The sequence below is a fragment of the Myotis yumanensis genome, unplaced genomic scaffold (assembly GCF_028538775.1).
Source record: "Myotis yumanensis isolate MYYU_CA2020_CCGP unplaced genomic scaffold, mMyoYum1.0.hap1 SCAF_7, whole genome shotgun sequence".
Lineage (NCBI taxonomy): Eukaryota > Metazoa > Chordata > Mammalia > Chiroptera > Vespertilionidae > Myotis > Myotis yumanensis.
The window spans coordinates 78149368-78221456 of NW_027223758.1; positions in this window are offsets into that span (position 1 = coordinate 78149368).

Here is a 72089-nt window from a genome sequence, read left to right on the forward strand (position 1 = left end):
TTCTCTAAAATAATTGTACATCAATTCTACAGTCTTTTCAAGGACTGGGTGCCTTTGATATTATGATATAATAAATATATGTTTGTTGTTGTTGTTTGTCCCTGGTTTCTGGCATAGAGCTCCTAAAACCCTCCCATTTTTCTTAGTGATAGTGGTGAGAGAAGCATCTTTTAATATCCATAACACTTTTCAATCATATCTGGATTATTTGGCTTTAACCCCTGTTAGGAGAACAGCCAGGTTGGGTCCTTCGAGTCATCCAGACCCTCTAATGACCTTCTCCTGGATCCTGCATGGCTCTTAGGTCTCCACCGGCACAAAAGCATGGAGAGAAGACAAAGAGTAAGATCATAAACAAGAAAAGTCAATTTAAGGGTCTAGAGTTCCTGTACAACATCAACCTTTTAATTTTCAGGTTTTAAATAAAGTGTAAGTCCAAAGATGTCCAACTTTGAACAAGAAAACTAAATTTGACCTAGACAGTATGCAGAGAAAGGAAGGCCCCGGTTTCTCAATTCACATTTCTTCTCCTAGACCACCTCTTGTGTAAGAGCAAGAGATGAGCAGGGTAGGAACCCTGAGCTCCAGGAGTGAGAAATAATAGGGAAATGGATGTGACGGAAGAGGGTACAGAAGGAAGACAGTGTGGCTGATGTTGATTTTGTTACGAGTCAGCCTGGTCCCCGGAGCTCCTGCTGCTTGAAAGGCCATTCTGTTACAGCAGCCAGGAGGGAGCCTGCAATCCCATGCATTGGAGTCAGTTATATTTAGGCGTCTTCATAATCCTTCTTGGCAGAAGGGTTGCTATGGGACATCCGGGGCTTCTAGCACTGCCTCCAGGCTCCTGGCTATACCCAACTCCTCAGTGAGTAACATACTCAGGACATTCAGGGCTTCTCATTCATTTAAGGAGCATCTCTGCTTGAGCTAAATATGTTACTTTCATGATAGAATCCCCTTTCCTCTTTTTTCTTTCTCATCACCTTTTCCCCACACCCAACTATTGGAAAAATATAACTAGCAATTGTCATTTTACTTTGTCTAAAAGATACAGTAAAATTGTGTGTAATGTGTCTTAAGGTACACAGTTCATTCTTTAGAGATTCCCATTCAGAAGTCATCTTAATTTAAAAAAAAAGCTTCATTTTTAACCTATTTGACTTCATTTTATCTGTTAGAGTTATTCTTTGAATCACCATGATTTGAAATACTGAGATATTCACATATTCAAAAGCATTTATTCTAAAACATCAGTGGAAAACTTAGGCGGGAAAGAAACATCATAAAGTTAGCTATTTCCAGAGAACTCATATTGAATAGAAACAATGAATGTTATGCAACATGATCAGCCCTTTAATAGGTATACACAATTAGGAGGTGCCTGGGTGGGAGAATAAGGGGATAAAGTTTCATGAAGCAATTACTAGTGAAGTTTAAGCTAAGTTTAGTGTTTCTGATGGAAAAGAAGAGTTAAAAACCTTTCAGGTTATCAAAAGGTTGCATGAAGATGGAAGGGACATATGTGTGTGTGAACTGAGAAGTCAGGTGCTTTGGTGTAGTTTTATCGTGGGGCTTTTGGTCCCAAGGTTTGGTAAGAAGTGCTTATGCATGAAACTAAAATGGAAAGTTGGAATCATCTTCCCTTTGCCCCTCATCCCATATTATAGCGAGTTACTTTTGCCATAGATGTTTTTTCACAGCAATTTCTTCAAAAAATGAGACCTAAAAGCATAGCTTTGAAAGGGGTCCATTCTACCAAGACTTACAAAAAATGAGCTTGGCTCTCGTGGGCAGCAGAGATGAGCACAGTCAGTCCTGCGTTTTCCATCTTTACCTGCTCTTCATCTTGCTTCCACCATTAACTGTAATATGTTAACTTATAAAAAATTATAAAAGTAGTATTTGGTCTCCAGTTCATGAACCCTCTTGATTTAAACATACATTATATAGATACACCCCCCAGACCATATACTATCAAATAAACTCTACTAAAACAAAAAGTTAGCAGTCTTACATTTTCAAAAGAAAATATACACTTTTAGGCTCCTAACTCCTTGACCTAGTAACAGAATCCTTCATAGACAGCACCTCCTTTTCTATTTTTTTGCTACTACCATAGGCAATTTATTTGCTTTGTCCTTGATCAGAGCAGGGGATTCCCATTGAGCCCCCTTTTCTGCATTCTGCATTTCCTTCCCTCCTCATGTTCCATCATGCCTTTCCCCCATTAAACTATCTGCATTTTCACCTCTCAAAACCTACCCATCTTTCAAGGCCAGGTTAATTTCTTACCTCAGGTATGAAGTCAAGCTAATTCAAGTTTGTTTAGAAATTAATTCTCTGAAATTGCTAAATATTTATTTTCTATATCACTCCTATTGTCATCAAAAATAAATAACAGACAGAATGATAAATTGGAAAAGAAATTATCTCTGAAATAGAATCAAGTTCCAATTTGAGCTCTGTTCAAAGGCATGACTTCAATTTTCTCATCTGAAAATAGGAATAATACCTTAAAATAATAAGAATCTTAAAGCATTATTGTGATTTTTAGACAAAATAAATAAGTGATTAGCATGAAGTAGTCTAGTTCTCCCATCCTCAAAATGTAAGTTCAATGTTACAATAGCAGTTCTGTACAAAATTATCAGGCACTGCTTTGCATTCTTATTTCTCATGTATCATCTTTCAAATCATTTTAGTGTCTAAAGGGTAATAACTGTGTCTCTTGCTTCATATCTGTATATTATCTAGCTTATAATGAGTCCTAATATATTGTCATCAATATATTATATATGAATGCCAAATAGCTATTTGAAATAAAAGTATCATTTTTTTTCTTTTAACAATTTTAGTGATTGCTTTTATTAAAATTTATTTACATAAAATATTTTCATAGTTCCAAATTCAAAATTAACAAAAAGGGTACATTCAGAGGGGTCCAACTTTTATCCCTGTTGCCACCTCTGTTCCTCCCTTTTATTTTATTTTTTTATTGTCTAAAGATTTACATATGTCTTCTTTTTCCCCAATTGTCCCTCCCCCCAACCCAGCCATTCCCACCCTGGGCAAGCCCGCACTGCCCCAGTGTCTATGTCCATAGCATCATTTCTTTACACTAATGTATTAGATGTTTTTACTAATTCTTTGATAAGAAATGTCAATCAAGCCAGAAATAATGCAAGCTTGCTCCCCTTTTTCCCTCAAGTCTTTACTTCACTGCCCACATCTTTTTAAAGGGTTAAATCACCTTTTGAGCCTAAATCTAATATCTCCATTGTTGATTCATGGTTGGGAAATATGAATATGAAGGAGCCACATGGCCAAATCCAGGTGTGACAGAAAGATTTGGAGAGGTTCTGAGCAAAATTAAGTTAAGGTCTTCAAATCAGTCTGCTAGCATTTGGGAAATCTTCTGAAATCACTTCATATCTATTTTTTCCCTTATGTCTCTATCTTTTTAAAGACCATCTCAATATCAGGTCAGATGATGCATATTAAAGGGATCTATAAAAGCCAGGCTAATTTAAGCTGCAAAAACTGTGCATTACAAATGACCCACACCAGTAAAGCCTCTACGCCTGTGTGTGTGGGACTCCACAACTTTCACAAAATCAGGTCAGAAATTGTTATGTTTAGAAAGTAAGTCTCTGCAATGTAACATTAGGTCTTTAGACAGAAGGCTTAGTAGTATCACAGCACTTCCACGGACTTTAAAAAGCTTGCATATTTCCTCAACCTGCATGTAAAACCTTTCCAACACATATAGGTGTTGTTTTCCTTTGTTGTATCATCACAAAAAACCTCTACCTCCCACCCTTGGCTTACCATGTGTTATTCTGTTATCATATTAGTTCTATATTTCTCCTTTGATTAATGATATGAAAATAAATACTCACCAACTGGTGAAGAAAATGATGCATTCTGAACTCTACTGTGACATTCAAGGTCTTTGGCAATGGGACCCCAAAGCATCTTTACAGTCTCACTCATTAAACATTAAACTGGCAGACATTGCATCCCTATCAGTTGCTCCAAGTTGTTTAAAGTTTAGTGAAGGAGACAGATGAGCACTCAGGCGAGTACAGTGCAATGTCAGGGCAAACAGAAAGAAGATATAATTGAAAACAGTGTTAAAAGATCCCAGAGGAAGGAACCTAATGGAGTCTAGGGCTTTAGGGAGAGAGTTTAAGATGAAATGCCAGCCAAACCAAATCTTGAAGGATGGATAAGAGATAAGAAGAGGCGATGGCAAATATTCACCCAAATAGATAAATATATACAAAAGAAACTATACCAAGCATGCTATTGAAAATCGCAATTAATTCACAATATATATCCAGTGTGTCAAACAATAGGACTGTGTGTCAGATTAGGCTATCCAAAAGTAGCAGGAGTGATATTTATGGCCCCTATTCTCTTCCAGAATCTTGACATTCTCCCATTAAGAAGTGGAATTTTTTTTTACCACCCCTTGGACCTGAGAGGGCTTATAACTCTTTCAGCCAATAGAGTATTGAGGGAGTGACCACAGATGACTCTTGAGCCTAGATCATAAAAACAAAGCCACAAGTTCCATTTGGCTTTCCCCTTTCCTTTGAAATCTTCCTACCATACTGTGAAAAATTAAAACAGAAACGTGAAGGGTCCGTGAATAGCTGTTCTGACTGACTACTCCAACAGTGTGAGTCTTCCCAGCCAACAGTCAGCATTGACCAAGAGACACTAAGGGAGCCTACCCTTAGATGGTTATGGTGCTCAGCCTGTGAGCTGCTGCTAAGACCCTCAGTGGACAGAAATGATCTGTCTCTGTCCAGTTTCACGAAAAATACACATTTTGAACAAAATGAATGACTTTGTTTTAAGCCACTAAGAATGGAAGATGGCTAGGTCGTAAAGAGTTTGGGGGATCTTAGGCAATGATTTTAGAGGTTAGCATGAAAGTTATAAGATTTGTTTAAGCAAGGAAATGATTTGATCAGATTTTCTTTTTAGCATAATTATTCTAATAGCAGTATAGAGACTGAATTTGAAAAAAAAAAATAAGACAAGATTCAGGGAGACCAGTTAAGAGGGTGGTTTAATAATTAAAACTAGACATATAAAGGTTGGGGATGCCTCAGTAATTATGATAATGGAAAATTTGGAATTGGCTTAAAAGATATAATGAGCAAAAAATACCAAAATGACTTGATATCTATTGTAGGTGTTGTAAATCTGGAAGTTAATTCCAATTTCCAGTTTGTATAACAGATTGAATGATAAATCCATCACTCAGTCAAGGAATACTAAATGAGAAGCATGTTTGATGGAGAAGGTGTTTACGGAGAGTAACTTTAAACATGCATTTGAGATACCCAAGTGGACATATTCATAGGGAACATGGGTATATGATCTATAAATCAGAATACACATTATAGACAAAAACATAGACTTGGAAAACCAACATAACGGTGGCAACTGAAGTTACAGGAGTAGAACATATTTTCCTAATGAAATAAAAGAAAACAAAAATGTCAAAAATAATGACTTGGGAAACTCCAACATTAAAAATGCAGACAAGATCTTGGCTGGTGTGGCCCAGTTGGTTGTAGCATCGTCCTGTACACCAAAATACATGGCATATTCAATTCCCGTTCAGAGTACATACCCAGGTTGTGGGTTCAATCCCAGTCTAGGGCGAATGCTGGAGGCAACCCATTGATGTTTCTCTCTCATGTCAATCTCTCTCTCTCTTCCTCTCTTTCTCTCTCTGTTTCACTCTCTCAAATAAATGTTAAAATATGCAGACAGGAAGATACAAGAAACTGAGGAGCATCCAGAAAATAAGTAAGGGGCTCAGAAGACAATGTTATCAAGAAAGTCAGGTGTGTAGGTTAGCTATTGCTTTGTTTAAAAGTACAGATGACTCTTGAGCCTAGATCATAAACAACAATAATAATTAATGATCTCATAATCTAGAGGTCAAGAATTTTGGAGCACCTTAGCTGGTTGGTTTTGGTTTTGGACTTTATCATGATATAGTCATCTGAAATCTTGAATAGGGCTGGAGGATCTGTTTCCAAGCCTATCACGTACATGGCTATTGTCAAGGAGCCTCCATTCTTCACCTCATGGACCCCTCCGTGGAGGAGAAGCATACAATGGCAACTGAATTTTCCCAGAGTGAGTGACCCAAGAAAGAGGGGAAGAAGTTGTAATGAATTGGTGACCCAGTCTCAAAAGTCACGCACCATCATTTCAATTCAGTCCTATCAGTTTCACAGGCCAGCTCCATTGTGGGTGGTACAGGACTACAAAAAGCATAAACACCAGAGGTGGGCCATCATTGAGGATAGCTGCCACACCAGGAAAGAAGACTGTCTAAAGAAGTGAGTGGTCTTCAATGTGAAAAAATAGTTATTCCATATGACCACCCATTATTTTTCAATTCCAAATAATCTGCCTGCTTTCCTTAGCTATATCATACACTCTCTTTTTATTTCAACTATTCTTCATTCTTTTTCTCTTGACTAAAAGCTCTCTTACATTTTCTTTCTTTCTTCCCATCTCTGTTACCCTAATCTTTCTTATACTTCCCAGTCCAGGTTGTAAACAAATTTTTTTCTTGTTATTTAATCTAAGTCACTATGATTTTTTTCTTTTTTACCAAACCTGGCAATTTGCATCTTACTTACCATGTGTTTATTCAAAATAGTTATTCAGCATTGGTCATATGTCAAGCACTAATTTAAAAAATAGGACAACAGTAAACAGAAAGTCACTCAACTCATGGATCTTATATTCTACTGAGGCAGAGGAAAATAAAGAAATAGATTCATGTAATAATTAAGGTAAAAACATGGTATGATAAAAAAATAAAGCAGGGTTATGGGGAAGAGCTGGGGATCAGTGTGTGACTTTAGGTAGGATCTCTTTGAGGAGATAAAGATCTCTTTGAGGAGGTACATTTTGAGTTAGGGTAAAAAATAAGCACTTAGAAAAATAACAACAAAACCAAAACAAACAAAACCTGGGTGTTGTGCTTATTTGCTGCTGCTTAACAAACTCTCTCCAAATGTAAAAGGATTAACATTTTAACAATAATGCTTTGCCCACAGATCTGTCATTTGGGTAGGGTTGTGTTACAGTGGCTGGTCTGTGCCCCATCAGTCAGTTCAAGCAACTGGAGTGGGGCCGGAAAATCTAGTTCCAAAATGCTCCACACACATGGCTCAAGATGGTGCTGGTGGTCCGGTGCACCTTTCTGGGAATCTGAGTTCCTTCCTACATGAGTCTAAAAATGGGGCTGATTGGGCTTCTTCATAGCCTGTTGCCTAGGTTCCAAGTTAGGGTATTTAAAGAGAAAAGGAGAGCTTCCAATCCATGCCCATAAAGTGGCACAGTGTAACTACCATCATGCTCTTCTGGTCAAGCAGCACCAGCGGCTACCTCGATTCCAGGGCAGGGGACGTTGGATGACTTTTAATCTACCACACTTATTTTGGTGTATTGTTATTTATCATTTCTAATCAGAAATAGTTCCCAAACTAAAGTGTAAATTTCTTTAAGGTGGACATTGTCCAGTTCTCTTTAATAGAGCACTGAAATAGCTTGGAAATAATATAATAAACACTGGTTTAAATATATACCAGCATTATAAGGCTTCAAAGGGATATATGTTTCAAATGTGAGTGTGTTGTTATGAACATTCTTAAAAGTATTTATTCATATCTTCACATTTTAGCTCTACCGTGTGAACAAATATGGGGGTTATAGAATCGGATAAGCAATTAAGAAAGGGGATAAGTTCTAATTACACACAAAGGCATAAAAAGGTACTTAAAATCTGGTGATTGTATTGGAACACATGCAAAGCATCTTTTAAAATTAGTTACTATATAAGAGTATTTTGAATATAAATTAAATTAGTGTCGAATGAACCAGCAAGTATCCATTATGTGTCTGGATGTTTTGCAACAGAAGGGGAGGCCTAGATTTGCATTGAAGTTGAAGATGGTGAAATGACCAGGTTAGCAGACCAAAGAGGCTTTCATGGAATTTATTATCTATGGAAATTAGGGTACCAAGAAATTAAGGCATGATGAAGTACAAATTTTTAGTTAGGCAGAATGAAAAGAAGTGGTAGGTATTAGAATCTGATGTAAGGGGAATCTTACTATAGAAGCAAGACAATAGCTAAGGAAACTGGTGAGTGTGGTAAAGAAGAAAGATTTCAAAAGTGTAATTGATTATCTTGAGAATGCCCTTGTTGGACAAAGAAAAATACGTATTTTGCAAAGGGAAATTTTAGTTATATAGTTGCAAAATATCTCTCCTAAGTCTGTCTTTATGAATATTTTAGGCAAAACATTCTTGAACCAGATGTTTTCTCGAAGTAGCACTATACTTGGATTCTTAAATAAATGACTTTTAAGGCTCATTTAGCTTTAAATGTGTGATTGTGAGATTTGGGTTCAAGTCCTGACTCAAACACTTAACTTGCTTTGAGATATTGAAGAAAAGTTCCCTTAACTTTTTGTTCTATAATTTTTTTTAAATGTATAAATTATAGTACATGCCTAACTCAGCAAGTGGTATTAGAACCAAATTGGAAAAAAATAAGGTGACTATTCAAATAATCAACATTTTTCTCTAGTTTTTCAGATTCATCCTCCCCAAGGAGTGTCCTGTATTCTAATTGGTTGAAGATAAATTTAAGTGCACCCAGTCAAAATGCCCACACAGGGATTCAGGGCTCTCTATAGGTTGGTGGACCCTACCTATGCAACCTTATCTTTTACGGTCTCAAATCTTTCATTGTATGTACCCTGTGCATATGTGGTGAGGCCCTTTTTTAATCTCAAATGTTGTACCATACAATCTAATACTTAATTACAGGCAGTGGAAAAATTAGGATTAAAAAGATCCATGCTGACTTCTGTCATATCTCCCCTTATGTTACAAATCAAAACAACAACAATAATAGCAACAAACAACAAAATGGAAGAACATGAGCTCAGAGATAATAAGCTACCTCTCTCAATATAATTTAAGCCTTCTAATTCCAGAAACAGTGTGTTCTCTATTATATCACACTATCAATCTATGTTTTGTGCTGCAATTATATGTAAATTCTTTTGAATAAAATTAAAAAGTAAAATAAAATAAAAAAAAATAAATATATTATCTGACTAATTCTTATTGGATTTTTATTTTAGAACCAGCTTGTGACAAAATTATGGTGAGGACACCTTGAACATAAGTGACTTTATGGCAGCACCTACTACTCTTCATATTGACCTCAAGTAGTATTTGTCTCTCCTTTATTTATACTCCAGCATGGATATGAACTAATAAAATGTAATGTTGAAAAGAAAATATCTGCCCCATTGTAAAGCAGTTACTTTGAGAAGATAAGCAAAGTATATTCTAGGGCTGAACACTTCCCTGCAGAACCCACAGCCACACCACCCCCCTCTCTACAGCAATGGTTCTCAACCTTCCTAATGCCGAGACCCTTTAATACAGTTCCTCATGTTGTGGTGACCCTCAATTTCATTGTTACAAATTGAACATAATTAAAGCATAGTGATTAATCACAAAGCAATATGTAATTATATATGTGTTTTCCGATAATCTTAGGCGACCCCTGTGAAAGGGTCGTTCGACTCACAAAGGGGTCGCGACCCACAGGTTGAGAACCACTGCTCTACACTCTCTTAGGCTTCCAAAAGAAGGTATTGATAATTTCATTTTTAATCAATCTCTGTGCCAAGCTGTGTCCTGAGATTTTCCTTAGTCACTCCATGAAGATATGAGTCTGAGGCCCATGGGCCTCCTGAGTGGGCAGGAAAAGTAGGAAGGAGGAGCTGGCAGCTTCTTTTACTCAAGGTATTGCAGGGAATTTTATTCCTGAAAAGTGATCTTCCAAGTAATAAACAAATAAAGCTGTAAGTCCTACGAAACTTACCCAAAGCTATGCTACTGTCTCAAACTGCTTCTGCTTGAGGCTCTCCTTTCATCGTGGCACATTTACAGTCAAAACCATAGATTGCTGGGGTTTAATAATAAATTCTCAATCATGTTAATGTTAATGAAGAGTCAGGGATATGTTTTGTAATAGCTCACTTCCCCCTGTGGACAGGCAACCTGGTAGATGCTGAATTTCCAATTTCAATGACTACATTTATGAATTATTTTTAATCATGTTTTAATGCACTCCTTCTGTCTTCCCTTCCTGAGCATCTGCCATTTTGAAAGTCTCTCTTAGAAAAAAAAAGTTATACAGTATCAGAGCTAGGAGTTATATTAAATATAATCCAATTATTCCTTGTTGTTATGTGTGCTCAACAGATGGATGTTAAGGTCTATGGAAGGTGCTTGGCTATGAGAATACACATGGCCAGATAGGGCAGAGGTGGTACCAGAAACCAGGCCTCCGGGTCAGTTCTCCAGCTTCCCCCCAAAAAATCTAGAAGTACTTGCAGCTTGCCCCCATTTAATTCAGCCTCCTTATGACCATCTAGTCCACTCTGATTCTAATCATATTCTATCTCACCTTTGCAGTTCTCAAAATTCATAACTATATTCCAGACAGCAGAGTCACACCAGTAGACCAACAGGGATGATGCCTATTCCCAAGATTCCTAGGATTCCACTCTCGATGTCCTCTAAGAAGATTACAGAGCAGATTCCACAGTTTCCCGAGACACATTCATGCAGGTACCTCCATTCACCTTGCTCCTCGCCGGTTCTCCATCAGCAGAAGGCCCACCTATGGCCTCACCTGGATCAGACACTTACTCCACCTCTCTGTCATTTCTACAACCCTCCCTCGATGGCAGTTGCTGGCAGCTTCTTTCACTCAAGGTATTGCAGTCTGGAAAAAATTAAAAGCGTGGAAGAGTGCCCTGAGCAATGGTGGCTGCTGCTAAGCGCTTTGGCAGTTTGTCAAGATTTAGCCACCTGCCTGGAAGAAGTTTAACTTGCCAGCAAATTCCATCGCCTCTGCTCCCTCACTGCCTCCCCCCTCCAAAACTCAAGCACTCATAAATGGTGGATCATTTCTGTATTTATTCATTATGATCTTCATGAAAGGCAGAGGTGTTTGACTCAAAAGGCCACTATGGCAAAAAGGAGGACTTTTTAAATCTCCGATTTATCTTATTTCAGAAAGATGACTGCTTTTCAGCATTCCTTCAAACTTGGCATCATCCTTTGCCAGAACACCTGATGGTTAAGGAAGGACAAGTCCAAGTGCAAACAGACTCATCTACCTTCCATTATCCTCTGCTTCCCAGTAGAGGGGGCGGGTGGAAATTTGTCCTGCTGGTTTGGCTCAGTTGTTGAGCATTGACCTATGAACCAGGAGGTCACAGCTGGATTCCGGTCAGGACACATGCCTGGGTTGTGAGCTTGATCCCCAGTGGGAGGCGTGCAAGCGGCAGCTGATCAATGTTTCTCTCTCATCATTGATGTTTCTATCTCCCTCTCCCTCTTCCTTCCTCTCTGAAATCAATAAAAACTTATTAAACAAATAAAACAGTAAAAATAAAAATACATTGGTGGAACATAATTAAACCAAATCTCAAGATCTATTGAAAATAAATAATTTTTATTTTTGACAAATGCTAAAGCCAAAAACAAAATAAAAAACAAAACAAACAAACAAACAAAACTCTCCTCTCTTGCCCCAAAATCATTTTGTTTATTTCTTTGAAAACTAAAAATTACACAGGAGGGGTCTCTATGTAAAGTTGTAGGTACTTGGAGGAGATAGTATATATTTTCAAAGAAAAGGGAAGATGCAGTTGGAAGCTGGAACTCTTGTTTTTTAAACAATGGAAGCCAGCATCTGAGAGACGTGAAAGCAAACATTCTAGAGTTGGAGAATTCTGTAACCCTGGAAATTAATGGGAGCTTGGTGGGAACACCACAAATGCTCTACACCAGCATCTCTGTATGGAGAAGTGTTTCATCAACACAGCCGCGCAAGCTGTACCAGCTCCTCACACGTGCTCATGGCCACGGGTCTCACTGGGACTAATTTCATGGAGATGTGAAAGAAGAAAAATGAGAGAAGTGGAGTCTGAAACTAAAGTTTGTGGCTCATGCTAGGAGTAAAAGGAGAGAAGGATGGCATTTACAATCAAGACAGAAAAGTGAAAAAAACAATATTTTGCTTCCTTGAGTGTTTTACTTTTCAGAGTCGTTTTTACCTGGAGGTTGTAAACACCTTGCAAGAAGGAGGCACACAATATGCTCATTTCATAATTCCCAGGGAAGCAGAATGACAGATTTCCTGCCCAATACCTGCATGATGAATCAAATATTGCAGTGTCATACACAGAATGACAGAAATGGAAAGAAGCAAATGGATCCAAGAATCTAACTTCCTTGCTCTGCAGGAAACCTTACCTCTACTCATGAGGTCTCATGGCCAGGCCAGTTTGTGGCAGAGCAAGGACAGGTGTACAGTCTGAGCTCCATGCTTGCCCAGTGCTAGTTGGACTCTGTTGCCCCTCCCCGTGGGCTGTACTTGACCTTACCCAAAGGACATGCTTATAAGTATAAGTGCTTTATTGAACTAGTTGGTAACCTAATGTTTTTTTTTTTTTTCCTGTTCCTGCTTTTGCTTATCTTTCAAAACCAAGAGAAAGGCTCACATCCTTCCTCAATAGTTCTACCCCTCAACCTCTCCATTGCAGTCATTCCTCACCTAATGACTAGGGACTGTCTACTTTCCTCTGACAGATATGTGGTTGCAGAGATCCCCAGGACTCAGCTGCTGCTGCCATAGGAGACTGACTGCCCTTATCGCTTCCTTTTCCCTGCCTTTCTAGCTTTGCCTGGGAATCCCTCTTCATTCTTGCTGTGATTGGAAAACATTTTGAAATATTAAGAAAACATTATCTTTTATTTGTCTTCCTCACTTTCCTCTTTTGCCTCGCCTTCACTCAACTAGTTTTCTGGTTCTATTGTTCTCATGCTCAGGGTGGGAGGCTGAAGTAGCCTCTAGGTGCTTAAGATGTCTTTTCTCTCTCAAAAAATTAAATTCTTCAGAACAGGTAGAATGTCTTCAAAGATTAATTGATGTAAAGATATGGTTTGAAACAAGAACAAAAAATAAATGTGAAAAGAGAATCCACTTGCACCTTTTCCCATAATGGAAAGCTTTCCCAAGCTGATTTGGAAGTTGGGAAAGAAACTTCTGCAGGTCCCAGAGTAATGACGTTCTTGAATCTGAGCAGCCCTGCTGGTTAATGGCAAGATACCCCGTATTGGGATGGTAGCAGAGTGTGGGGTCTGGGCACAGGGTTTCTGGGCTTAATCAGATTTCTCATGGACCAACCACGAGTCCCAGGCAATTTAGAACCTGGAACCTGAACAGACCATGTACCCAGGGATAATGGGTGCCTCTGAGGTTATCTCTATGGACAGATAATGATGTGTCAGCATCTCCCCAAACCCTCAACCTGTGCATAAGATCCTATAATCCTATACCACCTTAAGAAAATTTCAAGAACAACCAAACTAAATTTTCCAAAACCTGGTAGAATGAGGAATTATATTTGGAAATGAAGTTGAGTTATAGAAATTAAGAAAAGGTATTTCTTACCCACCTGAGGTGGTACTCTGAAATTTATGTCTCTATTTACCTTGCTACATTCTAGAGTCAGTTCAGACATGCAGGGGCCGAACTAGCTGAGGGAGATGATTAGGACAAAAAGGATGCTGGAACCTGGCTGGCATGGCTCAGGGAATGAGCATCAACCTATGAACCAGGAGGTCATGGTTTGATTCCCCATCAGGGCACATGCCCAGGCTGTGGGCTCGATCCCCAGTGTGGGGTGTGCAGGAGGCAGCCGATCAATGATTCTCTTTTATCATTGATATTTCTATCTCCCTCTCCCTCTCCCTTTCTCTCTCTAAAATCAATAAAAATATACTATTTTAAAACGAAAAGGAGGCTGGGGGTGACTTTGGGGTCCTGGTCTCAGCAGCATTCCTGGCCCTCACCCCTTGCAAAGAAACTGTCATCATCTCATCACCTATGAAGCTCTGTGACCTTGGGCAGTGCCTCCATTTTCTCATCTGTACAGAGATTGTATTTACCTTTTAGGATTATTTTTAAGATTAAATGAGCTAATACATGAAGATTACCTAAAACATCACTTGGCACATAGTATGTAACCAATAAATGTTATTACTTTTTAAATTGGTGTGTTATCCTCCCTCAATTCTCTCCTTCCCTGGTTAGGAGAGGCATGATGACCCTATTTGTTCTTGAAAATGTAAGCTATTCTGCACGGATTTTGACTTTTTCCCTAGACTCTAAGCTATAACATGAGAAAAGGCACTAGGGGAAGAGAAGGGGCGTATGAAGTAGGAAGGGAAAGAGCTTTTCTTCTACCTCTTCCTTCTCTTCACATACATAGTTGAGAGAGAGAGAGAGAGAGAGAGAGAGAGAGGGAGAGAGAGAGAGACTTAAAGGAAGGCGCAATACCTTCAGAGGTGTGATAAAAGGAGAGTAACTTTTGAGACCAGGCCTGGGAGACAGCAAGAAGAGAACTCCATCCTTTTCTTGAGGTACATAAATTAAAAACAACTTGGCGACCAGGTTGGCCAGGCTAAGTCATGCACCCAAGGATTAACACAGACCAGAAGCCTGGATTTCTCATGGCTCTCACCATCAGGCTCTGACACCATCCCGCTATGCCTCAGTAGCTACTGCTATATGTCTACGGGCCCTGCCCTGCTGAAGCTCAGTGTAAATGAAAGGAGCCCTACAGATTTGAAGCTAAGACAACTCCCTCCCACTCCTGGAGATGCAAATGTGAATTCTGAATGCATTATCCCATGGAAACATTGCTATGCTTTGGATTTAGTTTCCACAGAGCTTTTAGGACATTACTGTAGTTCAGCTACATTATGACTTAAAAAGGCTTTTGTGAGTGGCTTGGGAACGAAAACACTGTGTCTAAAACACATTTCTACAGGAGGAAAAATGCCTCCCACCTTCAAAAATGGACTAGTAAATTAAACTTCTTTTCAATATATGGGAAGGAAACTATTGGTAATAACATGTGTTATATTTTTATTTAAATGTATCTTAAATTACAAACTCGATGTAAAATACTAAAAGGGAGTGTTCTCTGGAATTTCTTTATGACACTCCACTTACATACATCCTCCAACATTTGCACCCATGTCCCACATAATATTTTTTGCATAGCTGTGCAATGGACAATGGTTGTAACAGACTTATTAGGTCTCCCAGAGCTGGTTTTCAGAGAAATTGCTCTCTGAATCACCAAAACAAATGTATTTAACTAATTTGTTTTGATTGAAGTTACTTTTTTCCAAAGTTCTTCTTATTTCTAATATAAAAAATAATAAAAAACTCATAAAAAAGCTGTGTACCCTATTTTCTAGGAACTACTTATCTAAGTAAAAGCAAATGGCAGAACAGCAACAAGCCCTGTGCAGTCTGAGTGTAAAAGCCCACTAAGAATCACCTCCAAGGACATTTCATTTCCTGCTCTTTCTGAAAAGGGCAAAACCATCACAGAGGTCCCTTTCGACAAACCTGTTTGCTTTTCTCTGCTCAATGTTTGTCTCCACAATCAAGACCCAACCTCAACTCATTTCCTTGGCTCCACACACCCTTTTCTCCTTACCCTTTCCCTCCTCCTCTCCCTTTCTTTTTCTCCCCGCTCCTTTGAAAACTCTAATGACTAGAATAAACCGAAATGTCAACATTTGCAATTCTGGAGCTTCATTTAAGCAATAAAAATAATAATTAAAAGGGTAAAACCTTAGAGAGATTTCTTCATTTTATATGGTTTGCCAGCAGTGATACACAATTCAAAAAAGCCAGTCAAAGAATTAATTAGAAAAAGCCAAAGCTCAACAAGCTCTGCAAGTTAATGAAGCAGAGAGGGAAATGTCATCGCTGAGACCCAGAGCCGCAGTGGCTCGGGTAACATCCACTCCTGCCTCGCACTCCCAACTAAACCTCTTGTAATCTCTTCTCCAGAAATCAATGCTAATGACACGGGTTTACCCAGAAATGACAGCAGCATAATGTCACGAGAGCTGCTCCTGTTTAATGTAACTCAGTTCTGATGGGAACACTCAGAGCTTCTCTCTCGCAGCCAATTGTTGTTTTACGCGCTCCTTATGGGACTCCACAGAATGGAAGAGCTTCGGTTTATTTTGTTTTGATTCCTTCCATTGTGAGTTTGTTTTTTCTATGGCTCCCTCTATCCCTCTTTCCAAAGCAGCTTTATTTTTTCTCTAGTCATAAGATTTCTACCCTTGCCATCCCCATCCACATTCCACAAGCCAGTCTTATCCCCTGTGTCTTTCTTCAGAAGGGTTCTCTTTAGGCCACAGGTGGCATTGTAGTACATACAGTGTCTCCCCATTCACTCATACACAAGATAATTTATGCGCACACATCTACTTATTTGTGTTTCCATTTCATTTGTCTGTTTGGTTGCTGTGGTCAAAATACACAGGATGTCTCAATAATATGTCTAGAATATGCAATTCACATATTTTTAAGGAATATCATTAATTTGCTATTAAAAACATAAATGTAATGGTCATGCTATGTAACATTGCTATTCTTTTTTGTTTGTTTATCCTTACCTGAGGATATGTTTACTCTTGAGAGAGAGAGAGAGAGAGAGAGAGAGAGAAACATGGATGTGAGAAAGAAACATTGATTCCTTGCCTCCCATATGTGCCCTGACCTGGATTGAACCTGCAACCTAGATATGTGCCCTGGCTGGGAATTGAACTCGCAACCTTTTGGTGTACAGGATGATACTCCAACCAAGAGAGCCACCCAGCCAGGGCAGTACTTTTCTTTATTACACCATACTAACAGAGGCACGTTCCACAGAATATTGCCCCTGTAAAGAATTGAAACCTGAGTTAATCTATTTGACCACTTACTTGGTAAGTGACCTTAGGAAGGAGATGCAATCCTTCTGAAGTTTTTGTTTTTTTTTGTTTTTTTTTTTTTTTTAGTCTCTAAAAAGATATAAATAATATTGATCAGATACTTTTATATCCATAAGAAACAATGAGGAAAATATAAAGTGCCTGGCGCATAGCTGATCCCAATACCCCTCCCTCCTTCCTGACCCCCTCCCTCATTCCCTCTTTTGGAATTATCAAAATATATTGCACCTCACTTCTACCGGACACTTCATCAGTCTTTGAAACACAGCCACTATGGCTCCTTCCTATGGGAAAAATATATCAGTAGAAATGTCAATCATCCCTCAAATTACAGAGTTATCAGAACAATTTGTCAATATTCCTCTTAATTTGGAGCTCCCCAGATGAAAAGGGGACTTGTATGGATGGCTTAAATAATGAAAACTACAGTATTGGTTCTATGGCCTTTCTAAGGATATGAAGAACAGATTCAGGTTTTGAGGGACCTAAAACTTATACAATAGAGAGGTTTTCCTTTTAATACAAAGAACACAAAACTGGATCTAAGACCATGGAAGGGATCATGAAGCTCAAGCTTCATTTAGTTTCATAGAAAGGACACATAATAATTACTCTCTAACTCCCTCTCTCTTTCTTATACACACAATACACACACACACACACACACACACCACATTCAAACACTTATCCATGGGCATTTGGTGAACCCCTGAAATTCAGTTGCAATTCAGAGTCTGGCGAGGAGGGAGGAAGAGGCAAAGGTGTCACTAAGTGTACTGAAGTCAAGTATCTGCCACCTAGTGAAATGAGACCTAGAACTTTCTTAACAGGTATTCAGTTTGGATTTAGAAAAAGAAAGCATAAAGCTACATTTCTAGAACAACTGAATATGTGAATATATAACCAGAGGGTCATGGCTGCATACATAATTTCAGATTTAATATAAGTGCAAAGAGGAAACAAATAATGTTATTGATGGAAGCATTCTAAATAAATGGTTGGTTGGGGAATGTGACTTTAGATAGTAGGATCAGGGAGATGACATTCAAGGCTCTTAAAGATGAAGAGTCAGCTATACCAAGGGGCAGAAGAGAAGGCTCAGCAGAGGAAATAGCTACCACAGAGCCTGGAAGCCTGGGAAGACTGTGGAATACATAAAGAGAAAAAGGGAAATGGTATCAGACACATTTGAAAAAATTGTATCTTATTTGCATTCTACATGCTGTTGCGTTGGCTTGCTTCCTGGTGACCCTGTGAATGAGTGATGTCCTCGATGTCCTGTCCTCACCAGCCCTGATAAGCTCCAGTGGACTCATACCTGTGGCTTCTTTCCTGGAGTCCATCCATCTCATATTTGATCTTTTTTTCCCTGCTGCCTTCTATTTTCCCCGGCATTATTGTCCTTTCTAGTGAATCCTGACTTCTCACAATGTGCCTGAAATAGCAAAGCTTCAGTTTTGTCATTTTTGCCTCCAACACTATTTCAGGTTTCATTTGCTCTGGGACTCACCTGTTCATCCAGATGGAGGTCCAGGGTCTCTAGTGTTTTCCTCCAACACTATATTTCAAATAAATCAAGAGTCTCACTTACTTAATGAAATAAAAATTACAATGTAAGCATCAGAGGGCAAAAATGACCTTTGTTTTTATTATTTGTATTCTTTCACTGATTTCTGTTAGAGTCCATATACTGTTTGCCTTTCTATGGCAAAGTTAGGGAGGAAATCTGGTAGTGGATTTTAAAATCATGTACATAACTTTATTCATAGTGAATAAAATGATTACTTAAAGCCCACAAACTGTTAAACTCTAAACCAGTTAACTATATCAACAAATGCATGGTAATTTAAATAAATTCATTGGAAATAATTACAATACCTTTCAATGTTTCTCACAAAATTGGAACAAAGGAGTTTTTGGTGGGCATCAGTATTGCTCAGTTTCTCTCTGACTTTCAGTATTTTAGTAACACCTTCCTTCATAGGCCTTGTAGCTTAAAATTCAAAATTCAGATGTCAGAGTTCTTTAAGGTCTTACATGAGACTGGGACCCTTCAAGCTATACTGCTTGTATTAACTTCTATCAGCAGAATTTGGAATCCAGGATTTAACCCTTGGAATACCAAAGAGGGAGACCAAGTGGGTTGCAAGGATGGGTGTTGGTTTTAGTCTGGATCTTAATTTAAAGAGCTCAGCATGGACATCATATGGCAGAGATATTTTGCTGTCTACCAAAGTCTTGTGCACCCCTTGCATATTATTGTACTGCTGCTAGTTAGCAGTTATCTAGCCAGGGACTATATTTCCCAGAACCCTCACTCTCACCCCTGTGTTAAGGGGTTAGGGTAGGGGTGAGTGGTTTTCATCAATAAAATGTGAGCATAGGTGAGGTAACTTCTGAAGCAAGTTAATAGCCAATATGTTTTTTCTGCCCTAACTTATTTGTGTTGTCTTTGTTTTCTCTTATGAATGAGAGGTGACAGTAAATCTTATGGATAGTTAAAGGTAGCTCTCCCTGAAAAGTAGACTTGGTGCTTATTGAAATGATTTTAGAAAATTTTCTTAGAAAAGTAAATTACCCCAAATTCAGATTTATTTAGATTTGCCTCTAAGAGAATGCCAAGAGAGTATATACAAATAGTGTAAGGATTTAGGTGAAAATCTTGTCCTTCTTGAGAACATAAATTGAGAGGCAGAGAGAAAAGGGTGACACTTTGGGTCTGTCTGTCTGTGTTGTGGTTGAAAGTGACCTAATGTGAATGGAATCCCTAGGGGTAGAGAAACTTTTCTCCACCAAGGGCCATTTGGATATTTGTAATATCATTCTCGGGCCTTACAAAGTTATGAACTTAAAAATTAGCCTGCTTTATTTGGTCAAACATTTAATTAACTCAATCCTAAAGCCTCAGTAAGGACAGGCCCAATGATTTCTCGGGTCTTTTAAGGCCTGAGGGCGGGACATGTGCCCTAGGGCCTATGGTGTGTCCTGGAATGCATGGATATGGAAATGAAAACTACTTTAAGAGAAGAGTTGAACTCTCAGAGCTGCAGTGAATTCAGAGCACTTGATTGAGTTTAACATGAGAAAGACTGTCCTCCCTACAAAGCCATGGCAACCTGAAGGGCCTATCAGCAGACTGTGTGAGATCAATTTTTAACAGCAATACCCTGTCACAGCAAGACATTCTGGCAGTAGTGAACTGACCAGACTCCATCTCCTTCCCAATTATAAAGTGAAAACCAAACGCAGCCCCATTATTTGTGTCACTCTGGGTGTTGTTCGATGGTCAAAAGAAAAACTCTGGACTTTCCCCCAATAAGGAACTTGGAGAATTGAGCTATCCATACATTTTTTATAAATAAAATGTGGGAAGAATCTTTAAGGTTATATATCTATTTGGATATTTTTAAACATATACTATTTCTAATATTTTCATGGCCTCTTATAATTTATTAAACATTTTATAAGCTTTATTTTATTTTACCTTGGTAACCGAATATAAATATTATCATCTCAATTTTATTGATAAGAAAACTATGGTTCATTGAGATAAAGTAAATTGCTCAAGATTATACTAATATTAAGTGGTGAAGTCACAATTTAAATTCTAGATTATATTTAATCTATAATCTTAAATCTTTACCTGAAAACCATGATGTAACTAGCTATAATATAATCCAGATAAAAAATATATCAAAAATCACTAAAGTGTTTATGCTACTGCCTTATAGCTGTCTCTGAGGATTCTTTTCTCCAAAACCTCCTCTGATTCCTAGCAAAGAAAAGGCTACAGCTAACTTCACTCCTCATTCCTGCTCCATTTGTTCTTTTTAAAATATGGCCAACATTAAATACCAATTTAAGAATTTTAAGAAAGGTGAAAAGTAGATTCTATATATACTCACACACATCAATACACATATTTCAAAGATAGTTGATTTAATATAAAATAAGCTCATTGTTTGAATTCTAGATTGATAATTGATTGACAGTTTTGTACACTTAAATAAATTCAAAATAAGCAACACCTAAATACCTGTGCACAGTTTATATTATAATAGACTCAGATAAACTTCATGAGGTTGAGTATAGTGACAGAGGTGATAGAAAGCAAAAACATTTTTTTCTAAAATCATATAGCCCTTTATGCACCTTTCTGAAAAAGAAGTTTAATGATCACAGGAGTTTTGTGCCACTAGGTCTTGAAAAATAATATTTTGCAATATTCAAGTTTACTTTTTCAGTGGTGTAGCCACTGCCACTTAATTCTGAAATTTTCCTCAGAAGAATTACCTACTATTCCCTTCCCAAACCAAATAGCTAAATAGTGTGTATTTACCTACGTGGTGTGTGTGGCCTAACCTTTGGATGAAAGGACCACAGTATATACAGAAAAGCAGTTTCTTCTATGCCAAAAGGCTGATGGGACTATTTTTCTTCTTATTGAAAAGAAAAAAAAATTCCATATCATCATCAGCGTATAGTCCCCATGAAGCAATTTCCTCAAATAGTGACCCTTTCAGAAATGATGGTCATGAAACTAATTTACAAAAAGCATGAGATAAATATTAGAATAGAAACACTGGAGATTTTAGCCTCCTGCAGGTTCTAAGAAACTTGGAGAAAATATTTACCTTGACTTTCCTGCCATAGAATTACTTTGTGAATCTTACCATGAAGAAGATGACTTTTTTCCAGTTATTCTCAATAGCATTTCTCTCAGGTGATTGCTGCCTTTTCTCTTTCACACTCTAATGTTATATTGAAAAGGCTCTAAGCCCGCTCACATACTGTTGTGAATTCAAAAGCGTACTTATACAAAAGACATTCTCTTTCCCTCTAACTTCTACCACCTTCACTTGGGGAACTGATAAATTGTTTGTTTATGAAAGTTTTAACATGAGAAAAATAAAAATGTGGAGATTTATATGATGAGAATTGGGAAAATGTCTTGGTTAAATAAAATGAATCTTTTCATTTGAGTCTACAGGACAACAACCCCATCAACTGTAAAGCAAAAAGTCTAACTTTGTCAGAGAGATTTGTCTATGTCTATAAGTTTCCAGACACCCAGGTTAATGGATGTTTTTACGTTGAATAAATTGGTTGTCTTGAAGTTAGGACAGCAGTGTTCTGTCTTTGGATATTTGGTCATCTTGTTTATATATTCATCATCGCTTATACTCTGCTCAGAAAAACACAGGATTATGGCTCTACTGTGTATTTGTTTTTGCAAACATTGTGTGTGTGTGTGGGGGGGGGGGGGGGGGGATGCGGACACCTTTACCTTCTGCTTAGCCTTTGTACTTTCTACTGATGCCCTATGGTTCCTCAAGCTGTGAATCCTATAGAAATGAATTATTGAGGCAGTTCAAAGAAATGATCACTTTCTAACCAACCAAAAATGCAATAATACTGCTTTAATATGTAAGCTAGTCAATTCTTAGGATTAAATTGATCCCAATATGTGTATTTTTCTTTTCTGCAGAAAAAGGAGAAACTGCCTCCAGAAGAAGTTAATTTTTCTTCAGATAACCCTTTTGCAGTCATTCACACACTTTAGTTTCTTATCTATGGGCACCTGCTGTCCCCATTGAAATGACTCCAGTGACCTAACATAGACAAGTTTCTTGATACAGCTTCCCTTACTCTTTGCCTCGCATCCCACTCATGTGCTCAAAGCAAAATAATATGGCATTTAACTCCACAACTCCACAAAAATGCTTTCACAAAATTTTTCAATGGCATCATATTTAGTAAGTCCGACAGATTTATCTTTATTGTTTTCTTTACAGTGTTTGACACTGTCGACAACTCCCTTTAGCTTGAAAGATTTTTCTCCCTTTGGCACCTGTGCCTCCAAACTGTTCATATTTTCCACCCTTTCTCTCTCTGGTTTCTGCTTCTGTTTCTTCCATTTTCTTTATTCATCTGTTCATTGTTTGATGGTATATTCTTCAGGGAATTTTCTTCTCCTCCTCTCACTCTAAAGCCTTTCTCTGGACAACCTCAATTCTGATCCCCTCGAGTCAATTTTTACCTCTATCATTACCCAAATATCTCTTCTGAAGTCCAATCACATATATATCCAACTTCCAACTGAATTTATCTATGTGAATATTCCATGAAACTTCAAACTCTACATAGTCTTTATGTTAAGCACTCTCCTCTTTCTTTGTTTTCCCCATGTGTTACAGACTGAATGTTTTCATCCCTCACAAATTCAGAAGTTGAAACCCTTCCACCCACACACAGTTCTTAATGTGATGGTATTAGGAGGTGGGACCTTTGGGAGGTAATTATAATTAAACTAGGGGCCCAGTGCATGAATTTGTGTACCTTAAACTGTGGGCCATGAGGCTATGCTGGGCACAGGGGAGGGTCTCGGCCCATCCTCCATGCCCCCATCTGGCCCCTCCCACCGCAGCCCCTGCTCCCCTGTCTGCCGGAAGCCCCGCTCCTGCAGTCACTGCTCCCACACTCTGAAGGCACCGGCCCCGCTCGCACCTGATGACAGCGCAGAGCGATTGGGGCTGGCGCCAGCAGCAGTGCAAGCAGTGGCTGCTGCCCCAATTGCCTCTCAGGAGCAGGGGGAGGTTCAGAAGCCCTCAGGGGTGATTGGGATTGGCAGCTGCTGCTTGCACCCACTGACTGCACCAAGCAATTGGGACCAGCACCAAGGGCCTGCATCAGGTGTGAGCGGCAGCTCTGGCGCTGGCTGCGGGCAGCGGGTGTGAGTGGCAGCTCTGGCACTGGCTGCGGGTGCGAGCAGGGCCAGCGCCGGCAGCGGGTCTGAGAGGTGGCTGCTGGCCCTGATGGTCCTTTGGTCCTTTAGGAGCAGGGGGAGGTGGAGAAGCCCTGAGGGGCAATCAGGGCTGGCAGCCGCTGCTCGCACCAGCTGATGACGCCAAGCGATTAGGACCGGCACTGGGCACTGGCAGCGGGTACAAGCGGGGCCACTGCCAGCAGCAGATGCATGCTCCGGGCAGGACCATCGCACGCAGGAGCAAATAATTTTCAGTAATCGCCAGAGGCTCACCCCGATGACAGCAACTGGCGCCCCGCCTTGTTCTGGCGCCCTTGCTCATCTGCTCCACCATCCCGATGTGGCCAATGTCCGCCATGTTCCGTGCTCTGCCACCTGCTGCAGATGCCCACCATGTTCTGTGCACACCTCCTGGTGGTAAGCACATTTCATAGCGACCAGTTGTTCTATTGTTCTGCTGTTTGGTCCATTTGCATTTTAGCTTTTTATTATATAGGGTGAGGGTGGAGCCTTCATGATTGGGATTGGTACCCTTATAAGAGTCATAAGAGAGATAACTCCCCCAGGCTCTGCTCTCCACTGTGTGAAAATATAAGAAGTTGGCAGTTGACAATATGGAAAAGGTCTCTCACAGAACTCAACCATGCTAAAACCCTGCTCTCAGACATCCAGCACCAGAACTGTCAAAAAATAAACTTCTGTTGTTTATAAGCTACCCAGTCTATGGTGCTATGCTGTAGCAGCCCAGGCAGACCAAGGCACTTTCCAATGAATAGCCCTTTTAGCCATCGAGATGTCCCAGGTGAAACTCTGATGACTTCCTTAACCCCAGTACCTATCAATCAGTCATGTTTTTCACACCTCTTTACAGCTCTACAATGTACTTAACTCTCTCAATCTCTATTATCAAACCTTTAATTCAGATACCCATCATCATCCACCTGGACTGCCATCTGATTTCCTTTATTTTATGTTTCATTAAATGATTTCAGGGCAGATACATAAAGTGAAAACTCAAATTTGATTAAGATAATCCTCTGGCAAGACCTACTATCAGCTGTCAAACTAGTGCTATGAGAATAGATCCCCAATTTTTTCTTTGATGTTAGACCCACCACCTCATTCAACTCTTCTTGCAAACTAACTTGGATCATCGTTCTATCCCCCCACACATACTCTTATTGACTATTTATCTGAAGATCCAGTTAACACATCACTTCCCCAGGGAAGATTCCCCTGATTTCTCTAGGTAAATGTTCCTGTGTAGGGCTCCCTAACTCTATGTTAACAAAGCATATTTACTTAAAACTCCTCAACTGAAGAGCAAGTTCTAGAAAGAAGGTTCTAGTTCTCTGCAGAAAACTTTACAGAAAATAAGCATGGACAATTTTTTTGTGTAAATGAATGCATCCTCAAAAATATTGTTATGATTCTATTACATATTGAACAGGTCAGGAAAGTAAGGCCTACAGGAAACTAAATATGGCTTAAAATGACATATTTTGTGAGTCTCATTATTATTCTTTATCTCCTTATGCAGTGTGCCTTATAAACAAAATTAATGTAGCTCATTTGAAATGTTAGACCACTTTGAAGTTGCCAATTAAATCAATCCTCACAGTAGACTAAGGAAAAAATGTCTAAGTTTTCCTATTACTTTGGTAACAAACTGATATTTATCATAATTTACAGTACCATTCTTATACTCTTCTCCACCGCCACAATTGTTGTTTCTACAAAACTCCCAAAAAAGTTGTGTTACTACTAGGGAGCCCAACTGTAGGGGAAGTTATTCAAGCTTTTTCCAGGAGTGTTCTCTTTTAAATCATTGAAAGGAAAGCTGTCTCTGCATGTATCTTCAGTGTGTTCATTTCATAGTTTTCCAGTTGGGACACTCAGACACTTTTAGCTTCTATACTTAGATGTAATCAGGGTTATTATTAAAGAACTAGAGGCCCAATGCACAAAATTTGTGCAAAGGGCTCTAAGTGCCGAGGCAGGAGCCCCAGCTGCCGCCCCGGCCCTTGCAGCAGCAGCCTTGGAAGGACGTCCAGTCTAATTAGCATATTATGCTTTTATTATTATAGATGGTTACTCAGAGTAGGCTCTATTTCAAAGGGACCATTCAGTGAGTACCAATCTCCTCTTGATATCTGCACTTTCTTTTTTTTCTATTTATTCATCAGTTTAACAGTGATCATATAATTTTTAACCTGGGAAGAACTTCAGAGATGATGTATTCTAATTTTCTTTTCCTCTTACCTTTTGCTCATTTACAATTAAATAAACTAAAAGCTTCAGAATATAATGTATGCACATCTTCGAGCTTGAATGGAAGTTGAGAAGTTTCAACACACTAGTAAGACTAAAAGTTTTATGAGGACATCTATGACAGTAACTCCAGGTCTATTTACCATCTTCCTTAACATCTGAGCAGTACTCAATCAATTGACCATTATTATTTCCTTCATCTGAAAATCGACTTTTCCCACAACTTCCATTGATTACACTTTCTGATTTTCTCACAATCTTCTGACTATTTCATCCTAAGCTTTTTTATGTGGTTTTCTCCATTTCTCAACCAGAAAGTTGGCATTCTTCAAGGCTCAGATTACTGCCCTTTCTTTTGTCACTCATGATTGCCCTTGCTTTATTATTATTTCTGTAGTTTTGGAACTTGCCAATGGAAACTTGGTCTATCCAATTATACATAGTAGAAACTATAAGGTTTTCTTCTACAGCTCCATTTTCTTTCTTTTTTTCTACCCCATCTAATACATCACTGAATCAGTTGATTTTATGTCCTGAAAAATATATCTAAACAGATTCTCTTCTCTTTATCTCCATTATCACTGCTCTGTTTCAAGTTGCCGAAGTTCATTCTTAGGACTACTGTAATCTTCTGGTTCATATTGGTCCAACACCATTTTAGGCCCCTGGCCATCCATTCCCATGATAGAAGTCAGAATAACCTTTTGAACACCCTCAACATGTATAAACAAGATGCACTCACTCAGATACTCAAACATCACAAAACCCTTAAATGTGTCCCCATCATTTTCATAATATAAATCATAATCCTTTGCATACAAGTCAATTCACAACTTACTCCCCATATCCCTCTCACATTTTCCATATTTCAGTTCCTGTATTCTTCCTTTGTAACTTAAGCATATGTGCTACCTTCTTCATTATTCGATTCTTTTTACATGTTTTTCACTGTGCTTGCAATGCCTGTCCTTATTCATAACCATCATCTTTCAGTTCTATTTGTCAATACAGTGTCATAGTGGTTCAAAATTTTGTCTGGAATTAGGTAGAGTGTATACAAAGTTCAGGTTCACTATTTGATAGCTGTACAACTATGGACAATTTATTACCTTTTTTTCCCCTTAATCTCCTCACATGAAATATGAGGATAATAATACCAACCAGTTCTTAGGGCTATTATAAGAATTAAATAGATTAATTCACAGAAAGTGCTCATAAGAGTGCTTGATACTCATAAGTACTCAATAAAAATATGCATTAGTATCATCATATTCATCATCCTCATATATCATCTTCTTGAGCACGTCATCTTCATCATCTTAGTTTAAGACTTTCCATTAGAAACCTTTCTTGACCTCTAAACTAAATCAGGCTTTCCTTTCATCTCCAAGCTTCATAGCTCTTATCACAGTTGATGAGAAGAAAGACATATTTCTCCTGTATTAGCTTATATACTGTATGAAGTCAATAATCATGTCTTAGCACATTTAAGGACTATATGGAATACTCAATATATATGTGTAAAATGAATAAGTAAATAAATGCCATACTATCTAAACACAAATAATGGCATACATTGTCAAACCAATATTTCATTTATATCTATATCTCTAACACTGCAACACACTCCACATAGCTCAAGAATGTTCAAGCAGGAAGTGTCAAAAATAAAATGGAGAAATCATTGATTATATGAGGACTAATTATATTGAGAAGTGTTTATGCTCATTGTTCATAAAATTTAAAAAATTAAATTAAAAAGTCTTGAACTTTATCTCAAACCAGAGCACTAGAAGAGAAACCAATCTTATGTGCTAAACCTGGAAATAAAAGAATAAAAAAAATAATGGGAATACAACTTTTCAGTGTTTTTTAAACATATGTAGCTCAGTCTAAAAAGTAATACAGGCTAAATACATAGACTTAGAGTATTTTCAGTTATATATAGAGTTGGTAAATCCACAGGTAAATTAAAGAAAATGTGAATATTTTGAAAGATATTCCCATTAAAAAGAACAGTCTCATACTATCACAAATCATGCTGTGATGATTTGACAGCATTAACCAAAATTTTCTCATTGCACATCTATATCAAATTTTAAAAAATTGCAATATGATCTCCTAACATTTATATATTTATATATTTACAATTGCACAAGCCCTACTATAAAATATTAAATGCACTATAAAACAGATCCCCCCAAAATAGAGTGAGGTAAAAAAATAAAACTAACACATTTTAATAATCTATTTTCATTCCCTAATGGATCATGTAGAAAATGCCCTGGGCTGGTGTACTCTAGTTTGGAAACTCCTGACCTAGCAAATGGAACACTGGACTGGAATGCTTCCCTGATATATAGAATTTTTTTTTTTTTTGCCATTATCATTGTCACTTCTCAGCAGAATCATTCCCAAAGATGTTAATTCCCTCATTTCTTTCTTAGCCCTTTTCCCACACTCTACTTGTCTCTGATGAAAAAAATCATTTAAACTTGAGAGCTGTGGTATGCTTTATTCAATGTCAGGAATTTATTAAAAAAGTATCAAGCCTGTACTTTTTTCAAATTAAGAAACTCCTTGTGGCTCATTTCCAGTGATAGGTAATCCCCAACTGAAATCCCTTTGCTGGGAACATTGGTATTTGATAAATACACTTGCAGGGAGCAGTTATCTTCAAACTCCACTCTCATCAAGCATTGTCCCACCACAAAATATGATCAAAGATTAAAGACTCTGGGGACTCATGGGCTCTGAACTCATCAGCCTCAAATCTTACTATAAATTATCCAAATGAGGCAATTGGAAAGACTCTTAACTGATTGTGCTATTCGGCATACCTCCATTTCAATTAGAGGTAACCGTGATCCACGACAGCGGAGAGCAAAACTAATAATTTTCACTGATGTCAGGGAAGGTTATGAGACTTCAGGGAATTACAGCAAGTGTTTCAAGAAATGCACGTTCACGGCATTCCTTGTCCATGTGTCTGCTTCTTGAATGAGAAGCTTTTATTTTACTGTCCTGATTCATATCAGATGGGTTCAGAGAATATCAGTATATAAAATCTGGTTGGTAGGGAGAATTGATATGCTAAGTACTAAAGAAGTCAATGCTGAACCCCTAAAATTCTGAATTCCTCAGGAGAGAAGATGTGTCTTCAATTTTAACCTGGAGTCTGGCAAACAAGATGTAGGCAGATGAAACAGCTAACTATAATGTACAATTCAGAAGTCAAAAGCCTAGGGGGGTCACAAATATTTACTTCTGGGCCAGTAGACATCTTGAAATCTGCACTTAATGTTATATCATAAATCTAATTTTAACTGGGGCTATATGAGCAGTAGAGCACATCAGCTAACATACTCGTTTTTTTAGTTCTTATAATTGACCTGAGGATTGATTAGCTCCCCTGAATTTTTTAGATGTACCTGAACAGAAAACTGATTGATTCCTTTCTAAAAACAAACTCTGGCATTTTGAGGAATGAGGCATCAATAGAAAGTACCTTGAGATGATAACTTTACCATAAATATGAAAATCACAAAAACCTGTTTTCTTGTCCTAATTGGACTAATTACCAACTTTATGACTTGAGCCTCACTTTTCTTGACAGTAATTTAAAATATTACACTCCCTATTCCTCCATCCAAATAAAAAATACTATAAGGGTTTTTAAAATTAATTTGGTAAACATGTTTGAATACCCATTACCCAGAAAACATTTTATTAACTAGAATGGAAGGATACAAAAATGAAAAAGACATTCTTCATCATCTTAAAGAGCTTTTGCATAGGCTAACAGAGATGATATTAAAATAAAAACAACCAAACAAACAACCAAACAAAGGAAAAACTAGTATCCCCAATAAAAAGGCATTTTACTTCTGTTGTATTCCTGCCAAAAGTCTATAGCCTTCAGTCTAACTATAAGAGAAACATCAGACAAACCCAAATTGAAAGACATCTGACAAAATACCAGACCATGAAAATTGTCAAGGTCATGAAAAATAAGGAAAGACTGAGAAATTGTCACAGACCAGAGGATACTAAGAACACATGATGAATAAATTTAATGTAGTATTATAAATTTGATCCTGAAACAGGGATGGGGGGAGGCATTAATGAAAAAACTGGTGAAATTCAATAAAATCAGAAGTTTAAACTAATGTACCAGTAATGGTTTCCTAGTTTTGACAAAGTACCATGGTAATGTTATATATAAAATGGGGAAGTCAGGGGAGAGTTACATAGAAACTTTCTCTGCTATTTTGGCAACTCTTTTGAAAAGTAAAATTAACCCCAAATGAAAAGTTCACAGAAAAATTAAAAGCACAAGAATAACTATAATCCAATGCAAGGTGTGCAACTGCCACAAGATAAGAACAAAGTTCTGTCAGTCTCTAGAAGGGAGGGATACTGCGCCTCTGCACCCATGGGGAATGCATGCCTTTGTAGGAGTCTGCAACATCTATTGCAGAAGCTTACCTCAATCCTACACAACCCCCTCTAAGAACCCAAACCGCCTCAGGGATCTATTCTGGGTGTCCACATAAAGAGAAATGTTTTTGTGGCATGAAAGACACAAAATCTGTGTTCCTGTAACTACATGTGGTGGTGGGGAGAGGCTGCTGAGGGACCTGGCGCTGTGGGCACAGATAATTAAAGAGTATTCTTTAGAAATTAAAAAAAAAGCCGGATTAAAATTGATATGTTTTTATTATCATCATGCACCAACAATCTAAGATAATACCAGTGATAAAATGCTTCTACCTTTGAGATGGACCACTTTCACCACCACCTCCTGCCTTTGATATTCCACTACTAGGCAGTTATGTCTCAGTAATAAAGAGTCTGGCTCCATTCTTTGATGTTTATTTGCTAATAACTATTAAAACTCATTATTTCCTTTCCCTTTATGCCCCACAGTCGGGCAAACTTATATGAAAGCCTAGGAAGTAAAACTCCCTTTTGTACATGCAAATTCTCATCTCAGCTACATCCCTAAGAAACATAAAAACCACAAACCAGTCTCTTTTTCAAAATCTCTCATTCAATTTTCTTATCTGCTTAGGAGTCACCACATTCTCCCCAGAAAGCCTCACTCTATTAGAAGTAAACATTTTCATGCTCCTGTTGTGCATGTGTGTATAAATGTGTAGGTTGTCATCAGCCTCGATTGCTGAGACGATTTTTGTGAGGGGGTTCATCCTGTTTATTCAAAGTGATCACAAGAGGCCCACTGAGTCAAGATCTGGAAACCCCATTTAAGGCATAAATGACAGAGAACTCTCTTAAAGTAGAGATTATGTTGTAAAAAATAAATAAATTAACAATCTATTACTATCCCCATCAGCCTTCTCTTATTTCATTTAGAGTTTGCTCCCAGCATGCCCAGGGCCTTCATCCTTCCTGTGCTGGGCCTCCCTCTCTCCTTTTCTACTTAGCCTTCACAGTTCCCCTGTTTCATTATGCCAGGTGCCTGTAGTTGAACCAGTCAGTCCCATTCACCCTAAAATCTCACATTCTTCAAGGCAAACAAAACAATTTTCTTTTCTTTTTAGTGAGCAGTGATCATTTTTCATAATAAAAATCTCTTGGTTTATTGTGCAAAAATTGTCTCTTCTCCTTGTGAAGAATTGAAGGTAAAAAGCCCGAAGGTGGCACAGTGTCATTCTGTGTCCCAGGATACCTGTCATCAAAGCTGATTATATTTCCCTTAGCTACATCTGGCTTACAATATCAACCAACATTACAAGATCAGCAGCCAATTCAAGACACTGCCCTCTCCTGACCTTGCCTTACTAGGAAATGGGGGGATGATTCATGAACATGTTTAGACTACCCAATGTCAGGTGGAGGAAGAGGCCATGTTTAGTGGCAGTCACTATACCTTCAGGAGCTATAAAAAAGTCCCACAATATATGTGTTGCAGGAAGAGAGAAAGAGTAAGGGAGAGAAAAATAGAGTAGATCCATCTTAAAACTTAGTTTCAACCCTGAATCATATGGTACAGAGAGAGAATGATGAAAGGTTAATCCCTGAGTTTGACTCCATCTACTTTGAGTGATTGACTAGTTATCTTTATTTTGCAGACAATAGGGATTTATTGTTTTTTAGTAGAAAAATCTCTCTGCTTCATGTAAGTTCTGTCCTCGAGATCATCCTATATAATAAAAAGCTAATATGCAAATTGTCCCCTCAACCAGGAGTTCGACCAGGAATTCAACCAGGAGTTTTACCAGGGGGCAGGGCTGGCCGACCAACCACCTGTGGCCCCACCCCACAGCCATCCCCACCCCCGATTGGCCCCAATTGGGCAGGCCAGCTGGACCCCACCTGTGCATGAATTCGTGCACCGGGCCTGTAGTTTTTAATAAGTAAATACTGATAGGATAATATTCAAGACATTGTTATGGTAATAGATGAATTAATGACAACAGAAAAAGAAAACAAAGTTTCAGGGGTAAGACATTGAATAGATAGTATTCAATAACTAATCAAAATGGCTTCCAGGTTTTAAGTTTGACTGACTAAATCAAAAGAACAAAATAAGGCAGGGAAGGGACTGTTTTGCATATAATATTATGAATTCAACACTGGAAGTGTAATTTTTTTGTAATTTAGATAATAGATGTTAAAGTCCTATAACAAATTAAAAGCATTTTATAAATAATGTGAATTATTTTTGCATCCTTTTTTTAAAATAACATTTTAATTGATTTCAGAGAGTAAGGGAGAGAGAGATAGAGATAGAAACATCAATGATGAGAGAGAATCATTGTTGGCTGCCTCCTGCATGCCCCTCACTGGGTATTGAGCCCACAACCTGGACATCGAACCGGGGACCCTTCGATCTGCAGGCTGATGCTCTGTCCCCTGAGCCAAACTGGCTAGATCATCCTTTTTATGTGTATGTTGTATGCTACCATAGTGTCTATACTACACAAATAAATGATTTTTACTTCACAACAAAGAGTTGTACATTGTAAAGGCATTGGGCCCTATTTGATAACTGCTAATAAAGTTGCAGTTTTGCTTCATATAATGTATATTGTCATAACTAAAATGCCCTACCAAACTCAGATGGGCATGCCCACCTGCTGCAGAGATAGTAGATTTTGTCTTCTCAGGCTCTGCTCCTCTAGGGTTATGACTCATTTTATAATCCTAAGAAAATATCAAAGGGCAGATTTCTGCAAAAGGCAGCTCTTTCTCTTTGTCTATGTTCATCACCAACCATTGTAGAAGGAAAATTTAAAAAGAGATTGACCCAGCCCTAGTTGGTTTGGCTCAGAGGATAGAGCATTGGCCTACAAACAGAAGGGTCCCAGGTTCGATTCTGGTTAGGGATACATGCTGGATTGCTGGATTCTGGGCTCAATCCCCAGTAGGGGTTGTGTAGGAGGCAGCCAATCAATAGTTTTCTCTCATCGTTGATGTTTCTCTCTCCCTCTCCCTTCCTCTCTGAAATCAGTAACGTTATAATTTTTTTAAACGAATTGACCCATGGTTCTTACAGTTATGGTGGAAGGTCTCTCATTCCACTTAAAAAGTCTATGAATAATTTGGTCATTGGAACACTCAGGGAATTATGTGACCTTTTTATTGACTAGATAGATCAACTCACTAGGAGAAGGAGGATAGTGTCTATTAATAAGCTAGGTACAAGGATATGTTAAACAAGTTAGTTAGATTAGAGAGCCCAAATATATGAACATATATTCTGTGCCCTGAATATAAGTTATTTCTTGTACACAGAAACTACTAAAAACATGTTCTTTGATAGTGATGATATAAAGAAAGTAAGTAATGTGTTTCATATTTTCCCTTTAGCTATAAAGAGTTTAAATCTATGTGGCCTAGAGGACTATATTACACTCTATGGCACTTAACTACACACTTTTTATACAGTTCAGCTTTGAGTAATTGGAGGACAAACATCTTAATTTGTGATTCTCTTAATACCTCCTAGTACCCTTCCCCTAACACCATGGTAAAGTTCCACTAAATTTTTGCTAAGGAAAATGGAATTAGTAGTCAGTTAACCTACTATTGTGATTATTACCACTTTAATAACAAGTACATTACATGTGAGAACTACTTGTGTTTATACAGTTTATAGAAAAGATAATAATAATAACATTTTGATTAAAGCTGCCTCTATAGTCACTCTATTATCACTGAGACAAGTTTAGACAATGGATTGAGATGTTGTGTGTCACCAGCTTGGAACTGCTAGGACTAGATGATATCTCAAAGAGGTTCTGGGAGAAAGAACATAGGTAGCTCTGCATATCTGCTCTGAAATGGATCTAATATCAATAAGATATGTGTCTTATCTATCTTAAGGCATCATGGAACTTAAGACACATCATCAATTTATAAATAATTCTTCAAGAAAAAGAGAAATGCCAACACTTAAAACAAACCTATCAATTGTAACACACTACCTGTGTTTGGACTACCTGTTATTCCATATATCATCAAACACATGTTTTTCATGTTATATTTGCTCAACTATCTTGCCTAGGACGATAATAGCAATATTTTAGCCATTCGAAACAATTAAACTTGAATTTCCACTTTTCCAAAGCCCACCCCCATGTTTTTTTCTATACATTTCAACCACATTTGATTGTCTGAAATCAACTGGGTTTGTAAAAACAAATTCAAGTTTTGTAACTGATGGTTTTGACCTTGGTGATGATTTTGTGTTAGATTTCACAAAGCTAACTAGACTCCAGAGCCAGCACCATAAAACCTTACACTCACAGCACAGATGAACAAAAATAAATAAATAAATTAAGGCCTGAGGCAGCCGTAAGACAGGGGTGGGGGTGGGGAGAAGGCAGAAGTTGATGGCATGCTTTCCTGAGTCTGGGCGACATTCAAACTCTGCTCTGCTCTGCTCACCGCCACATGCCACTGTGCTTTCTCGTCCCCCGTTCACACAACTACTGCAAATGGTATCATTTTGCAACTAATTTACTCACTTAGTTTTGGCCATTAGTCATTCCCAATATCCTCAATCTGCAGGTAATTTTCCACATTATTAGTTACCCACCTGTCTTATTAAACTGGACTTTCTGAAACCCTGTGTGCCTGCATTTTCTGCACCTTTTAGATCAAGCAAATAATTGCCTGTACCCGGATGGAAGAATTTAATAGGAAGATTATAGTTGATTCCAAAAGTTAATAACTATAGCATCTGGTTTCCCTTTTTAACATTTAAATGATAAATTCAGTGTTCATGGAGAGAGAGAGAGAGAGAGAGAGAAAGAGAGAGAGAGAGAGAGAGAGAATGAATCAGAATGAGTCAGCTCACCAGACTAATATATTCTTAATCTTTTGTGGTCAGGTTAAAGGTAGATAGGAAGAAGGTAGGTTTTCATCTCTCTCCTCAGGTACTTCATCTTTGACCCTAAGACCCACCTTGATCATATTAAAAGAAAGAAGCTCTTTTCATTGATAGGAAACATAGCTCTCTGATAAGGAAGATGGCCAAATCCTCTGTTTTCATGCAGTGTCTCTGATGTCTTTGGTAGCTCTGAATGAGAGACTACAGCTGCTTTGAGACCTCTTCAACTCATTTTCATTCACATCTCCATCAAACCATCTGCACAGGATGCCTTTGTAAATATTGCTGAGTGAAACTCAGAACATTATTTTCTAAGCCAGGTCAGGAAAATCCAGCCTAAGAAACCCAAACTTTCAGCACTGAGGGCCAGGATTGCAATTTGCAAAGGGTCTAAGGAGAGTGCCTCATTTGCAATTAAATTGACATTCATTTTTATCAAAAATAAATGTGCCTGGCCACAATATTTTCTTGGAGTGATAAGTCTGATTTTTAGTCTGAAAGAAGCTCCATATTTGTTCATAATGAAAACAGGAAGCTAACATAGTTCTAGGTATCGTCAAACATGTTTTTCTTAAATGCAGAATCATGAACTCTAAGGCTCATAGGTTCTGATTGGGGATGGATACAATAGAGAAGATGACAAGTACACAAAATTTATGTTATGGTACTTTTAAGTTTATTTAATCTTCAACTTATAATTCACCAGTCCTTGATTCTCCTCCCACTTCTAAATAAAAAATGTACCTTCCTCTGATAGTGAGGGATAGTCAGCAGGACAGGAACTGCTTAAAACAGAGAACTTAAATTGACAGTATGTTTATGATTACAGAATTTAAACAAACACCAGTGATCCTACCCATGTAAAATACACTTACTATTTTCAAGTATTGCTTACTCTTCTGAAATGTTTCATATCTTACCATTTCCACTGGTGATTTGTTTTTCCTCTTTTTATTACATTTAAATGGCTCTTCACAGGCCTCCACATTTGCCCAATTGGACTGTGAACTTATCGTGGGCAAGAGTCCAGACCAGAGATCAACAAACTACAGACCACAAGCCAATTCCAGTCGGCCCCCTACTTTTAGAAATACAGTTGTATTGGAATTCAGACACATCCATTCATTTGGTATTGTCTATGGCAGCTCTTGTGCTGTAAGAACAGAGCTGATAGCTATCTCAGAAGCTATGTGGCCCTATAAAGCCTAAAATGTTTACTTCCTGGCCCTTTACAGAAAAAAAGCTTGTTTATCTTCCATCTAGATTACTTACTATCCTTTCTATGACTAGTGTTTTGTTCTACCCAAAGGCACCTAACATGTTATGAAGACAAACATTTTAAGGGTAGCTAGGCCCTAACACACCTCCATTCCCTAAGAAACCTCTATGGTTACAGAATATTAAACATCTTATTCTGAGGGATTGCCTCCAAAATTTAGGGGAATATGGCAAATTTTTAAATTGAATCCTGGCTCAAATTGTGTGCATGGTAGGGGCGAGTGGTACCCAATGTTACTAGTACTAATATCGATATGACTTCCCAAAATGCTTTCCCTGAGTCAGATATGTATGTGATAAAGAGAGGGGGACAAAAGAACATTATTAAGGTGGCTTATAATCTCTCCCTTTGCTCCCAGAAGATCTCTGATCTTGTCCCTTGTCCTTGTAAGCTATTGATCAAATTGATCTCCATACATGCACATTAAAAAAAAATCAATGCTTTTATAAGACATCTTGTTCTATTTATTCCAACCCCCATCCATTCCATGTCCCTTAAAGTCTGGGCATGCACATATAGCTTGACACAGTCCAGAGTCACACTAGAGCCATATTTATAAATATCTGGCGGCAATTTAATTTTGTGTTTATTTGTTTCCTTAGAAGTATTCTAACTTCATTGGGATAGAAAGAGAGAAAGGAAACACAGATTTCTCATCATTCAGATCCTTCCATCCAAAGCGAGTGTCTATAATTAAATGAGGACATTTTCCTAACGAAGTTCACATCACCTGTGTGGGCCTCTCTGGATAAAATTCCAGAAGTGAGATAAGCAGAGCCCTTATGGCACCAGTTGCCACACCCTAGGGAAAGCAGCTGCAATGTTCTTGATGCCAAGGAAGATGTAGGGATTAAACATGTAGAATCTTGGCATGCTTTTTTTTTTTTTTTACACCTCCTAAAAAAAGTGGATTGTTAGCCTTTATTCATTTTAATCTGTAATGCATCAAAGTTCGAGTTTTCTGCCTCAAAGGAGCTCATGGCTAATTCTCTTTTTATTATTAGACTCCAGCATAACTAATATAATAACAACACATGACCTGAGGTTGCTGGGACATTTGATTAATTGGCTGAGTACATCACAGGAAAACCATTTGGTACAGGACATTGTTTAGATGTTGTTATACTGTGTGGTTTTATTAATTGATGGGTAGGGACATGCGCCTAGAGTTTACAGGTTTACGCTTCCTCTCCCTATGTTCAGCTATAGGCTCATGGCAATAGGTGGGAACCAAATGTCTGCTTGTCTCTCTGAAGGTGCCTATGTACAAGTCTCTCTCTTTAAGATAAGGCCACCCTATTTCTTATTCCTAGAAATCTGTCCTTTTCCCAACTTCTTCTTAAACTAAAGCAACCTGTAACAAAGAGGCCTCAGACATGCTGCCAGCAGCCAAAACTGAGCAACTGTCAGCCAAAAACTGGGAGGAAAAGAACAGAACTTCAAATGAGAAGGCAGTTGTCTGGAGCCGCTGGGAATCCACTGGCAGGGAACCAGACTGACTAAAATCCACAGGTCTGTTTCCTGCATAAACAGGTGAAGACAGGCCTGGGAGAGGTGGGAAACGGTTCTTCAGCCACACTTGATAATGCATGGTTCCCAAGGTGCCCTCCTACATCTGTTCTGCATTTTGGCAGGAAGGCATGCCAGACACTGACATTCTGCAGTACAACAGGCAGTTTACAGAAGGAAAAAAGTTCTGAATCTTGATTATTTCATTCTGCAAAGTTAATGGAATCTAATGCTTCCAAATTCTTTCACTTCATTTTATTTTTAAATGATTTTATTGAACATTAGAAAAAGTAAAGTGTTACTGTTCACCTTCTATTGGATGGAAATTTTCAACTTAAAAAATGTGCAGACTGTTGAACCTCAGATGGAAGGCAGAAGAGGGTGAGTGGGAAAAGATCAACCAATGAACTTGTATGCATATATGCATAACCCATGGACGCAGACAATGGGGTGGTGAAGGCCTGGGGGTGGGGGTGGGGAGTGGTCTGGAAGAGGTTAATGGGGGAAAAAAGAGGACCTATGTAATACTTTCAACAATAAAGATCTTAAACACTATATGCAGACTTCAAAAATAAAATTATATTTATATGTAAGGCTGTGGATTTACACATGCCCTGTTATCTATAGTCTTTGGGGGAGAAATATTGTACCTTGATGGGAAAATGCTTTGCACTTTCATTTATTTTATTCAGAGAAAGGAGAGGGACAGAGAGACTGAGACAGAGACAATATCCTGTGTTCTAGTTGTGTGAAGGGTTATACAAAATGAGTACCACGTGGCCCATGTTCTGCCAGACAATAGAGTTGAATCAGGAGTTCCCACAAAAGCCACAACATGGAAGATCATCAAAGAAGATATTACAATAATGTCGCAGGAAAATGATAAAAACCATGAAGTAAGGCATTAGCAGTAAGATTAGGGAAGATGTAAACAATTTGATAATATTTTTCTTATTTTACCATTCTATAAATAAAACATAATAGCATATGTTCACTATGGAACCCAAACTCATATGTTCATAGGAAAAGTAGGTAATAGCTAAAATGAGGGGATATTTCCACATTTCACCACTCAGTGTGTGGTGTATCTGTGGGTATCCACTTTAGGGTCTATGTCTGAAACAGAAATATATATGATCAGAAATTGACATGACTTAGAATCAGGTATGCAGACTAAGTTAGAGAGAATTAGCAAAGATGATTTGTTATTATTATGTGAACCTGAGTTTTAAATATATATATATATATATATATATATATATATATATATATATATTCAGTAGGATTCTCAAGCATTATTTTGTTCTTAGTATTATAGGACCATAATATGTACAATTCATCTAAAGAGAAATAATAACTAGCATTAATTTTAATAATATTTAATACATGTTAAATATGTACTATGATCCCAATACTTGCATAAAAACTTTCCTACATTGTTCCATTTAATCCTCACATTTAGTCACATGATGTAGACTCTGTTTTGTTCACTCTATAGATGAGATTTAAAAAAACCTTTGGCTTACCATAGCTGGTTAGATTAGTGGATTGGAACATTGTCCCATACACCAAAAGATTGTTTGTTTGATTCCCAGTCAGGGCATATATGTAGGTTGTGGGTTCAATCCCTGGCAGGTGTGTAGGGGAGATACATTGTTCTCTCATCTCATCTCTCTCTCTCCCCCCTTCCGCTCTCTCTAATATATATATATATATATATATATATATATATATATATATATATACCCTAGGATGAGAAAACACACACACACACACACACACACACACACCAACCTTTGGTGTGAAGTAATTTGTATAAGGATACATGGCTAGCTAGTGGGAATCCTTTATTGCAATGTGGTTAATACTATTTTAGGGTCCAAATTCTGAACTGCTATGTTCTATGGCCTAGAATCAATATAATTTATATTCTTTCATTCTCTTTTCCTTTTTTTCTTATTTTTTCAAATATTATTGAGTAATTTCTCCCTAGCTACAATGTAATTTCAACAAACATATTGTGTGTTTGTTCTCTTCTTTTAGATTTCTACTATGCCTGAGAATAGAGATTTTGAAGGATTGATCTATGATTGGCAAAAGCTTGAACGTGGGTGGGATACCAAGAAAGAACATAATTTCAACCTTGACATTTTTACTACTGAATAGTTAGCACTTTACTCCTATCACTATGCACAACATCCTATATAATAAAGAAGTGATATGCAAATTGACTGTCACACTCTCACACAAGATTGCCATCTCCATGTGGTCAAAGATGGCCTCCCCCATGTGGTCACAAGATGGCTGCCACAAGATGGCCAGCAGGGAAGGGAAGTTAGGGGCGACCAGGCCAGCAGGGGATGGCAGTTGGGGGGGACCAGGCCAGCAGGGGAGAGCAGTTAAGGGTGACTGGGCCAGCAGGGGAGGGCATTTGGGGGCAACTGGGTCAGCAGAGGAGGGCATTCAGTTAGGCGTCATTCAGGCTGGCAGGGAAATGGTTAGGGGGTGATCAGGCTGGCAGGCAGAAGTGGTTAGGGGCAATCAGGCAGGCAGGAAGGCAGATGAGCGGTTAGGAGCCAGCAGTCCTGGATTGTGAAAGGGATGTCTGACTGCAGGTTTAGGCCTGATCCCAGTCAGACATTCCCCGAGGGGTCCCAGATTGGAGAGGATGCAGGCTGGGATGAGGGACACCCTTCCAGTGCACAAATTTCATGCATTGGGCCTCTAGTACTACAATAAATATCTAAATTGTTTTGGCAAATTCACTTGATAGAAATATTCACACTATTTATTTCAAGGTATGAAAACAAAACAAAAAAAAATTGAGAAGGGTTGTGCTCACTTATCACATTCTACAGATAACCTCGTGGACTTTATTTTGTCATGGTCTATGGAACCTAAACTCATAAATGACTAAAAAGAAAGCATTTTCTCTATTCTCTGAGTTGCTAGTATTTCTCAGTAGTGAGGGCAGTGTCCTTTTGGCACAGTAGGTTTCTATCCACAACAGAGTCAGTGGCCAACCCTCCCAAATCTATTCTGAAACTTGTGAGAATACAGCCAAAGGGGTGAGAATACATGAGGTCAAATACCCTATTCTGTTGATAATTGCTTTGAAGGTCTTGCTATCCATGCATCCCCCAAACAAGTATTCTTAAGTATTAATTCATTACTAATTAATAATTATATATATGAGGAAGACAAGTGAGTGTTACAGATATCTTAAGAAAATATTTATTTTGGCATAAACTCACCATTAGTCTCTCATGCTTGGGTGCCAGTTGACATAGGTAGGGCCTTATCTTTGACTCATTACCAGGAAAATAAAAGTGTCATGTCTAAATTCCCCTACAGGTTACTTATGTCAGCGCCTTGACTACTCCATATCTGAAAACACGTCTTGCTATCCAAGAGCCTGTCACCTCCTACCTTGAAGGCAGCTGCTTGAGTTGGGAGCACACTATTTAATAGTGAGATGCTGATGAATACTGGAAGGATCAGTGACAAGCCTAAGTGCTGTTTTACACCCCATTTAACCAGGGGAGACACATCTGTTTATTTTCTTTCAGGGGAAGCACAAGGCTTACTTTTTATGACAAGGTCATGAGTCAGGCCCCAGGATTCCTTGTGGAGAGATCACCAAACTTCTCCAGACACTCAATAACAGAATGCCAACTGCGAGTTCTTCAAATAGAAATCCAAGGACACAATTGTGTCTGGCTAAGATGGAACAGACCCAAATAGAAAACAAGCATGAACAGACCTCTTTTGTCTGCGGGCTCACAGTCTGTCCTGCTGTTACTCCTGAAGTTCTCATTTGGCTGAAAGCCATGCTCCTACTTCATGAAGACCAATAATTTCAAATGTGGGGAGGTGTACCACTCCAAAGGAGGAAAATAATACATTTCCTTTTTCCACATTTTGTTTACTAGTCAATATGTACTCCTCAAGAGTCATTTTTTTTACAGGGAGCTTAGAATTCCTCACACTTGGAGCTTAGTTATCAATAGGAACTTCATGAAGTTTCAGTGAGGCTCTGCACCTATAGAGACTGAGAGGTCAAACAGCCCGAGTTTGCATCTGACCTCCACCACTTCCCTGGCTCTTACTGCACTTTTTCTGGGCCTTATTTTCTTCATTTGTAAAGCAGTAAGTACAATCGCCCCTACTTCTCAGGTTAGTATGAGAATTAAAGGAGAAAGTATTGATGGAGAGCTTAGAATTGTCCATGAGATATAATTAACTTATAAATGCTATTATAATAATTTAAAATATTATATATTTATTATTATTATTAATAAATTCACCTCTGTTGTTTTATATTTACAAAAGTATCATGAATAAGTATAGTTTCCCAATCTAAAGCAGATGTTACTATCATGATTTGAAATAAAACACAGTATAGAGCACTCAGATATTGTTCAAAATAAAAATTTTAAGTTCTAATTCTTTTTACTGCAACTAATTCTATCTGACCTGGTTTTATGTAATGTGAATTTGGGGAGGGAAGCAAGACCACTTAACAAATCAAAATACTCTGTAATTTGCATATTTGATAATTATTTCATTTATTTGGTTATTCCTTTGGATTATGGAGTTTATGATGTGAATGAATACTTAGACTTAGAGTACTAGTTTAAGCATTACCATGATCATTCCTGCTTCACTACTAGAAACCCGGTGAATGAATTCGTGCACAGGTGGGGGGAGAGACTGCAGGAAGTTGGTCAGACATGGGAAGTTGGTTGTGGGAGTGCACTGACCATCAGGGGGCAGCTCCTCATTGAGTGTCTGTGCCATGGTGGTCAGTGCATGTCAACCTGCCGTTCCAATTGTCCTGGTCATTTGGTTGTAACAGTTGCTTAGACTTTCATATATATAAATAGATATAGATATAGATATAGATATAGATATAGATATAGATATGAACTGCTAATATAGTATTATGCTATCAAATTTTGAAGGGTAAGAAGTAAAGTATGGCCTTTGTGTTCATATTTAGGGAAGACATAGGGTCTCCACCAAGAAAGAAAGGGCATGGAATTGGTATTCTCTTGGGAAAGAACATTGCAAAATCCAAAAATTTGCATGGAGTCACATTTTCCCTGAAAATACCTAGTAATGACTTCTCTCATACACTGAGCAGAGCGCCCCACCCTCACAGAGTTAACACTGGTTACTGTACTTGAGACTGCTATATTTATCTGCCTGCTTCACCACCAGATCAGATGAAGCAATAGTATCACATTCACTTTGGATAATTCTTCAGGGTCTTCTCATCTAAGGATCTGAGGTGCTTCATAAACATTAATTAATTCTCCTAACACCTATGTGAGGAGAGAGTTCTATTTTTTGTATTAGTTAGACATGATGAAAAAAAAAATGCCACTGGCACTTAGAAACCAGGCTGCAAGACAAACCCATCCCTTTCTTATGAAGGAAAGAGTTACCCTAATTGGGTCCAAGTTAAGGAAGGTGAGAAGAGGTATAGGGATGTTAAAGGCATCTCAGAGAGGAGTCACAGGGAAAGGAACAAATCCAGGGATGAGAGAACTGGGCCCTCTCAGGGTGACCTTGGTCAAATGCATCAACTTCATGACAGTGTCATCAAGAAGCTATGCGCTGAGTCAAAAAGACAGTGAGAACAAAGTGAGAGCCCATTTCAGAGCACATTATAAAATAGCTTTTAACCACCAATAGTCCCTCTGCTTTGTGAATTCTGATTACTGCTGTTGAATATAGCCTATTTTTTATTTCTTTATTGGTTAAGGTATTACAAATGTGTCCTCATCCCCCCATTAACCCCCAACCTCCCCCCCACTCATGTTCTCATCCTTCTGTCTTTTGATTTGTTTTCTCAGAAAAATAAGGATTTTTTAAAAATTCTCTCCATTTTTCTTCACACTCTTTTTTCTCCTTGCCAAACTCTATCATTTGCCTCTTATGCAGTTAATTTTATGGACTGGTAGTATCTGATCAGTACTCACAGCTTTTGGAAATTTTCCTTACATTTTTTAAAGTATTTTATTTTTAAAGTATATTTTTATTTATTTCAGATAGAAAGGGAAAGAGGTAGAGAGACAGAAACATTAATGATGAGAATCATTGATCAGCTGCCTCCTACATGTCCCATATGGGGATCGAGCTTGCAACCCGGGCATGTACCCTGATGGGGAATGGAACCATGACCTCTTGGTTCATGGGTGAATGCTCAACCACTGAGACATGCCAGCTGGGCTTTTTAATGTATTTTAAGTGCATCATAAGTGGAATATTTAATTTTGTAGGAAATATTAATTGCTTTCTTCTCAGCTTTGGCAGAGGTGGTTAATGCCTATACATTGTGCTAAGAAGAATAAGGTTATAAATTAAAAGTACTGTATGTCATTTAATCTCCTTATATACTAAAACTCTATTCTCTATAGACCTCATATTTACCAGCCATCACAAAACTTGTCATTTCTAAAATTAGTCCACAATGAGAAAGCAAGGATGACCTTGGGCAGACCTACTCCTTAAGACTCCTGAAAGGGGACTCATTGGATTTTTTGATAGTGGAATTAATCATAGTTTCAAAAGGCAGCATTTTATAAGTCAACCGCTCTCAATGGTGAAATGAAGAAATGTCATTTGTCAATCCTAGAAGCTACCTTTTACTTTTTATTATCTTCTTTTAAATAAGTGTCATTTGATTCGTTTTCTTTAATCATCTTACAGAATAGTATTACTTCTCAGATTATGTCATGTAAGTGCAAATATGTGTTATTTATATTTTTCAAGTGAGCTGAATTTGAGTTCTCCTAGATATGAACAAAAAAGTTTTCTAATTAAAATGCTAAGTTAGCCGAAACTGGTTTGGCTCAGTGGATGGAGCGTCGGCCTGCGGACTGAAGGGTCCCAGGTTCGATTCCGGTCAAGGGCATGTACCTGGGTTGCGGGCACATCCCCAGTAGGAGATGTGCAGGAGGCAGCTGATCGATGTTTCTCTTTCATCGATGTTTCTAACTCTCTATCTCTCTCCCTTCCTCTCTGTAAAAAATCAATAAAATATATTTTTAAAAAAATAATAAAAAAATAAAAATAAAATGCTAAGTTAATTCAAGTATCTGATAGCAGAAGTATCATGCTTCCTTTTTTAAATGGTAAGAAAGTGTTAGATCTTTTTATGTAATAGTTTAACTAAAATGGACCTTATCTTATAATCTAACTGCATTTTCAGGACATATACTTAAAATGCACAAGTGTCCAGGTAAATTTTATAACTTTCTTTCTTCCCAGATGTGAAAACTTAGATTAAATGGCTTGTCTACATTTACATAATAACTCAATGGCCAAGTAAATTATATAAAATCCAGGTCTTTTGAGTCCAACTTACATGCTCTTTTAAATTTATTGCTTCAAATTAATAAATAAACAATAAATAAATCCCAAGGATTCCTCTCCAACCAACATCTTACATTTTTATCTATTAAAAGAAACACAAAGATGTAAGCAAGAAGAATACATACAAACACATTTGGGGAAGGTACTCATTTTAATCAGCTTTTGGAGACATTTAAATAATTGTCTTTCCAAAGGCAAGGTAATAAATTAACAGAATAGTCATTCTCTTTGAAGTTTTTACATCACTGACTGCATTTTTTTCCCTAGCATTGTTTCATCTGGTTGATTAATGCATCTGATATTATACTGAGACTTTCCAGAGATAAGAGACAATCCCTATGTAATTTGTTAGTAACTCTTGGGTAATAGAAAGAAAACTTATTTTACCAGGATCAATTTGATGCACTGGAAATGATGAAAAATAATTCACTAACTTGATTATGTCCTTCATAGGACTTTCATACTTGTTGGGTTATAAGGCATAACAGAAATAACAGCTAAAGAACAGCTAAAAGAAAGTACATGTGCAATCAATAGATTATGGTGCAGGTATATTTAGCTGTAAAATGTTTCAGAAATTGGTTGATTCATGAGAGCAGATAAGGTTAGATGTGGATTAATGAATGTGAACTCATTTCAGTTGAGGCATGGATAGGATTTGTTCTGGTAGAAAGTAAGGGAGTTCTGGTTCATCAGAAGGAAGGACTCAACTTAGCAAAATATCAGAATAAATATGACATGTGTAGGAATTGAAAGCAAACTACCTGTTGATTTTATCTAAGGATACATGTTGAAGAGCATAAAGGTGTTTGTTGTTTTTTTTCATATAGGCATCATATGGTCACAAGAAACCAACGCCATTCAAACTTGAAAGAGAAGAGAATATTCTTACAGAAACCAAGAACAAAAACTCATACTAATGGTCTCTGAACCTAAAACTTGGGAAGAAGACAGAAACTCCATGTGACATTGATCTTGGTCTCAAAGATAATGATATTGATGTTGGTTATGTATTGATGATGAATGTGATGATGATAAACATTTAATAAATGTATATTTATTGGCTCTTTATTAAGCCATTTATAAGCATTTTGTTTAACTAAACCTTTATAACAGTACTCAGAAATATATACTGTTATTTTTACCAAGTTATATAGAAAATAAAAATTTGGAAAAGTTAAAATGGCAAATTCCAGTTTGATTCTTAATTAATATTCTATTCTGCATTTGCAACTATTTATCTCAACTAACTGCCCAAATAGGACTGCATTTCTTTATATTTGACTTCAAAATACAGTAGAGGAATCTAATAGGCTGAAAGTTAACTGATGCGTTGAGTGACCTTTAATAAATGATCTCACCTGAGCAGTGCCAGAGTAGTCGAACCAGTCTTTGTGGCAGCCCTACCTATTCCCTATGCAAAAAAGCATCCCCTCCCCAACCCATTTCATCTCTCTTAATTGAAACTTTATAGACACGTTTCTTTTTTTCCACTCAATATTGAGAAATTCTGTAATTTAAGTAGGAGTGTTTAGTCCATAACATTCAATGTAATTATTAATCTGACTGGATTTGTCTATTGTTTTTATTTGTATTTTATTTGTTGCCTTTGTTGTTTTTGCTTATTTGTTCTTCCCCTCCTACCCTCTTTCAGATAATTTTAATATTTTTATAATTCCATTTTAATGCATCTATTGAATTTTTAGCTCTATTTTCATTATTTTAAGTGGTTGTAATAGAGATAACAATATGCATCCTTAACATTTCATTATTTTACTTAAAATGTAGAAAGTTTTAGTTTAGTTTAGAAACATATAGTTCCATTTAATACTCATCTGGTATTGTTATGCTATATATGTCATAGGTATTATTTCTATATACATCATAAAGAGCACTAGATGGTAATTTTTTCCTTAGTCATTTGTATTTAATAGAAATTAGTAATATATATATATATATATATATATATATATATATATCCCTCAATATTTTAAATTTCTTCCTAAAGATCCAATTTCCCCTCTGGTATTGTTTTCCTTCACACTGAGTATTTTCTTCTTCTTCTCCTTCTTTTTTTTTTTTGTAGCATTTCCTCAGGGTCAGTCTCCTGTCACCAATTGTCTTAGTATTCTTTCACCTGAAAATATCTTCATCCTGCTTCTATTCTTCTTTTTAAGTATGTTTTCATTTATTTCAGAGAGAGGAAGGGAGAAGGAGAGAGATAAAAACATCAATGATGAGAATCATTGATCAGCTGCCTCCCACAGGCCCCTCACTGGGGATCCAGCCTGAAACCCAGGCATGTGCCCTGACCAGGAATCAAACTGTGACATCCTGGTTCATAGGTCAACATTCAACCACTGAGCTACACCAGCCAGGCGCTTCTATTCTTTAAGGATATTGTCTTTGGATATAAAATTCAGGGTTAACTAATATGTTTTTGTTGTTTCAGATCTTTAAAATTAATGTTTCATTGTATTCCTATTCTCCAAAATTTCAGATGAGAAATCCATAGTCAGGTTAATCCTTGTTTCCTATAGGTAATGTGTCCTTTTCTTCCTTTTGAGAATGAGTCCAATTTTTCTGTTCCTCCTGTTTTGAGTAATTTTAGGTTATATTCTGGATGTTATGACTACAGAGTTGTGATTCTATGTTCTCTCCTAATTCTTCTAAACACATGTGCTTTTTAAAGAATTTTTTCGAGTGATTAATATCTGCCTTACCTAGAATGGGTAGCCCAAGTACAAGTTGAATTCTTTCTATTATATGAAAGTTTTTTTGAATGTGCTTAGCTCATTCACCACACAGGGATTAGACAACTACTTGAACAGAGTTTATACACAGAGTTTGGGGTTCTGCTTTTCTGCTTCCGTCCTTTAATATATTCCCCCAACCCTAACATTCTGGTAGCTGTGTTAACTTTGGCCCTGTCCCCCATTTCTTTAAACCATGAGGACAACAGATTATCTATGAGAGTTTTAGCCACCCGGGGCCATACTCCTCAATGCCTGAGGTTTGCCTTCACACTAAGGCTGTAACAAAGAAAAACTCACTTCCTGCTGTCCTCTTCTGTATAGTATATATTATTGCCTAAATTATTCTGTTGTGTTTTTTTCTTCTCATTTTCCAGAGTCTTCGGGTAACATTTTTTATAGGTTGTTCAGAGATTATGGTTGTCCTCTGTGGTCTGTTAAAAGCTGATACCACCATACTGAAAGCAAAACTCTATTTCTCTTATATTTGAATCATGTCTTTTTAACTACTCCAAAAAAAATCAGTATATTTCTTTAGGTCAGAAAAAATGAAATAAGTGTGCTTAGCAAATGTTTTTGTTTTTTTTTAATCTAGTATTTTTCCTTAGAATTTGGGTTTTAAAGCACAATAGACATATACTAACTTTCTTGGTATTTATTTTTATAATGTCCTATTGTGGCCTGCTTTTCCTACAGAATTGGATAATAACATTTGTTGAAAAAGATGGAGCTATTAGGAAGAAAAGCTGTAGTTGAAAAGAAATTATTGGCAGTGAAAAGCATCAATTAAAATATTAAAATATATCCACTACAAGTGAATATGTGATCAGGTTAGAATTCAATGGTGGTTATGAAAATGTAAGAATGGAAAAAAAATTTATAGAAAAATAGAATGTGGTTTTCTCATAAAAATGCTTTAATAAAAAAGGAGGAATTCTTCTAGCTGGTTTGGCTCAGTGAATAGAGGGTCAGACTGTGGACCAAAGGGTCCCAGGTTGGATTCAAGATAAGGGCACATACTTAGATTGCAGGTTCCTTCCCAGCCCAAGCCCTGGTAAGGGCTCATGCAGGAGGCAACCAATCAATGTATTTCTCTCATATTGATGTTTCTCTCTGTCTCTCGCTCTCTTTTCCACTCACTATAAAAATCAATGGAAAAAAATAGCCTCTGGTGAGGATAAAAGAAAAAGGAGAAGAAAAAAAGAGGGGAATTTGCAACTCTAAGGATTTGCTTCTAGGAAAAAAAAAGTTAATAAACACAAGGACAGAAGTTTGGGAAGATAATCAAGACTTTGAAGGAAAGATATCTAGGACATTTTCTGACAATGATTTTGACCTTAGAAAATTCCAGTAGGCCTGGCTTGTAAGCAGAGGTTGTACAAAACTGTGGATCTGAAAGGTGACTAAGGTGAAGAAAACACAATGCTTTTATCACTGTGAACTTGTGGAGGATACAATTTGGAGATGGGGAAGAAAGGGAGCAAAAGCAAAAGACTGAATAGTAAGGTGGAAACATTGCTGGCTTACAAATGTGGACAGTTTATGTCCAGCAGACTTGACTCTATAACCAGCTGTGCATGTTTACATGAACAGTTGTCTTTATTTCCCTGAATTGTGGTTTCCCTATCTGAAAAACGACCATCATGGACCACATACTTTAAAAAGAGGAGAAAGAAACTAATATTTATTGACCAGTGTTACTCACTCTTTTCTTGATAGATTTTTTAGAAATGGACCTAGACATTTATTTACTTAGATTACCCTTAAAACCAAATTTTTCTCCTAAGAAAGATATTGTCCCTACCATTTTACACACGAAAATAGTGATACTGATGATCTCAGTGATTTGTTAGATTACAAACTAACAAGGAAATGAGTTCCTGAAGGAATTCAGGTATGCTAACCTTAGTTTCCTGAGTCCCTTCTTCCTTGTAGCATTGCCTGTCCTCTACCCTAGGCATAGCCAGTGTGAACAAAATCACAGATATTAAGAAAGAAAGCTGAAATGAAAACTCAAATTTGTGAGCCAAGAAGATTTACCTAATCTACATGGGATTAGAATCACCTCAATTTAATATGATCCACAATCTAATGTATTTCTAAAATGTTCTAAAATATTAAATAAGGCAGAATTTAACATTGGTATCCTTCCCAAATGCATATATTACCTTTTGTCATTAGTCTGTCTTTTCTTTCTCAGTCAATTATTGGCTGAAGTGACATTTTTAAAAAAACTCCTAAATAGCTTTAAACTAATTTGCAAGCAAGCTTTTATAAAATCCTATAACAAATGATGAATCAAAATTAAAGTACACTTCATATAGTATTTTACTTCCTCAGTTCATTTTGCAACCCTTCATCTGATACAATTTGTGCTTCATATATTCATCTCTCCCTTGCTTATAATAACATTATTCTTTTTGCCTTCCCCTTCACACATACTGATTCTTTGCTGCATTTTGTTATATTAAATTGGATAGCAACTTCTTAATTTATCATATCTCAGGCTTAGAGTTCTTTTAAAATTATGTTTTAAATACATTTCTAAAAATTGCCTTTCATTCTAATAAAAAGCTGATTTGCAAAATTGAGTCCACTAAATGTATCCAGACAAATTGGTGGCCCTTCTCATTGTGGGGTTTCAGCACATAAGAGAAATACTAAAAGCATATATGAGATCAAATTTGTCAATTCTCACATAGTCCCCTGAGTCTTTAGTAGTACGCTTGTGGGTGTTTTTTTAATTATTATTTTTATTTTTATGCTTTAAACTAACAAGTGGATGTCTTCAATATTGCCAATTGTCCTTCTTATTTTTAAATGAAATAATTCTCAATAAAATACTTGCCCTGATATTCAGGTCTGATAAGTGTCTCTGACAATTTCTATCTAAGTTTCAAACTATAGTTCTTTTATCAGAAATATCTTCACAATTCGATATTTTCTCCACTGTCTACCCCTTTATACTGTGCTCTGTTGTCCACCTGCCCCCAGCTGCTCTGAGTCCATTTTCTGTCTTTCAATCTTTTATAAACTCCCCTCCACCTAGGCCGTTCAGACAGATGTGCACGTATAGGTAGGCTATGGATGTGTGAGATTGAGTATGATGGTGGAGACAGGGTGGATGAAGTCAACAAGATCATGCTACAAGTATCTGGAATGAAGAATCAGAACAGAAGCCTCTCTGGAGAAATACAGGAGAGAGAGAGAGAGAGAGAGAGAGAGAGAGAGAGAGAGAGAGAGAGAGAAGGAGAGAGAGAAGGGAAATGGGAGAAGATAGATGCAGAGAGGGATGCAAGTTAAGCTGTTTATTTTTTCATCTGTCTTAGAGGTGATCTGGTGGGGAATACAGAGGGCTAGAACAACTGAAAGAAATAACTAGTAGATATTTATCTCTCATTTTGCTTGACAATTGCTGTCCTTTTGTTTTGAGAACCTGCAAATTCTCAGAACATTAGAAGCACCGCTATTCTTTGAATATAAGTATACAGTATATTTAAATTTGAATTCTGTTTAAATAATACAATCAGAAAATGTGTACCTCTGTGTGCTCATGCCTTTTATTAGTGGAATAGTTTAGAGGTGAACATGTTGTGTCACTTTTAAATGGTTCTAAGACTTATAAAAATTCCCATATTTTAAAGACAATTTCCTAAAATGGAAAAAAAAATCAAGGGAAGTTATATATTTATAACTGATATGAACATTATTTAAAGTGGTGTTTAATGCTAAATTCAAATACACAAATATATACATATATATATGGAGATACAAATCTTACTCCATGTGGAGAGTAGATATTTATAATGCTAAACTTTACTCTTAAAATGGAGTATACAAGATTTATTTAATTAAAATATTTTTATCTACTTGGAGAGCTTGGGGAATTAAAAATTTAACTTCATACAAAATTCAAAAGCAACTGTGATCTGTTTTCATCCTGCCCATATGTGGTCCTAGTCATCAATATATGAAGTTTTTTTCTTGATTTCTTATATCTTACTGTTCGGTAGGAGAGAGCCCAGGATCGGATACATGCAGATGTGATGAGACAATGGACTTCCCCTGGAATTCCTCACAGATCAATGTGCCAGACACAGATACCGGCTTCTTCTCCCTGAATCCACATACCCCCAAACAGATACTGACTCCTTCCTGAATACCTTGCTGACCCCCCTGCAGCTGAAACTTCCTCAACTGAATACCTCAGCTCATGTCCCTGCCCCTCACCCAACCGCAGTATAAAGAGAGCGCCCCCCTCCCTGTTGGCTTGAATCCACGTGCCCTGTCTTTGGGGGACGCAGAAATAAACCTTTTCCTTTCCTTTCTTTTCTGATTCACTGGACTCTCTATTTCTTGCGCCGCCTCCTGAGCCACCTAACCTAATACTTACAAATGGCAAAAAATAAAGTTACCTTTTCTTTATGAGCTAACATTTTCCTCTATATTTTGACAAATAACATGAGAGAAGATGATTAAGTTTCTCATATCACAATGTGACTTCTGTGTTATTTATTGTCAAAATAAAAGTCCCTTTGTGAGTCAAAGTTTTAACTTTTTTCCCCTCCTCAATCTCAAAAAATGTTTTGTCAGAAAACTGTTTTTGGTAAATACGTGTTTCTTCCCCTAATGATAGGTAAGTCCTTTTAAATGACTCATTGCTAATTAGTTCAGAGAAACATTCCAAAAGAATATTTTATTTTGGGAACCTCTTTCATTGATTTTCTGCTCTGGTAGCATGACTAATGCAGATCACAGTCAAAGCTCTGCAAAATGTTTGTAGCAAAACCCCAAACCAGGTGATAATCACCTGATATTTACTTGGTTTCTTTACTATTTTATCAAGCAAATCATCAGGCTCCATTCCTGAAACGGTTCTTGGCTGTTATAAGAATTCTCAATAATATTGGGCATTTCTCTCTGTCAAGATCATTGCTCTTGCAAATTCCCAAATTCAGTCTCAAAATGAAATGAGATGCTATGGTTTTGGCTGCTCTTTGCTTTTTATTTTTGGTTCAGTGATGCCTGAAAGTCAAAATGAAACTGAAGTATAGGCTCTTGGGAGTCCAAATGAGCAATTTAATGAATATCAATGGATTCAGCATGCTGAGTTTTAGCAGCATAGGCTTTGCCAGAACCACAAAGTCTTTAGACGTTACTCAGGACCAGCAACTGGTTTTAAAGACCAAGGTGGAGAATAGCAAATTGCTTTTCCTATAACAAGCTGGTTCTGTAGGATCCTTTTTCTCTGTGACTCTTTTTCAAGCTTCTCATCTGTGGTCATATCTACTGAATATGTCGGTCAAAAACATTCATTTTCAGATTGCTCCTTACCTTGCCACATTCAAAGGAAAACAATGTTTAATTTTAGCAGAAAAAAAATATTTTATGTTACTTTACATTTACTCTGACTCAACAAGAAAATGAGAGGATTGAAAAAACTTTTATATGCCTTTTTTTCTGATTATTTATCACAAAGTTTCAATAAAGGAAATGCAGAAATAAAATAGAGTTTGCTCAAAATATGATGATTCTGATAAAATAAAATGTATACCTATTGACTTAGCATCTGTAAAACTATAGAACTTGGTGGGAAAAAATATGGTAGTGGAAGGTGGGGTTGATGACAGAGCTCAACTGGAAAACTAATGAAAGCTGTGCTCCTTTAAAGAAAAATGTACATCATAAACAAATATACACTATTTCAGTGGATTCATAAATTCAATGCTAATAATGCTGATCTGATAGAAAAATCTTAATATTGGAATTAATTGAGATAATTTACAGTCTCCATTCTGTGAATTTTTCTTCATATTGAGCATTTGTTTCACTAGCACTAAACAATTTTTCAAAATAAATATACTTTTGACTAATGAATGCACTTCTTTTTAAATAGGAAAAATTAATCTATAGTGTTTTGAGAAATTGTTTTTAATATTTTTATTTATTTCAGAGAGTAATGAAGAGAGAGAGAGAGATAGAAACATCAATGATGAGAGAGAGCCATTGATTGGCTACCTCCTGCACAACCCCCATTGGGGATCCAGACCGTAACCCATGCAGGTGCCCTTGATCAGAATCGAAACCAGGACCCTTCAGTTCGCAGGCTTATGCTTTATCTACTGAGCCAAACTAGCTAGGGTGAGAGAGAAAATTTTATGTCCAGCTTAATTATCTTGAATAAGTAAAGAGATTAAAGATGCAAATTAAATGTACAAAGGCTTACATAATTATCACTCATTAATAATTTTAAAAATACCACTTGAATATATGCTGTGGGCCATGAGTTTCCAATCTTTCCCAGTAATGAAACCTTATTGTCTAAGTGATTTTAACAGTGCTTTTACCCAAATATATACCTAGTAGTTCTGTTTAAGAGATAAGATTTAGCCCTGGCCGGTGTGGCTCAGCTGGTAGGAGTGTAGTCCCATTACACTGAAAGGCCGTGGGTTCAACTCCCATCCATGGAATATGCCTAAATCACGGGTTTGATCCCAGGCCCTGGTTGGGGTACCATTCCCTGCAAATCACTGGAAGAAGGGTTCAAACAAAGAGGGAGATGGGTACATATGCAGTAAAGGTTCTTAGGTGACATAGGGAAGCTGCTTGCCTATCAATCTAACCTGGGGAAAAAATAATTGGCTAGAGGGACAAAGCCATGCAAGCACATGAATCATGAAGTGTTAATTGGTTAAGATTCTAGTTATAATCCCCAAAGAATTCTCTCTCTCTTGCTTAGTTCTTGCCCACCGGCTCCTCTCATCTGTGACCTGCACTCACTCCATGCACGTGCCTTGCCTTGTGGCCTTAGAAGCCACGTGGTCCATGGCCGTGTGTTCTCCACACACAGGATGCTGGACTGGACTGTGCTTTAATATGGCATTGATCTTAATCCTAGCCTTGCTGAAGATTGGATGTTTTCCATGATGAGACAGAGGGAGATGGAACCTTGGAAGGGAACCCCCTTAAATTTACATCATCACTAAAGCTTTCCACGATATCGCATCCTCCCGCCGGTGCCTCAGGAAGCCCTTATTCCCACAGCACCCCAAGAACTCCACTTCCACCAATGACAGATGGCGTCACAGAGGGGCACCCCACTGATAATAATACCACCACTCTTATTATCAGTGGAATCATAGTTGTAATGCAATATTTGCTTTTTATCACGGTATCTCTCCCAAAACCCAGTTTTAAAAAGATATGCATGTGAAATCATGTTCAAACTATGAACTACCTCAAATTGATCGGGTTTAACAGATGATATTGTGTTTCTCTCAAAACTTTAAAATAACTGAGGTGTCCCTTTGAGCTAGCTATTGCACCCTGATCACCACAGTACACAGTTTCGTAACTAGGGCCTTTGATAAATGAGTGTGAATAAACATCATGGACTCAAAAATGTTAAAAGGTATATTTTAAACAAACAAAGGAATGCCCTTATATCATATAGACACCAAATTCATATATGCAGATTTAGGCTTGTTAGATATATTCTTCAGTGTAGAAGTAAAATTGGGTGGGGGGAGAGGGTAGGGAGAGGAAAGCACTTAATAGCTTCTTTTCACCCTATATATTTTTTCATGTTGAATTCAAAAATTTAATAAAAATATATTGGACAACTTTTATAAGACAAATAAACATAATTTTTAGAGAATTGCTAATGTCCAACATTGTATTAACCAGTGTTCAAACATGCACAGAAAAAATTCCTAGATTAAATACATCAATACACATTTTAAATGTAATTATCTCCCTGTGGTAATCTGTGGTGAGAGAGAGGATGTATTTCTTCATTATATCCTTTCTATATTTCTAAGATTTTAATAATTTGCATATATTCATTTTTTACTTTTTTTTCCTTATTTAATTTTATTGATGAGAAAACAATAGGAATAACAAAATGCTTCCAGGGTCAGTAGTAATTAAAAACCAAGCAGAAAGGTAATAAAATACATTATTACTTTGGATACTCCGTTCCCTCTCAACTCCCTGGGGGGAGGGGAGGAACCCAATCTTGAGAGAAAAATGTAGAATGTGATTTTGTGCCAGCAGTAATTAGCAAGAACATCTCGATGAAAAACAGTGATGGAAGAATCAGTGACCAACATCAATGAAGTAAAGCCCAAATGAGGCTTCTGTTTTTCACTTTAGGTATTTACACACCAACTTAACCAAACGATTGAGAAATGACATTCTTAATGCCAAACAATGTGTCATAAATACATTGTAAACTATTTTGACCTTTCTAAATTATGTGAAGCTTTTCCAGTTTCCCTGGGAGAAGATATTACAAGGCTTTCTAACGAATAATGCCTTCCCATTAACTACTACAGCTGTTGCATCAAATAGAATTTATTATTATTTTTTTTAAATCCTGACCTTCAGTTCTTTTTTTTTTTTTTTTTTTTGGAAAAGAAGTAAAACTGTCCTTATTCACAGGTGACATGATACTGTACATAGAAAACCCTAAAGACTCCATCAAAAATTATTAGTCTTAATAAATGAATTTGGCAATATAGCAGGATACAAAACCAACGCCAAGAAATCTATGGCATTTCTATACACCAATAGTGAAATTACAGAAAGAGAGACTAAAAAAACAATCCCATTTACCATTGCACCAAAAAAATTAAGATACCTAGGAATAAACTTAACTAAGGAGGTAAAAGACCTGTACTCAAAAAACTACAGGACACTAAAAAAAAAAAAAGAGATAGAGGAAGACATAAACAGATGGAAGAACATACTGTGTTCATGGATTGGTAGAATCAACATAGTTAAAATGCCCATACTACCCAAAGCAAATCTATAGATTCAATTCACTCCCTATTAAAATACCAACGACATATTTCACAGACCTAGAACGAACTCTCCAAAAGTTCATCTGTAATAAAAAAAGACCCCCAAAAAGCTGCAGCAATCCTTTGAGAAAGAAGAACAAAGTAGGTGGGATCTCAATACCAGATATCAAGCTCTATTACAAAGCCACTGTTCTCAAAACTGCCTGGTAATGGTATAAGAACAGACATATAGATCAATGGAATAGAATAGAGAACCCAAAAATCGACCCAAACCACTATGCTCAATTAATATTTGACAAAGGAGGCAAGAACATACAATGGAGTCAAGACAGTCTCTTCAACAAATGGTGTTGGGAAAATTGGACAGATACATGCAAAAAAATGAACCTAGACCACCAACTTACATCATACCCAAAAATAAACTCAAAATGGATAAAGGACTTAAATATGATGGGAAACCATAAAAATACTGGAGGAATCCACAGGCAGCAAAACCTCAGACATATGCCGAAGCAACTTCTTCACTGATACAGCTCCTAGGGCAATGAAAACTAAAGAGAAAATAAACAAATGAGACTACATCAAAATAAAAAGCTTTTGCACAACAAAAGAAACCATCAACCAACAAAACAATAAGAAAGCCCACTACATGGGAGAACATATTTGCCAATGTTATCACTGATAAGAGTTTAATCTCCAACATTTACAGGGAACTCATACAATTTTAAAAAAAGGAAGATAAACAACCCAATCAAAAAATGGGCAACAGACCTAAATAGATACTTTTTGAAAGAACACATAAGGAAGGCCAAGAGACATATGAAAACATGCTCAAAGTCACTAATCATCCAAGAAATGTAAATGAAAATGACAATGTGGTATCATTTCACACCTGTCAGAATGACTATCATCAACAAATCAACAAACTACAAGTGCTGGCGAGGATGTGGAGAAAAAGGAACCCTCTGGTTGGAATGCAGACTGGTGCAGCCACTGTGGAGAACAGTATGGAATTTCCTCAAAAAACTAAAAATGGAACTCCCATTTGACCCAGTGATCCCACTCCTAGGAATATATCCCAAGAATCTAGAAACACCAATCAGAAAGGATATATGCACCCCTATGTTCATAGTGGCACAATTCACCATAGCTAACATTTGGAAACAGCCTAAGTGCCCATCAGCAGATGAGTGGATTAAAAAACTGTGGTACATCTATACAATGGAATACTATGTTTCGGTAAAAAAGAAGGAATTCTTACCATTTGCAACAGCATGGATGGAGCTGGAGAGCATTATGCTAAGTGAAATAAGCCAGTCAGAGAAAGATAAATATCACATGATCTCACTCATTTGTGGAATAAAATGAACAACATAAACTAATGAACAAAAACAGATCCAGAGACAGAGAAGCATTGATTAGACCGTCAACCCTCAGAGGGAAGATAGGGGAGGGTGGGGATAAAGGGGAGAGATCAATCAAAGACTTGTATGCATGCATATAAGCCTAACCAATGGACACAGAAAACAGGGGGGTGAAGGCATGAGTGGGGGGGTAGTGGGGGATAATGGGGCAATAAGGGCATATATTCATTTTGATGGAAGAAAAGGCATTTAATTTAAGATAGAATTGGGAAAAGGTTCAGAATAAAAAATTCTTGATGAACTGTATTAAGAATAAACATTTTCTAAAAAAAGTGAAGATTTATAAAAGGATGAAGAAAAAATAGCTAAAAGGATAAATAATTTTATAAACAAAACCTCAACTGTAGAAAAAGCAATAATATTAGTGCAGTGCTTATGATATTTTCTTGATTTTTTTGTGTGGAAACTAACTTTAAATCTGTGTATTTCATAGTTTTTCTTAAGGGTTGGAAATACTATTGAAAATAAAAAAAATAAAACATGCACAAAAAGAGGGTGTTCTGTTGTACAAAGTAATACACAGATGTGAGATGTTATCTATAATAATTAAAGCAGAATATGCTAATTAGACAAGAGGACCTTCCAGACGAAGCTGGGGCTGCGAGGGAAGCCCGGGTCCTGGGTGCCAGAGGAAGCTGTTGCAGGCAGATGCAGGAAGAAAGACCTACTCTTGCATGGATTTCATGCAACAGGCCTCTAGTTTTTTTATACAATAACTAAAGGCCTGGTGCATGACATTCATTCACTGGGGGGGAGGGCCTCAGCCTGGCCTGCACCCTCTCACAATCTGGGACCCCTTGGGGGATGTCTGCCTGCTGACTTAGGCCCACTCCATGCCATGACTGCTGTGCTCACCAGCCGAAAAGGAGAACATCTGTAATACTCTCAACAATAAAGGTAAAATTAAAATAAATAAATTAAATTAAATATTCCTTTGGACAATAAACAGTACACCATCCTTTTCTGCCATGTGGTCTCATTATACAGTTTCTCATTGGAGGATGCTATCAAGATATTCATAGAATTATGTAATGAGACCATTATTTTCATCAAAATATTTACAAAAATTATGTATGCTTTTAAGATACAGTCAATTAAACTAATGGAAAAGGAGAAATGAGCAAATTCAGAAGGGTCAAATGTTAGGTGTTCAGATTTGCATCAAAGTAAAAGGAGTTTGAACATGCAAATGGAAATCAGAATTTTTCTTTTTGCTCCTGTGGCTTCATTTCTTTGTAAGGTTTTCCTTTATTTGATATCTTAATGTAAGTAATGTTTGCTATGCAGTTTGCTTTCATTTTAGCCTTGACATTTTCTCCCATGAGTTTCTAATTTCATTTACATATGTGGATTGTTTTCTACCAATTAGTGCTAGATGACAAGACTGGGGGTTTTTTAAAACTGTTTTCAGTTCTTTTGAACTACATAGACATATTCGCTGGCAATTAGTCTAAATTCTACCCTCATTCTCTGGGCCCTTATCTTCATGAAAACATTAGTTACCTCTTGGATAACCAAAATTTAAGGCAAAAATAAATTAAAATAATAATTACAAAAATTTCTACTGGAGCACAAAGAAACCATTCATTTATTTTAATATTTGCTAAACATATGTAGCTTGTTCAAAAATGCTTTATTTTTATAATTATCTTCTAATGATTCCACCTTGATAGTACAATGCTAATAGTAGTTACTTTATCTCCTAAATAAAAATAATTAAAAATACTATTGCCACATGGGTTTCAAATATTAGTTTTTAATCTCCAGGCATATTTATCTTTGTCTGGAAAATAATATTACTAATAATGATCACTTTTAGTAATACAGATGCTACTTGCTTTAAATATGCTTTCACATATATTATCTTGTCAGGACCACACTAGATTTCACTCAGCTAATATGATTATTTCCATTCTTCAGAAGAAAATATAAGGTTGGAAAATTTAAACACCTTCTCAGGGATCTCATGACCTAAAGTGTGTCCAAGTGTTAGTTGGCCTTTCGCACAGCAGCCAGTACTAGAACAACATTTTAATTGTTTGCAAGTCTATTTCCCCTTATCTGTAACCTTCCAGAAGAGCAAGAAGTATGTGTATCTCATGAATTAATAGCAAAGAGTGACATGTATAGTGGGTGCTTAATAAATATATTTTAAATCAGCCAATAAAAGTTTCACCCTAGCTGGTTTTGCTCAGTAGATAGGGCACTGGCCTGCAGACCAAAGGGTCCCAGGTTCGATTCTGGTCAAGGGAAGATACCTCAGTTGCAGGCTCCTCCCCTGTCTAGGTACTGGTCTGGGCTCGTGCCAGAGGCAACCAATCAATGTGTTTCTCTCAGATCAATATTTCTCTCTTTCCCTTGCTCTTTCACTCCCTCTAAAAATCAATGGAAAATTACCCTAGGATGAGAATGAAAAAAACAACAACTTTCTAATGGTGATTCAAATGTCTATTTTGCCACCCCATTATACTGACACCTAAGGAGTAGCAAACACACCATACCCACAGACTCTTTCTGTACCCCTGTCTCCATTTACAAAAACTCTGGAGACTGTAGGACCACAGTGGTAAAGTGACTACCAACCCACCTTCTTTCTCCCACTCTAATCCATTTGCATCATGTCTTTTATGATTTATTTCTGGTTCTGCTCCTGATCAACAAGTGTTGGAGACATACTAGCCAGTGTCTATAACTGTGCTGATGTCTGATGAGGAACATGTTTACTGAGTCACCAGTGGAAGGAAAACATGCATCCCAGCCAAGCACAGCAGCCATAGAAAGATATAGACTACAGCCTTCGCCCCATGCTCACCATAGGAGACCAAAGCAGATTCTAAACCACATCACTGAGGTTACAGTTTTGCATTCTGCCTACTGCGAGAGATTGGAAAGGTCACTATGTCTCTCTGAATAAAACCACCACCTATCAAATGAGGATGATCGTGGCTATACAAATAATAGGAAGGCTAACTGAAGAATCAAATTAATATTTATGAAATTATGGGCAACATTATATACAAACCTAATGTTATTAGTACTTATTATTGGGAATTTTGACTCCTGGTTCACAAGTGAGAATGGTGTGTGTGTGTGTGTAAAAATAATAATATATATATAAAAAAAAATATATATATATACTTTTAAATTAATTTTAAGTTATCTAAAATGAATTGATAAAATCTTTGTAATCTTTTCTATGCCCTGGAATAATTTAAATAATTTAGACATTATTTTGGAAAATTAGAACTCAATCTAAATCTTTCTGGGTTTGGAGTCATTAAAATGCCAATTATTTGGGTGAAAAAGGTGAAGGGATTAATCATTTAAAAAATGTATAGACACAGACAACAGTATGGTCATACCAGAGGGAAAAGTGGATGAGGGAAGTCCAAGAGGTATGGTAAAGTGGAGAAAAAAGGAGACTTGACTTGGGTGGTGAACACACAATACAAAATACAGATGATGTATTATAGAATTGTACACCCGAAGCCTATATAATTTTATTAATTGCCACCACAATTGCCCTGGCCAGTATGGCTCAATGCATAGAGTGTCGGCGTATGGACCGAAGGGTCCCAGGTCTGATTTTGGTCAAGGGCACATACCTCAGTTGCAGGCTCCTCCCTGGCCAGGGTGCACGGGAAAAAACAAATTGATGTGTTTCTCTCACACCAATAATTCTCTCTGACTTTCCCTCTCTCTTCCACTCTCTCTAGAATCAATGGAAGAATGTTCTTGGATGAGGATTAAAAATATATGGGGAGGGTGGGGGTAAGGGGAAAGCTCAACCAAATGACTTGTATGCATGCATATAAGCATAACCAATGGACACAGACACCAGGGGGCTGAGGGCATGAGTGGGGGGGTGGGGGGTTAGGGGGGATAAGGACATATATGTAATACCTTAATCAATAAAGAAAAATTTAGAGTGAGCACCAAAGCCCCATTGAAGCAAGTCTTGCCCCAGAGGGGTGTCTCCAGCACAGAAGTTCTCCCAGTGCAGACACAGCTGATTCTCACAGCCAATTGGCCTGGAGGTCAATTCCTCCCAGTGATAACTACAACAATCAAGGCTTAACTACAACAAGACTGTGCACAAAGCCCACAAGGGGGTGCACCAAGAGTGTCTACGTCAGGTAATTGGGACACAGCACAGAAAGGCACTCTATCGACACAGCGAAGCATAAAAAATGCCGAGACAAAGAAACAGGACACAAATGACAGAAATGGAGGAAAGCAAACTGCTGGATATAGAGTTCAAAACCACACTTTTAAGGTCTTTAAAGAACTGTCTAGAAGCCACTGATAAATTTAGTAAGACCCTCGAAAAGACTGGTAAGACCGCCGTTAAATGTAGTGAGATCCTCAAGAAATCTAGTGAGACCCTCGATGTTGTGATAAACAACCAACTAGAAATTAAGCATACACTGACTGAAATAAAGAATATTATACAAACTCCCAACAGCAGACCAGAGGAGCGCAAGAATCAAGTCAAAGATTTGAAATATGAAGAAGCAAAAAACACCCAACCGGAAAAGCAAAATGAAAAAAGAATCCAAAAATACGAAGATAGTGTAAGGAGCCTCTGGGACAGCTTCAAGCGTACAAACATCAGAATTATAGGGGTACCAGAAGATGAGAGAGAGCAAGATATTGAAAACCTATTTGAAGAAATAATGACAGAAAACTTCCCCTACCTGGTGAAAGAAATAGACTTCCAAGTCCAGGAAGTGCAGAGAACCCCAAACAAAAGGAATCCAAAGAGGACCACACCAAGACACATCATAATTAAAATGCCAAGAGCAAAAGACAAAGAGAATATCCTAAAAGCAGCAAGAGAAAGAAAGTCAGTTACCTACAAGGGAGTACCCATACGACTGTCAGCTGATTTCTCAACAGAAACTATGCAGGCCAGAAGGTAGTGGCAAGAAATATTCAAAGTGATGAATACCAAGAACCTACAACCAAGATTACTTTATCCAGCAAAGCTATCATTCAGAAGTGAAGGTCAGATAAAGAGCTTCACAGATAAGAAAAAGCTAAAGGAGTTCATCACCACCAAACCAGTATTATATGAAATGCTGAAAGGTATCCTTTAAGAAGAGGAAGAAGAAGAAAAAGGTAAAGATACAAATTATGAACAACAAATACACATCTATCAACAAGTGAATCTAAAAATCAAGTGAATAAATAATCTGATGAACAGTATGAACTGGTGATTGTAATAGAATCAGGGACATAGAAAGGGAATGGACTGACTATTCTTGGCGGGGGGAAGGGGTGTGGGGGGTGTGGGAAGAGATTGCACAATAATCTATGTGCACCTTTGGATGAGGACAGTGGGTGGGGAGTTAGGGCGGAGGGTGGGGTGGGAACTGGGTGGAGGGGAGTTATTGTGGTAAAAAAGAGGAACCAATGTAATAATCTGAACAGTAAAGATTTAATTAAACAAAAGAAAAAAGAAAAAGGAACACTGGTGCAGCCACTATGGAAGACAGTATGGAGTTTCCTTAAAAAACTAAAAATGGAACTCCCATTTGACCCTGTGATCCCACTTCTAGGAATATATACCAAGAAACCAGAAACACCAATCAGAAAGGATATATGCATCCCTATGTTCATAGCGGCACAATTTACCATAGCGAAGATCTGGAAACAGCCTAAGTGTCTATCAGCAGATGAATGGATTAGAAAACTGTGGTACATCTACACAATGGAATACCATGCTGGGGGGTAGGGGAGGCTGGGGGAATGTCAAGGCGGGGGGGAATAGGAGACATATGTAATACTCTTTGTAAAACTTTAAGCAATAAAAAAAATTTAAAAAAAAATAAAGAAAAATTTAAAAATACATAAATTCAATAACATTTAAAATATGCAAATTATTTAATAAAACTTTTATATACTTTTTAAAAAAAGTATTTAGGTTTCTTATATCTTCTTAAGGCAACTTAACTATTTATATTTTTATAGAAAAATCTATAACTATAAATTCAAATTTATTAATGTAAAGTCTCATGCAATCTTTTGTAATTCAAATGACTTCTTTAGATAGATCCTATTTCTAATCACACACATTACATATACATAAATATTTCATATTCGAATTGTACTTAATTGTCTTTTGAACAAACAAGTTTTATTAACCAGATATACTTTTTTATTTTATTAGTCTAATTCATTTCTATCTGTGAAACATTGTGGTCTGAGCATTCAGACTATCAGTTTTCTACCTTAAAGAATATTTTGAATAATAATAAAAAAGGAATGCATTAAAATTTCCAATTTAACCAAATATAATGTTGATTATAAATCTTATGCACAAAAATAATGTCTTTATGTATTTGCTGACTACAAAACAGTGGTAGCTAATAGAGTGAGTGCATTGGTTCTGCAATTAAAATTCGATATACATACATTTATGTTCTGTCTCCTCAGTGTTTTAAATTCTTATAGAAGTGAATTAAACTTTTCAGTATGATTATAGTTCTACCAATTTTCCTCACATTTCTAAGATATTTTTCCACCTACATTTTACTGACATTTTGTCTGGGCTATATTACCCAGTGCCTTTATTATAATGTTAACATTATTATAACATACTAGTAGCCCAGTGCATGAAATTCGTGCACTGGGGTGGGGGGAGAAGAGGCCCCTCAATCTGGCCTTCACCCTCTCCAATCTGAAACCCCTCAGGGAATGTCCAACTACCTGTTTGTGCCCACACTTTTAACAGATGACAGCTCCATTGTTGTTTCTTTCTTATGCTTAAAACCATTGGAATTAGTAGGTATTCAAAGTGTGTATACATTTTGGGGGGACACCCTGTATATCTCTAGTCAGTGGTGAAAGAAACCAACAGCAGATTTGGAATCCCCAGACAGGGAATCTCGCTCATTCCCCACATGTCTCCCCACTTCACTTTCCACCTTCGTGGGCAGCAGGAGAATCAACGTTTTCTCTCATTAATTCGGAAAAGCACATCCTGTCACCCGCTGCCCGGCAGGAGTGAGCTAGGCCCCAAGCAAGGGAGGCTCAGTCAGGGCAGCCTTCGCTCATGAGTGCTGGCACCCAAAGTGCACATTCCTCCTCTACAGCCACCCCGACTATCCCACTGTTTCACTGAGAGGACGGAATTCCTCTCCGCCTCTGGGTTCTTGATCTTGAACACTGACCGAAGGCACCTCAGAGAGGGCCGCCCGTGCCAACCGGGTGTGTCTGTCTGCACCTGCTCCTGCCTCAGCACCTGCATTAACTCCCCAGAGGTGATCTTGTAGCTGCACTGGCCTCCGTGGGAACAGGGCATCACCACTCTGCCCTCTCACTGTCATCTCACAGGCGCCCACCCTCAGCACCCAGAACACCCAGACACTCTCCAAAGGACCTGAGCGCATCAGAGGGGATGTGTTCATATCCTGTGGGGGTGTTAGGCATGCTGTGTTGATGGAAGTGCGGTGGAGAGGCAGGGGGAACTTGTGCATGCCTTGGTTTGCAACTGTTGCAGGTGTGGGAGGGTGACAGTGTGCTGGGGGATGTTCGCACGCCAGGGGGGGATGTGCACACCAGAGGCCTCTGACTTTGCAGATCTGCAAACACCCGTGGTGCGGCCAGGAGGATGTCAGTCTGGCCTGCCACGGTGGCTGTCCCTGTGATCCTGCACCTTCTGGGCCAGGAGGTGCAGCCACTCCTGGGTGCTGATGGCCTGCAGGCGCTAATTCAGCTCAGCCTGCAGGCTCCGCTTGGCGCACTCACAGCTGTCACCACCGCTGTGTGGGGAGTACAGGCCGCCCTCCGCCGGCCTGCCTCCCCTGTCCAGAGGCTCTCTGCACTGCTCACCTGCCCAGAGTCACTGGGGCTGGGTGGAAGCCAGGCGTCCTTCCCTGCCCAACCCTGGCCGATCCACCCCTGTGCGAGCTGCCACCCCACCAGGAAGGGTCACGGATCTAGGTCCCAGGACCGCGGACAGCCTCAAGCGCTGCCCCCTACCCAGCAGGGTCACAGATCCATGTCTTGGTCCTGTGGACAACCTCAAACACTGCCCCCTGCCCAGCAGGGTCACAGATCTGGGTCCCAGGATAGCAGACAGCCTTGCCCACTCCTGCCCACCTTCAGTATGCAAATTAGCCGCCATCTTGTTGCTTCAGGGTGGGGGTCCCCACTGGGGTGCTTGGCCAGTCTGGGTGAGGGGCAGAGGGCCGTTTTCAGGCTGGTGGGCGACTGAAGCTCCCAACCTCTTCTTTTTTTCTTTTTTCTTTTATTCTGGGATTTATTTACCTTCTATGGCTGTCACTGGAGCTGAGAGCTGGCTTTAGCTCTGAAGCTTAGCTGCAGCTCTGAGACCTCAGCTGCAGCTCTGAGACCTCGGCTGCTGAAAGCAGGTACTGGGTTTGTTTGGGTTCTATAATTGAAACACTGTTGGGGTCCTGCTGGCTGAAGCCCTGCTGGCTGAAAGCAGGTTTCTGGAGTTTGTTTAGCTTCTATACTTGCAACATTGTTTCTTAGAGTGCAAGCTCAGAGGCCAGCAGCAGCAGGCGGGGAATCTTGGCTTCCTCCATCACTGGAGCAAGCAAGCCTCCTGTTCATTTCAGTGCCTGGCTGCCGGCCGCCATCTTGGTTGGCAGTTAATTTGCATAAGGATATGCTGATTAGCCAATGGGAAGGGTGTCGAGGTTATGGTCAATTTGCATGTTTCTCTTTTATTAGATAGGATACTCATTACTTTCATTCCTAAACTTCTATTGTCTTTACTTCTAAAAAACAAAATCACAATTTCTTTTCCCTCATCACAACTAAGTTACTTTCATCTTATAGCTGAGATTTGCTTCTAGAAATCTACTCATTTCACTATCATCATTCTTACCACCAGCCAATTTTTTTTTTTTTTACATTAAGTCCAAAACAATGCTCCAAACCAAGACATTTATATCCCATTCTCATAGAGTCTGCTTCTGGTCTGGTATAATTTTAGATACCCAATACACTGACTGAATCCATCTATTTCTCAATCATTTTATTCATCTCTTTTAGTCCTATTCCTCACATTACATATTCCAAACTTTCTTCAGTCTTCTCAGTCTTATACCTCATCTTTGAAACATTTACTGTTATATATCTCATCTAAACTTTCTGAGGTTATTCATACCATCCAAAATGAGTTTCATTTCCATTTTTTCCATTTAAAATCTTAGCATATGTGCCTTGCTATTCTTGCTTCTTCTGAGAAGAAATAGCATTCCTACCTCTCTGTTAGCTCCTTTGTCTCTTTCTTTTTCCTTTAAAAATGTTTCCCTTGTGACTCATTGCAAATCTCCTCTCCACTGGATCTCTTTAATCAGATACTCAAAACATATGATCCTATAATTTGCTTCATAGCATATTATTATTTTATATTTTATTATGTCATTGCTTATTTGTACTTTGTATATGTTGTCATTTGATTAGAAACTATTTCTGATGTGCTCATCACTAGATGTCAAGATTAGGCAATTGTTGTTGTTGTTTTTTCTAAATTCCCTGCTTGATCAAATTACCCAAATGTATATCTCTTTAAGCAGACTCTGACTCATATCAGTATTTTCCATCTTGGCCCTTCTTTCGTCTCTAATCCAATAAAATCTTTCCTGGCTGAAGCAAAGTTGTTTTAAAAGAGTATTAACTAAAAGTCAGGGTACTGGAAATCAAAATATCTTATCCTTAATATAATTTGTGATTGTATCCAATTATTTACTTATGAAGCAAAAATACCAATAACTGCATTGTCATATTAGGTCTTTGAGATGGACTTTAAAATAATAACATGCTGCAGAAATACATTAGTATTTTTGAACATGACTACTTTCAGTTAATTGTCCATTGTTTAAAAACATTGTGTGGGGTATCTGTGTATCTACCTTATCAATAAAACATATGGAGCAATATCATTGCTTGTGACTTTTTGAGCAATAATTTCTCTGCCTGACCTATGTGAATGACACATCAGTTTCATAAATTTTCTTTCTTACTGCACTCTCTCCCATCTCTCCAAATGTACACTAACTCAGATTTCTCATTGTATACACCAAACAATTTAGAATTACTATTCATATATCCATTCCCGCACCTGATTGGAGCTTCCTAAAGACCAAAAACAACATTTTATTCAATTTGTAAGTGCAAAGAGTGACAATAGATATATGTCGAATGACCTTTAACAAGCCCATAGCCAATGTTCCAGGTAAAGGGAAATGAATGGAAGCATTGTCAGTCCCCAAAAGTAAGGATTCTCACTGGAGAAATAAAGCACTTTCTTATCAACAGGTGCTATACCAATTATATCTTTGAATCCTGCTTTCTCCTTGAACACAATTACTAATTTCGCCACACTATCCCACTGATGACCTGTGCTGAACTACACTAAACTAAGATTTTTTAAATACACTTTTCTCAATTTAATACCTAAATAACCGAACTGCTTCTCTCTCAAAATGAAAACAAAACAACACATAAATACCCAAACAAACAAAAGCAAGGCAACATCTCCTAACTCAACTCCTCCATGGAACTATAGAATGCCCACAGAATGCCCACTGAAATTCAGTCTGCATGCATAAAACACTGCCAGAGGGCACAGAGATTTTTTTTTATCTTGAGTCCTCTTGTGTTTTACAAATTGTTCAAGGCCTTCTGAGCCCAGTTTTTGAGAGAAGAGGAAGGACTTTGAGTCCTTTCCAAATCTTCATATTAGAGTAGGGGGAGCCTACCAGGAGATTTCTTCAGCAAAATCTCCTTCCTATTTGGCCAGCTGGGTGTGCACTATCCCTGGGCTCTGGAAATCCAGTTTATAAGGCTGCTTGTGGCAGTCAAAGTTCAAAAACAAAGCTTTGGGTAGAAACATATCTAAAAGTTTCAAAGGCGAAAGCCGCCATCTGAAGTTTCCTAACAATTCTGTCGGCAGTAGTGAGGGAGCAATGCTGAGAATACCCTGCCAATGACACAAAGGAGACTTGAAAAGCTCCAGCATGTCAGTTTTCAAAAGTCCTCCTGAGGCTGAGAGACTGAAATTCTCATGTATGTTGATTTATGCAGTGATTTGCTGTGACCCCAGGGAAAGCTGCTTTATGGTTTGGACATCTATGCCTACCCACCTTCCCATCTATCTGCGGGAATCACCAAACAAACGAGCAAAGGGAAAACGAATGAAGAAAAAAGGGAAGTAATCATAAAAATAATAAACACTCAATTCACAAGTTAAAATATATTTTTCTTTATCTCTGTCTGAACATTCCATGCACAGTGGGCCATATATATTCTATCATAAACTTTGTTCAAAGCTGATTATTTCTAATTGTGTATATGTGTATATACTTAGATATTAAAATGAACACAATGGATATACTTTAGTGGACATTGAGAATGGCATTTGGCCTGAACAATACTCCTCTGTCCTTTGACCTAGTCAAATCCTAACCATGTTTCAAGTCCTGTCTAATTTACTTACTTTCTAAACACTTTCTGACCAGTCCAGTTCACAATTGGCCATCTTCAAAGCCCTTATATTGGCTATTATCTGAAAAATATTTTGATAATCAAATTATGAGTAGTTGACATTAAATGGACTTTTTGTGTTATTTAAATTTTTATTGTGATTTACAATGATAATTACATTTTAAGGCTTCTTAGCCATAAGATTTAAAATTCTATTTAATTAGAGTCTGAGTCCAGCCAGCATGGCTCAGTGGTTGAGCATCAACCTATGAACCAGGGTTGCAGGCTCAATCCCCAGTGTGAGGTGTGCAGGAGACAGTCAATCAATGAGTCTCTCGTCATTGATGTTTCTAGCTCTCTCTCCCTGTTGCTTCCTGTCTGAAATAAATAAAAATATATTTTAAAAATAATCCAACTGCTAAAATGGCAATCAAAATAGCCTTTTGGACTTCTCCCTAAAATTGATCATATAATGGATGAGAAAAACTAGGGAAACAATTAAAAAATGAGGGCTTCATGCTATGATACTGATTTCAGTGCCCATGTATTGGACCAGGGTTCTCAGATATCAGCACATGCTCAACACACCCTGATGCTCCTTGCCCATCGTATTGAACACAACCCCCTTGAGCTTACACTTGGCATCTGAATCTTTCAGTCAACATTCCCAGAAGCCAGAAGCTATTGGCAATCAACTGAAGTGCTATGAGGTAGAAAATATGTTTGCCATCCTGGGCATAATCTCAATTTTGAAATGTAATAAAAACAACTTTGTATGTAAGAGTGAAGACACATGGGATGGAGGTTGAAATTGCTGATTTGTCCAAAAATATATCTCTTTCAACAGTCACTCTTTATACTTTTTATTATTTAAAATATTTAATCTACATTTGTGTATTTATTTGTTTATAATCTACATCTCTTGAAAATAACTTGATGTGTTCCTTTTTTTATTGTTGGATCTTAACCCACAACACCATGAGATAGACAAATAATTTAAACTCAACGTAAGTTCCTAATGAGATAACAGTAGTCATGACTTGCCCAAGATCAAATAAGTAAATTCCTGGTACTTTGATCCATAGGCCTTCCATTACATAGTGTTGCTTTCTCAATAGTAATGCCAATATGAAAAGTAAGGTATAAGATGTACATGAGACATCTGACTTAGAAATGATATAGAAAGGATAGCTACAATGTTCTGTTCATATGATATTCATATCAAACAGATCCTGCTAATGTGAGAATTTTTATCACCCGACTCAGTTCTTAACTTAAGTTTCAGTAGGTCTCTCTTGAGCTAGAAGAGGAGGTCTTATGCAAAACAAAAACATAATACTATACAAAAATTTATATTGGAGATAAGTTCCTTCCCATAACAAAGTGTGTGTGTGTGTGTGTGTGTGTGTTTATTTTTCAAAAAGCTACAGAATTGAAATAGAGGGGGCTGGTGAGGAGAGGGAGAAGAAGAAAGAGAATAAAATAGAGAATAGGAGAGAGAGAGAGAAAGAGAGAGAGAGAGAAAGAGAGAGAGAGAGAAGGGAAAATGTGTAATGTTTTTGTTTTGCCTAATACTTTTGCAGACTTCTTTACCTCAGTTACCCATGTTATAAAGATTCATAGCAGTAACTAAAGTAAACTCAACATAAAACAAAAAATAAACAACAAACAAAACACAGAGGTATTTTTTATCTAGGTCACATAATAAGTTAATACAATTAGATTTCATAATGAGCCATGGAGGATGACATCCTACTTATTCCAGGAGATAATAAGTTTATCTGATTGGTAAATAATTTGTTAAAAGGGCTAGGCAATCATCCTAGATTAGATAAATCAACTCAAAACGATTGACAGTGTTTTCTGGTAATGAGTTAAACCAAGTTCTGAGTAAACCCTTAGATTTATATCAACTTCTTGGGGGCACAAATAGAAAGGCAGACACCAATTCCTTCATAGCTGTTACACTGGTATTCAACCACCTTTACACTGAGCTCATCTCGTCACTGGCCACTGCCCAGGGCTGAAAACTGCTTTCCCTGCTCAAGTATGCACTAGACTGGTTCATACTTCAGAGCAGTTGGTTAATGATAATGATAATGATTTAGATTCCAGTGGGC